Source organism: Amblyomma mixtum, chromosome 7 (genome assembly GCF_055824585.1).
Source record: "Amblyomma mixtum isolate Tamu chromosome 7, ASM5582458v1, whole genome shotgun sequence".
Classification (NCBI taxonomy): Eukaryota; Metazoa; Arthropoda; class Arachnida; order Ixodida; family Ixodidae; genus Amblyomma; species Amblyomma mixtum.
The window spans coordinates 41844592-41916680 of NC_143018.1; the positions used below are offsets into that span (position 1 = coordinate 41844592).

Genomic DNA, 72089 nt, shown 5'->3' on the forward strand with positions numbered 1-72089 from the left:
CTAGACCGTGGAAATTGCTCGAAGGTTAGCGATTGAAATCCACATTCCATCAAAGATTCAAGCAAGTTGCTAACATGTTCCTGAGATTGGAATGGAATAGGCAAAATGTTTAACTGTAGCTGAGAAGCCCTGTTGTAAATCCATGTAGCGCAGGTCGAGAATGTTGTGGCAATTTTAACGCGGCAAGAATAAGTATGGCAACGAATTTGTCATTTAAATAAGACTAAAAGGCCGTCTCCAAACAAATGGTTCGGCGTGTCACCGAGGGTGTTTATTAGCTGTGGTCAACTTTCATGTTTTTTTCGACAAGCGCCACTTTGAAGCAAGAAAGAGGTTACGCTGCATGACCGTGGTATCCGCAGTCTCTTCTTTATTGGTATCAACTTCACCAACAAGGCACACCACCTGACTGTCCACGTAAAAACCGAAGCACCTGATGCGCTGTGTCTGCTACTGAACTAATGCGAATTAATAAGAACATGCAACAGTAAGCGGCGAATGTTAACGACTCCAAGCTGCCAATGTATGTATAAAATCCTGTACAAAAATTCTGTACAAAAATTCTGTACAAAAATACCGGATGTCCGCCACACTTTAGACATAATAGCTCGCACTTGTCCTCAAAAAGTGGATAATTATTTCTGTGTAGAAACATGTGAAAATATTAAGCATAGTTGTCACATGCGCGTATTTATTAACAACTCATTCCCCATGTCCGGACATGTGCTGTTTGAGGCTGTCAGTGCTTGAACCCACGAATGTACGTAGGGTGCAGTTAAAGACCCCTGCACTGATATGCGTACGAATGTGACGGTCTAAGTGCCCTTTCTGATTCGCCGAATATGGGCACACTTCACATTTGTAGGGTTTTTCGCCTGTGTGCATACGCTTGTTCCGAATCAAGTTGTCATTTGTAGTCGCTGCATTAGGGCACCCGTCGCACTCGTAGGGTTTTTCACCTGTGTGCGTACGCTTGTTCCGAATCAAGTTGTCATTTGTAGTCGCTGCATTAGGGCACCCGTCGCATTCGTAGGGTTTTTCACCTGTGTGCGTACGCTTGTTGCGAATCAAGTTGTCATTTGTAATCGCTGCATAAGGGCACCCGTCGCACTCGTAGGGTTTTTCACCTGTGTGCGTACGCTTGTTCCAAACCAAAGGTTCATTTGTAGTCGCTGCATAAGGGCACCTGTCGCCCTCCTAGGGTCTTTCGCCTGTGTGCGTACGCTTGTTCCGAACCAAGTTGTCATTTGTACTCGCTGCATAAGGGCACCCGTCGCACTAGTTGGGGTTTTCACCTGTGTGCGTACGCTTGTTCCGAACCAAGTTGTCATTTGTAGTCGCTGCATAAGGGCACCTGTCGCCCTCGTAGGGTTTTTCACCTCTGTGCGTACGCTTGTTCCGAACCAAGTTGTCATTTGTAGTCGCTGCAAAAGGGCACCAGTCGCACTCGTAGGGTTTTTCGCCTGTGTGCGTACGCTTGTTCCGAACCAAGTTGTCATTTGTAGTCGGTGCATAAGGGCACCTGTCGCACTCGTAGGGTTTTTCACCTGTGTGTGTACGCTTGTTCCGAACCAAGATGTAATTTGTAGTCGCTGCATAAGGGCACTTGTCGCACTTGTAGGGTTTTTCAGCTGTCTGCGTACGCTTGTACCGAACCAAGTTGTCATTTGTAGTCACTGCATAAGGGCACCTGTCGCACTCGTAGGGTTTTTCACCTGTGTGCGTACGCTTGTTCCGAACCAAGTTGTCATTTGCAGTCGCAGCATAAGGGCACCTGCCGCGCCCGTAGGGCTTTTCGTCTGTGTGCGTACGCTTGTTCCGAACCAAGTTGTCATTTGTAGTCGCGCCATAAGGGCACCTGTCACACTCGTAGGGTTTTTCACCTGTGTGCGTACGCTTGTGTCGAAGCAGCTGGCTAGGTGAGGCAGCTGAATAACAGCGCTGGTCGCACTTGTGTGGTTTTCCGCAGGGTGGGAGGAGGTCATATGCCTTTTAAGTTTGTTGGACGCCTCGAACACCGCTGGGCACGGGGAGGATTTAAATTTTTTCTCAGTCGTTTGCAATTCGATGTGTCTCATAACGCCGAGAAAATTTATAGAAGTGTACGGGCAGATGATGCACCTGAACGGCTGTCCTTTTCCTTTAGGGTGCAGATACCGAACAGAATTTTTTTCACTCGTACCGAGCGAAGGGCCCAAGTCCTGCCAATTTGTATGGGCCACCTTTCCGAGCTCAGAGGTCGACGGCGATGGTAGAACAGAATTCATGGGAGGGTGCTCGGGACTGGATACTGCCTCTGAAATTAAAGTGGTTAACCAGTGTATGTTAGGGAAAATCGGATATTTTCGTACCTACTCGTGCAGTGGTTTAAGAACGCCAGAACCTATGGCTCATTGCACTAAAACAAACTTATGCCGACTAACATAAGGTACAGGTATATGCTGAGAATATACACCTAATGGACGAATAATCAAACGAGCAGAAGAATTTTCAAGCGAGGACTTTGACTCTTAAGCCACAGTGTGTGAATAGTCGTTGATTCAATTTGTGTTGCCTGGCTTGAAAGTGTACCTCGATAGCTGTCGAAAGTGGCCAGCCTTTTTATTTATTTACTCATTTATTGAAAATACCTTGAAAAGCCCTCTTTCGAGCATACTACATAAAGGGGGGTAGGCAATAGAAAGGAAATTTGCAATGTGACATGAAAAAAGCCCAGAATAAAAAAAAATATTATACGCAGTCTAGCAAATAAATATCATATACGAACAAGAAATACACCGGGTGCTAAGAGAAAGGTACAAAAATTCAGAACGAACTATGGCAAACAGGCTATGGATTATCAAATAGTTAGACTACTTAACATACATGAATCTTATGTTGACTTCAGCTAACCATTCAGAGCCTTCAAACGATATTATTGAGCATTCCTATTCTCCTCGAATATATTTCTAGAATCATAAACGCATTACAATTATAGTAAACCTCTTCTACATGGTTATCATGCATTTGTAACTATTATCCTAATTTTGTTCTTTTGTTTCTGTAATATAATATATTACGCTAATACTCAATTCACTAATACTCAATTACTGAATTGTAATATACGCTAATACTCAATTCTGCTCAACTGTGTTATTAGAAACTTGCAGTTTGTACGCAACGCCAGTTTGTACGGAACGTACGAAAGTTATGGCTTAGTTTCTTTTCATGTGTACATGGATGCATATGTACCGTCATTCCTGCTCAAAAGTTTCCAACTGCACTTTAGTTATATTGCTGCATTGTACTGTGTAGTTCTCGTATTCATTGTGTTGTAATTGAAAAGCGTGAACATGTTATGCTATTCCAACCGCGTACATGCTCAAATTCAGAAAATGTGTGTCTGCTGCTGCAGGCTGTAACTGATGTGATGGGGCTAAGGCCTCGTCAGGCTTCCAAGCTTTTAGCCGTACGCCACCCGCAGGGATTCATCTGTATTTTAGTGCAAAAAAAGCTATTTCAATTCAAATCAATTCTGTAACAACATCAGGTGAATTGCTATATCTAAATACATTGAGTAACATGCGCTTCATAACATATAGGATGGCGAAGGTTGGCACTACTAGAACTCTCGATGTCGTGAGATGGTATTCAACGTGGAGATCAGTTCTTGAAATTTAAGTGTTTTAAATTCGGTAACGATATTTAATGGCAAGCGGTTCCACTCGATGATCGTGCGTGGTATGAATGATTTTGCAAGAAGGGATGTGCGGCATGGCATGCGCTTCACTTTAAAAGGATGATGGCGGGCTGGAAAATAGGCGGCAGATTCCTGAAAGAAATCAGCAAAGCAGCGATGGGTGATGATAAAGTTTATGAAAAAGTGAAAGACGGGCAAGTTTCCGGCGGAGAGCCTTAAATACCTGTACCCAATCCCCTTAAGAATTGTATTTCTGACAGAGATACAAGATAAACAACCAAAATTGATTACTAATGCAGATACTCACACTGTATCATGGATTCTTTAATGCATTATTGAAGTCATGAATATTAATATTACTGGTGGTATCATTAGCTGAGTGCGAAACCTTCTCTGTGAGAAGCTGACTACATAATATTAAACTCAAAGTTGTGATTTATTCATTTCGTTTGTTAGTACAGAATTTAGTCGAAGAAGGATGGACAGTTGGACAAGTTGGTAACGGTTCATATTGAAAGTTACAGGGCAGTGTTGGTTGATAGAACAAAGTTTTTATTTAAGCAAAAAAATAAAACAACAAGAGAACTGATGGAGGATTACTTCTTCTGAAAAACCAGTCGCAGTGTGCAAGCCAGCCTGATAGTTAGTTGATAAAGAGGTCTCACTCCTTGATAGTTCCTTATCTTGTCTTTAAGTTTAAGGAAGGGGGCGGGACCTGTTCGATCAGGTTTAGTGTGGTGATATTGGTTTTCCCCTTGCAATGTACCTGCGCGAGTGCTCTTGAATGCCGTATCACATGACAGAGTTGTATAACGAGAGTAATTTTTCGTAATAAAAAATTAATTGCGAATCATCGCTTGTCTGCGTCCTCATTCTGTATGTCTTGCGTTTCTTTTGCGCTATACATACCAATATGAAGGATTTAGACGGTTGCCTCTGAGTCTGCCCATGCGCTTTGGAAAGTCAGTTATTTGCCAAGCAGAGTGTTTTGCAGATGTTCGACGCTTAACTTCCTGCTTTCAAACCAAGAAAAAAAATCAACAAGAACAAAAAGGATGAAATTTTTTATTGCAGTGAAGAAACCTTGATAATCTGTTATTTTAATCTATCTTTTACTGAAATGCGTTACGGAACAGCACGTATTGAAACAGCCTGTCTGGATGAGCTCCACGTTGTGGCCGTGTTATAAGCGAAGCAGATAAACTGAGCCTCCCTACAGGAGCAGTCGAGCAGACTGATGTGTTGGATTTTATGAGGGTGCTTTTTCTTAATATTTAAAGGATTGCCTCATCGGATCGATGATCCTGGTGATATAGTAAGCAAATTGAAGCTGCACTTGTACCTCTTTAGACCGGCTTCTTAGAATGCTTGCTTCTCCAAACGTTAGCTAGGGCATTTGACGATGCCGGCTCTGATGACACCGCTTACCCGCGCGCCTCAAAGTTTAATGATGACAAGGTCCTTATATTAATAATGACAAGCTTTAATGATAAGATCCTTAAAGTGTTTCGCTACATGGACGACTTGTTAATTGTTTTAAACAAGGAACGGACTCTGTCCACTGAGACAACCGTAAACAGTGTTTTAGATGATTTTAGGTAACTTAGAAAAGGGCTAACTTTTACTTCTGAACTACCGGATAGTCGCATGCTTCAGTTTTTAGATTTATATTTTAAGTTTTGACATGGGCACCTTTGCTGGGCTTATTCATCTCGTGAGCAGTAGGCTCTCCTGCCGCATAATTGTCCCCACTCGAAGGTTGTAAAACGGGGCATCGCAACCGTCTGCTTGCAGTGCTCGCTCCGGAAGTCGTGCGTACATGAGATGCAAGCTAGCTTTAATAATTAATTGGACAGGCTTGTTGAAGCCCGGCTTCTATGAGTCGGTCATGATAGCTGTGGCACAAGGGCCTCTGAAGAAGGTGAAGGCTAGAGAAAGCAGGAATGAAATGGCGGGAAATGAGAGGCCTGGGGTGGTACCTTACGCTCGAAAAGTTACTCGCGGCCTGAAGAAATTGGCAAACCGAGTTAATGTACCGTTGGCTTCCTCAGCCCGCCGCAAGCTTGGTAAACTAAGCCGTCGCATAAGTTGCGATAGCAAAAAGGTCGGCTGTCAAAAGAGTTATGGGCAGCGTTTAGTAAAGTGCGCCACTAACATGGTCGATGCAATTAAGTTGTCCTGCGGAAAAGCCTGTATTGGACAGAGGGGACGTTGCGTGAATGACCGACTTAGGGAACGTGCAAAAGATTTTGAAAATAATGAGGGTGAGAGACTTGAACACTGAAGGGCTTGTTCCAATTGTAGACCATGATTCCGCGATGTGAGGATTCTCGGTAGAGGCAGAAAGCAGACGGCTCGTGAAACTCCGAAAGCCTTCTACGTCAAAAAAGCGGGTTCGAGCTGAGGCACTGACATTTCAGTTATTCTTTATGAGGCTGAGGGGCAATTTCTTTGACGCCTACTCTGATAAAACTGGATTGGTTTTCTTGGCGTCCTGTACATGTGCACTGCGACAGGAAAGGCTATATATGTCGACTGCTTTCACCTGATTAAACAGTTGCAATAAGCGCCCGTGTCGTCCTTTTTCTTATATATGTCCTCTTTGCGGTGGAAATCACGATAATAAAGCTGAAAACCAACTAGCTCAGTAGTTAACTTTCTCCGTAGAGAGCCAGGTTTTTATATAAATTAAAGAAAATCGGTGTTCAGTCCAATTAATTTTTTTATAATTCAAGCTTACGTTATGAAACCAATCCTGATCCTTCCTCCGACGCTATAACAGCAGACAGCAGGATAAACAGATTCAAATAGTTGAAGAAAACACCAAGGCTCGAGAACAAGGCGGATGGGAGCTTAAGTGGGGAAAGGTCGGATGAGGAGGTAGGGCTACAGGAATAACAGCGGACGCTGGAGAGTTTTCGATGAGGTTCACCCACTCCTCCCTCCTCCATTTGGATGAAGGGGATGGGGGGGGGGAAGGAGGAAAAGATTTTACTGCCTGGTCGCCTATCTGCTGTCATCCATATTCGTTTCAAGAACCTGCTTCTTTCTTCTAGTTTACATTTCTTCGCCTTTTTTGCTTCGATACTTCAAGCTTGTCTTACAAGCCGGAACTACTTCGGTTGTGAAGCGATCAGTGTACTCGCAATTTATGTCAGTCAGAATTTTCCCTTTAGTGATGCCGTAAAAGAAATCAGCCGGGCTGAATTATGCAGTGCAGCCCTTCATCTGTACTTCGCATTGATGATTTGTTGGTCTGAGCAGACCACGATTCTTTGTTTCGATTGTCCAGGTAGCCAGGTGAGATTTCTTATGAGCAGAAGTCAGATTCTAAACATAGGCATTGGCTGCGAAACCGCAGATTATACGTACCATAATCGTGAATGCGCACTTTGCGATATCTATAATTGCGGAAGTCCTTGATTAGAACAAAACGGACATCATTTGAGAATTTTCGGGCATTGGTGTTCATTCCCCGCGTACTTGAGCATTTTTTCTCTGCCTTCCTTCCCTTGATTAGAGTTGCCTCAGCACGCAGTACACCCGATGGACTCGTGAATGATATGCATGCACGTATACAACGGTACGGAAAAAGATGGCGACGCTCAATGACTTTCAAGTTTTAAGTGTTCGAACAAAAGTTTTCACATGTATTATCAAGTTGGGGAAGGTCAGGGGACCCCGCACAACCAACTCATGCGATAAGCGAGGCTGCGCCGGCAATAACAATATTTCCCGCAGCTATAGAGTTAGCAGATATTCATCTAACGAAGTAGCTGCCAATTATTCTTCGTATTTGATCTAAAAATCTAACCAGGCTAGGCGACGGCAGACAGATGCATTTCTGCTGCGTAGCGGCTTGACAAACATTTTATTTGGGGAAACATGAAGTGCACGAAAAGTTTGATGATTTGTTCAAAAATTTCGTTAGCTAACCGCATGCTCTAAGCGATGATATAATGGATAGACAGTTAAGCTAAGATAGCCGCTAGTCCTTAAGGGCAACGGAGTGGATTCCAAGAGAAGGCAAGCGCAGCAGGGGGTGGCAGGAAGTTAGCTGGGCGGATGAGATTTAGAAATTTGCGGGAATACAGTGGCCGCAACTGGCGAAGGACAGGGTTAATTGGAGAGACATAGAAGAGGCCTTTGTCCTGCAGTGGGCTTAGTCAGGCTGATGATGATGACTGACATCCGCATTCCATCAAAGATTCATGGAAGTTGCTAAGACGTTCCTGAGATCGGAAGAAAAGAGAAAAAATGTTTCATTCTAAATGAACAAAACTGTTGTAAATCCATAGAGCGCGGCCTGAAAATGCTGCCGGAATTTTAAGGGGAAAAGTTGAGAGGAAGCGACGGATTTACCATTTAACTTCGATGTATAAAACGTGGTTTAAAAAGACGTTTTTTTTTTTGTACCTGTGATCAACGTTCATGTTTTTTCGACAAGGTGCACTTTGAAGCAAGAAAGAGCTTACGCTGAACGACATTGCATTCGCAGTCTCCACTTTATTGGTTTCGACGTTACACAGAAGGCGGAGCATCTGGCTGACCATGTAAGAACCGAAGCACCTAATGCGGTGTGTCTACTGCTAAAATAATGCGAATTAATAAGAACATGCAGCTGCAGCTGCAAATGTCTGCGCAAAATTATGCACAAAAATAACGTATGTCCACCGTACATTAAACAGTTACCTCACGCTTGTCCGCAAAAAGTGGATAGTTATTTCTGCGGTGAGGCATGTGCCACTGTTGAGCATGGTCATCACCTGCGCATATTAATGAAGAACTCACTCCCCGTGTCCGGACATGTGCTCTTTGAGGCTTTCAATGCTTGAACCCACGAATGAACACAGAGTACAGTTAAAGACCCCTGCTCTCATATGCGTAAGCAAGTGAATGTTTAAATTCCCTTTCTGATTCGCCGAATATGGGCACACTTCACATCTGTAGGGTTTTTCGCCTGTGTGCGTACGCTTGTGCTGAGCCAGCGTTTCCTTTAAAGCCGCTGCATAAGGGCACCTGTCGCACTTGTAGGGTTTTTCACCTGTGTGCGTACGCTTGTGCCGAGCCAGCGTTTCCTTTAAAGCCGCTGCATAAGGGCACCTGTCGCACTTGTAGGGTTTTTCGCCTGTGTGCGTACGCTTGTGTCGAAGTAGCTTGCTAGGTGAGGCAGATGAAAAACGGCACTGGTCGCACTTGTGTGGTTTTTCACCTGTGTGCGTACGCTTGTGTCGAAGTAGCTTGCTAGGTGTGGCAGCTGAAAAACCGCACTGGTCGCACTTGTGTGGTTTTTGACCTGTGTGCGTACGCTTGTGTCGAAGAAGCTGGCTAGGTGAGGCAGCTGAAAAACGGCACTGGTCGCACTCGTGTGGTTTTTCCTCAGTGTGAGAGGAGGCCATATGCACTCCAGGTTTGCAGGGCGGCTCAAACACCGCTGGGCACAGGGGATATTTAATTTTTTTCTCAGCCGTGTCCAATTCGATGTGTCTCACAGTGTCGGGAAAATTCGTAGAAGTGTACGGGAAGAAGATGTACCTCAACTCCTCTTCTGTTATCTCGAGGTTCTGATACCGAACACAATTTTCTTCTCTCGTAGCCCGCGATGGCCCCAAGCCCTCCCAATTTGTATTGGCTACATTTCCGAGCTCAGAGGTCGACGTCGATGGTAGAACAGAATTCATAGGAAGTTGCTCGGGACTGGATACTGCCTCTGAAATTAAAGTGTTTAACCAGCGTATGTTAGGGAAAATCGGATATTTTCGTACCTACTCGTGCAGTGGTTCATGAACGCCCTAACCTATGGCTCATTGCACTAAACCAAACTTATGCCGACTAACATACGGTACACGTACATACTGAGAAATACACCCAGTTGACGATTAATCAAACTATCAGAAGAATTTTCAAGCGAGGACTTTGACTCTTAAGCCACAGTGTGCGATTAGTCGTTGATTCAATTTGTGGTCCTGGCTTGAAAATGTACCTGGATAGCACACGGAAGTGGACTGCCTTTTTATTTATTTATTCATTTATTGAAACTACCCTTAAAGGCCATATTTCGAGTGTACTACGTAAGGGGGAGAGGTAATAGAAAGGACACTTACAATGTGACATGAAAAAAAAAACCCAGAACAAAACAAATTATTATACGCAGTCATGCAACTAAATATCATATACCAACAAGAAATATACCGGGTGGAATAACAACAACAGGTGAATTACTAAATCTAAATACATAGAGTAACGTGCGCATCGTAGCATATGGGATGGTAAAGGTTGGCACTACTAGAACTGTCGATGTCTTTAGATGGTATTCAAAGTAGAGATCAGTTCTTGAAAATTAAATAATTTAAATTCGGTATCGATATTAGATGGTAAGCGGTTCCACTCGATGATCGTGCGTGGTATGAATGATTTTGCAAAAAGGGATGTGCGGCATGGCATGCGCCTAGCTTTAAAAGGTTGATGGCGGCGTGGAATATAGGCGGCAGGTTCCTGAAAGAAATCTTGACACAGCAATGGGTGATGATAAAGTTTATGAAAAAGTGAAAGACGGGCAACTTTACGGCGGAAAGCAAGTTCTTTTAATTGCGTGCGCACTTTTAAAGCTTTTAAAACCCGTTTCTGCGTAAAGCAACCACCATATCGCAGTGGCGTCTGATGTTTGCGCACTCGGTGTAGCTTTAGGCTTTATATATGCCCATAACTGTGTTATCCAGTGATGAGCATATATGCAGCTAGCTATGGAAAGAAAAATGATAGGTGTAACGTTAAGAGATTGGTAACGGCAGGATTGGGTGAGGGAATAAACGTGGGCTAATGTCATCCTAGTCGAAATCAAGAGGGAGAAATTGGCTTTGGCTGGGCATGTAAAGCGGCGGCTGGACCACTTCCTTAAGTGGTCCTTAAGAGAAGGCAAGTGTGGCAGGGGGCGGCAGAAAGTTAGGTGGGCGGATGAGATCAAGACATTTGCGGGGATACGGTGGGTGCAGTTGGTGAAGGACAGGGTTAATGTGGAGACATGGGTGAGGCCTTTGCACTGTAGTGGGCGTGGTCGTGCTGATGATTATTATTACAACGCCCTAACCTTATTTTATGGCCACTCTTTGAATTTAGATCATACCCTGCTTGCAATTTTTCGAAGCACATAAAATTCGTTCTGTTTGATGAGGTTTATGTCCCAGTGCGACTCAAGTTATCTGGAACCCCGTAGTGAAGGGCTATGGACAAGTTCGATCACGTGGGGCTTATTAACGCGCACTGACATCACGCAGCCCTAAGGTCTGTAGTATTCCTCGTCCATCGAAATGCGACAAACACCGCCGTGATCGATGCCGCTGCCTAGCACCGTAACTACCGTGCAACCGCGGTGGCGCAATTATAAGGAAGGCACATGCACTTAATTCTAATTAAACACTCCATAATTCAGATTGCCACTTTCCAAATTAGTACTGTACCTGACCAGATCAACATGTCTAAGTACTTCCCACAAAACTAAGTGACGTCTGAAATTGGTATGAAATGGGACGAATATACCAGCACAGAAAAAAAAAAATTTAGAGTCCAGGTACCCTCCTGCATGAAAGGAAATGTGCGCACTCACGATATGAGTAAGAGCCAGAAAATACAGTGTACGACTGGTCATAAAAACCATGCAAATTATCACCAATAATGTGTTGTGTTGTTGTGTTGTGTTGGGTTTTATGGGACATAGGCAACTGAGGCCATCATGCGCCAAACACAAGGTATTGTAAAAGTTTATTTTTGAATATTAGAGACATGTAAAAAGTCATCCTTGGTGTAAAGGCCTTAAGACATTAATATTACCTTTTGAACATGTACACAAATTTTAAAAATGGCTACTAGTAAAAGCTTTAAACGGGGCTGGGAAACCTCAGTAGCTATCCTTGGCTGGACAAGGACACTGAGACTCCCAACCAACGAAAATTAAAAACCTCAGCCTTCTTCTCAGGCGTGAGAAAGTGGCTGAGGTGTATTAGAATTAAAACAGACCTGTGGGTAAAAATTTAGAGACACTTAAAAAATCCAGTTTTTTTAAGAAAGCTGAAAACACATGATATATCAACAATTGCATCATCTCCTAAAAGCAGTGCGGGATGAAAAGGGATGTATTCGTTATAAAATTGAGCAAAGTACTTTTTTCTTAGTTTTTCCAATTTCATACAAGTGAATAAAATATGGTTAATTGTAACTTCAACTCCGCATTCTTCGCAAAAAGGTTGTTCTTTTTTTGACAGTAGGAAATTGTGTGTCTGATGCGTGTGTCCTATACGAAGACGACAAATAATGACTTCTTTGAAGCGTTCTTGGTGGGTGCAAGATTTCCATTCGCCTAAAACTGGTTTTACAAAGTGTAGTTTGTTGTTTGATTCATTGTCCCAAGCGGACTGCCATTTTTTCCTTATTTCACAATGTACCGAGTTCATGCAATCTTTAAAGGGAATGTCTACTTTCTTTATTTGTTTGCTACGAGCCTGCGCAGCGCAGAGGTCTGCTCTCTCGTTGCCTTTAATTCCGACGTGACTCGGCACCCAGCAAAGTTTTATGTTTTTTCCTTGAGCTATGGCTTTTGTTATGTTGTGTATTATGTCACCGAGCATCGGAGTAATTGCATTTCTAGAGTGGAGAGCTGTAAGTAAACTAAGGGAGTCCGTGTAAATAATACTGTTTCTGAAGTTTTCATTTACTATATTTTTTTACGGCCAAGCATACAGCGTAACATTCGGCTGTGAAAATTGATGCACACTGTGGAAGTCTGATTATTTCATTCTCATGCCCTCGTACTACCGCACTTCCTACGTAGGTGGCTGTTTTTGAACCGTCCGTATAAAAATCCGCAAAACCATTGTATTTTTCCTCCAGTGCAAGAAATTCTTGTACTATATGTTGTTGCGGGGTTTGCTTTTTGCGAAACTGTGTGAGAGTGAAATCGCATATTGCAGGGAAGTTGTACCATGGAGGTAGTGGCTCTCGTCTGAGCGCAATGTTGGGTAATGTGTTCAGGACACCGAGACTCTCGCACATCTCTTCAAAACGCAAGAGGAGTGGTCTGGTAGTTTGTGGTTTATTATTAAAAAGTGTTCTGGATGGACACTTTGTAACTATTTCATAACAGATATGTTTTGGTAGGGAACGGATTTTTAGGACGTATGAGCATGTAAGTATGCTTCTTCTATCTGCAAGAGATGGTTCATTTGTTTCAATGTAGAGGCTATTAATGGGTGACGTCCTGTAAGCGCCAGTTGCAAGACGTAAACCTAAATTTGCACTGGGTCCAGTCGTTTCAAGTACGATGGCCTTGCTGAACCATATACCATAGTCTAATGAGGATCGTACCACAGAGCGATAAATTTTTAGAAGCCCTGCCCTGTCAGAACCCCAGTGTTTATGTGAAAGGACTTTGAGTATGTTCAGTGATCGGGAAGTTTTCTTTTTTAACGTGTTAATATGAGGCAGGAAAGGGAGTTTTCTCTCAAATGTTATGCCTAGAAATTTATGTTTATTTTCTACTGGTAAATCTATTTCGTTAAGGTGTAGGGTGGGGTCTGCCTGTAAGCCTCGTTAGAGTGAAAACAGAATGGCCACTGTTTTCTGTGGGGAAAATCTGAAACCATTTCTGTCTGCCCATGTTGTCAGTTTATTTATTGTTAGCTGTATTTGTCTTTCAAATGTTGGTATGTTGGAGGATGTGTAAGCTATCTGGAGGTCGTCTACATAAAGTGAATACATAACAGACCTTGGTATTATTTTGTTAAGAGAATTCATTTTTACAATAAAAAGAGTTGTGCTTAAAATACACCCTTGAGGCACTCCATTTTCCTGAATAAAATCCCTCGAAAGGGTCGAGCCTAGACGGACATTAAATGAGCGGTTAGATAAAAAGTCTTTAATGAAGTTCAGCATTATGCCATGGATGCCAAGTTCAGCTAAGTCCTGAAGAATTCCGAACCTCCAGGTAGTATCATTTGCTTTTTCTAAATCAAAAAAGACTGCAAGACAGTGTTGTTTGTGTATAAAAGCTTGTCTGACTGTATTTTCGAGACGGACTAGGTGATCTGTAGTGGAGCATCCCTTTTTAAAACCACACTGGTGGATATCAAGAAGTTCACAGGATTGAAGTACAAAGGTTAGTCTTATATTTAGGACACTTTCGAAGGTTTTGGCGAGGCAACTGGTCAGGGCTATGGGTCTATAACTGCTAGGAGAGGTTGGGGGTTTACTAGGTTTAAGAAACGGTACAATAATAGCTTTTTTCCAGGCCTCAGGTATTTTTCCTGATATCCAAACTATGTTGAAGAACCTTAAAAGTGCCTCTACGGCAGGTTGAGATAGATGTGCCAGCATTTCGTAGTGGATTTGGTCGGGTCCTGGAGCAGTTTTTTTACCAGCAGACAGTACTGTATTTATTTCTTGGAGGGTAATCACACTGTTATATTTTTTGTTTGCACCTCCACTAGTTGGAAGTCTTTGTCTTTCGGCTGTGTTTTTGTGTTTTAAAAAAGACTGTGTATAGTGTGATGAACTTGAAACTTCAGCGAAATGTTCTCCCAGTATGTCTGCCTGTTCCCCTATGCTTGTTTGTGTGCCAGGTGTTGTTAAAAAAGGAATTGTGAAGGGTGAAAAGTTTCCATTTAATTTGCGAACCTGCTCCCACATTTTTTTAGATGTCATCTGACTGTTAATGGATGAAACATAACTCTGCCATGATGCTTTCTCGGCACCCCGACGGACGTACCGAGCTTTGGCTCTTGCCTTCTTAAAATTCACGAGATTTTCATGTGTCGGATACCGGCGAAATTTACCCCAAGCTCTATTTTGTTGTTTTTTTGCTTCCTTGCAGTCCTTTGTCCACCATACTTTATGGTTTTGTCGCGCCACTCCTGACGACTGAGGAATAGCTGTGAGTGCGGCAGTTATGATACAATTAGTGAACTCTTCGTTTATCTGGTCGCTGGTAAGATTTTCTAAAACTATATCGTCTAAAGTTGCTTTTGCTTTAAAGATTGACCAGTCGGCGAGGTGAAGTTTCCAGCGCCGCGGTTTTGTTGGGTTTATTTCTGGTGAGGAAGTTAAAGTGATTAGTATAGGAAGGTGGTCACTGCCATATGGGTTGTCAATGACATCCCATTTAAAATCATTAAAAACAGAAGGTGAGCTAAATGACAAATCTGGTTTGGTTTAGTTTATGGGGTTTAACGTCCCAAAGCGACTAAGGCTATGAGAGACGCCGTAGTGAAGGGCTCCGGAAATTTCGACCACCTGGGGTTCTTTAACGTGCACTGACATCGCACAGTACACGGGCCTCTAGAATTTCTCCTCCAAAGAAATTCCAGCCGCCGCGGCCGGGATCGAACCCGCGTCTTTCGGGCCAGCAGCCGAGCACCATAGCCACTGAGCCACCGCGGCGGCTAAATGACAAATCTAAAAAGATCATTTTCCCCGAGGCAGGGGAGCAGTAGGTGGCTTTTCCTGTATTTAAAAGACATACATTGTTTGTGAGGATAAAATCTTCGATTATTTGACCCCTAGAGTCACAGTGCTCGCTTCCCCAAAAAGGGGAGTGAGCGCTAAAGTCCCCAACTAGTAGATACGGTTCTGGAAGTTCATTGACAAGTTCTTGTAAATCATGGACTGTTAACGTAAAGTGTGGAGGAATATATACAGAACAGATAGAAATTGTTTTATGGCTGACGACACTGACCGCAACAGCTTCAAGTTTTGTTTTGAGTGTGATTTCTTGAGCTGGGACGCCGTTGTTCACTATGATGGCTACGCCTCCCGATAGTCGGCTCGCCTGTTCCCGATCGCGGCGGAAAACAGTGTAATTCTTTAGAAAGTTATTTTTTTGGGGACCTAGATTTGTTTCTTGTAGACATAAGGCGACAGGAGCGTGTGCTCCTAGTATGTCTTTTATGTCACTGTAATTGTTGAAAAGTCCTCTACAGTTCCATTGTATTATGAAAGCCATCTTAATTTTGTGTTTCTATAGGGTGGAAAGGTAGATCAAGTTGTTGTTGGCCCCGTGACTAGGGGCCTGTCTTTTTTTAATCGATCCAGAGAGCTCCGCCGACCGTCCGACGTGGACGGCGCGGGGCTGCCCGGGGCCGTGTCCATCGCCTCTGCGGAGGCGCTGGACGACCGTGCAAGAGGCACGTTCGCGTTCGAGTTTGACCTCGACCTGAGGGAAGAGGTCTTGAGGCCCGCCGACCCGGGGGTCTGCGCAGCCTGACTTGCAGTTGGCGAAGCAGCGTTAGCTGCTCTGCCTTGGGGCGCGGATGGCACCGCCACAGGCTCACTGCGTGTGACCTGGACGGGTGCCGAAGCCTGGTGTGGTGCGCCGCGCCCACGCACCACATCGGCGAAGTTTTGTTTTGTTGTGAAGGAGAACGAGTTTGTGAGTGCAAAACGCCTTCTCGCTTCTTTAAATGAAATGTTTTCCCTTGTCTTTATGGTGATTATTTCCTTTTCTTTTTTCCAGGACGGACACGCCCTGGAGTATGCTGCATGGTCTCCATCACAGTTTGCGCAGTGCGGGGCTGTGTCACATTGATCAGAATGATCCTTCGAGGCGCATTTCGCGCACGTTTTCCGGCCGCGGCAACTTTGTGAGCCGTGACCGAACCTTTGGCAGTTGAAACATCGGCGAGGGTTGGGAATGTATGGTCTTACGTTAACTTTCAGATATCCTACTTCGTTTAATAAACAGATTCACAACAGCGCTACGGCACAAGGACAGAAGAAACACGAAAAACACAGGACGGGCGCTGACTACCAACTCTTTCATGAACCAAGCATGAACCAACTAGCCCACACCAGAATCCTCTTAGATCCTACTTCGACTGCTTCGGGCAGTATACTGGTGTTGAACGTAAGGATAATGTGTTTTGTGTCTATTTCCTTATTATCCTTCCGGATTTTGATTCTGTGAACATCTATCACGTCTTGCTCACTCAGACCTTCGAGCATCTCTTTTTCAGTGATGTGGACAAAGTCATTTTCGGATATAACGCCTCGGACGGTGTTCAGAGTTCGGTGTGACGTCACGGAGACAGGAATATCCCCAACAGATACAATGTTTACGAGTTTTGAGTGTTGGACGTTGTCACGCAGTTCGAGCAGTAAGTCACCGCTGGCCATTTTAGATACCTTGTAGCCAATGCCCAAGGCTTCTGTCAAACACTTTGACACTAGGAAGGGGGACAGGATTCTAGCTTGCTTATCTTGTACTTCACAATGGATGACATGGTATTTAGGAAAACTGACTTTTCTTTTTTGGAAAAAAACATCTGCTTCATTCCGCCCTCTCTTGAGAGAGCGATCTGGTTTGGATAAAGGGGGAGCCATAAAAATTCTAGTTTTTCGGTCATGGTGCCAGCCACCCACCATGGAGCCCAACAAGGGGACGGGACAGGAACTTGCGAGCAAGTCGTGCCCACGCCAGCTGTACAACTTAACTATAACCTAATATGACTCAACTCAGGGTAGTTGGTCACACACAGTTAACCCTCACCGCCGGGAAAAAGAGGAAAAACGAAGAAGAGAGGAGGAGACAGGAGAGTTGTAAGAAAGAAGTAGGAAAGTGAAAGATAGAGGGGAGGATAGGAAAAGGCGACTGCCGATTTCCCCCGGTCGGGTCAGGCCGGAGGTGCCGTCTAAAGGAAGCTGGGGCCAAAGTGGTGTGTTGCCTCCGCCGAGGGGCCTTAAGGGTCCAAACGCTCGGCATCGGCTCAACCACCAGGATCCCCTTTTCCCCGGACACGGAGATGCCACGCACGGCTAAGCGCGGATGCTCGGGTCCGTGGTGACGCATTGTTCACCATCATCCCCCTGCGGGGATGTCCCTGCGGATGCTCGGGTTAACCCCGTGGTGTCGCCACTCACCAACGTCTGCATGCTGCAGACGCCTCCCTGCGGGGATCACCAATAATGGCAGGTGAAGCAAACAAGGAAGTGTGCACAAAGAACACGCGTGATTTGTATGAGTTTTAAAATATATGTGAAGTTATTTTGGTGTTCACCAGTGAATGGCATACAAGCTTAAGGACAAGCGTATGTTTTCTCCATAAACAGGTCAGTTGCAGTTAAAGTATTTGCACAACATCATCCTAAGAAAAAAGGGCTCTCAAGTTTGCGTTTTGTCCACAATTGCAGGCCTCACCTTCTTGAACATGTGTCCCAATGAATGACGGAAGTGCGAGTGGTGGGGTTGGTTGAACTTAACTGTTTAGACGTACATGCCTGATCTCTAATTAGTTTTCGGTAAACTACGATATGCCCAGAGAAGATATAATATCCATGACCGCAATTTCCCGTGAGGTTATAAATATTCTTGAAACTTTTATATAAAATATTGAAGGCGCCGCACAAAAGCACATCCAGCAGTGCGGAATGCACAGCTAATATTTTGTGCAATATCAGAGATCAGTATCCAGAGCTGAAAATGTTGAGCGTGGCAAGGAACCCACTATAGACCCCTGAGAAACGAAAAGAAAGACGGTGCAACATTAGGAAATGTGAATAGAAAAAAGTTTTCAAGCTCGATGTTTCTGTAAATGTGCTACTAAACTCTGCTAAAAATTAAGCTACTCAAAAAACTCCGCATTCACGTATGAACTCCGTATACACGTAGTTTCGGTTGCTTACAAGGAAGTGCTACCGCGTGGCTTCTGCGGCCACAGCTCTGTCCGCCAGCCACGAACAAGCGAGAGAAAATGCGCTAGTCTTCCGCCACCCTTCGGTCGTCAGAATTTCGCAGAGCACGGTTACTAATGTTTGTTTTTCTTTCTTCGCCTTACTGATTTACTAGTGTACTGTTGCAATATCTCTTTGTGCTCTAGGCTTTCTCGAGTACTGCACTGTGTGTATCGCCGGTTTTGCAGAATTGTGAATGATTTTTAATATCTTCAAATCTTGTCTCTACTGTAAAAAGTGATGTCCAGTGAACCTTTCTCTGAGTGTGAGCATTCTCCAGGCTGCAAACGGTGAACGCGACCTCCCCTCGCCACTCCTCCTCACCATTTGTCACTTCGTCGAGGTCGTAGTCCGACTGAAAGTCCATGACACTTCCGGTTAGGGCCTATGTGAGTAGCTGCTCCGGTCTAATGGCAGCTGGTTAATTACACCGCCCGTGCGTAGGGCGAAAATCCGCGATGACCTCTTGTCTTCAGCTTACGCCCCGTGAACACCTGCAGAGAACGAAAATAGAATATTTCGAAAGAGAGAATTTTTGCGAAGTACACTTGGCGCAAAATGATTACTCGGCACACGAGTGGCCGAAAAACGTTTCTCGCGTTGCGTGCGAGACAGTGTGCACACCGCATGGTCTAGCTCCCGTGTTTGTCTCAGCTTACGGCTTATACGGGATAGTTGAAATAAATCTCACATTTCGGGCCAGGAGTTTTGTTATCCCGGTAGTACTTAGTCACAAAAAGAGAAACCAAGCCGATTTCATGAAAACAACCTTCTCTTCTCTTAAAGGACAGTCATGGGACAACCGCAACCGTAGCAGAGAAGCTGTCGTCGTACTTTTGATCGCGTGCGGATAGGCTGCAAAGGAGAGCTTCCTTGTTTAAAGAGAAAGCCCTCGTCTTTGTAGGGAAAATAGAAGCATGCATTTAGAAACACCGAGATAGTGACGTCTCTTTGAAAGCAGCTACGCGGGCCTCGAGTACGCTAGCCGGGAACGCACCCAGCCGATGCAAACGCAATCAGTCTCACGTGTAGCCTGCACATTATCCAATCTCCCAAGGTTGTGCTGGTGGTGAATCGCAGCATAGAACTATTTTCAGAGAACGAAAACGAGGCTTAGGATAGATATAGCAACAGAGATAAGAGAGAAAAAGTTAAGTACTCCCATGGAGGATTCCCACCCGCTACACTGGAGCTTATCGAGACTCTGGCTACCATTACTGTTCTCTTTGAAAGAGCTGATAAGCTTCAGCATTTGCTTAGAGCCAGATTTTTCCTTGCGGATTTGTTACAGTGGTTGTTTTCACACAGAGATCAACTTTGGGCCGGTCGTACACTGCCCACTCCGAGGCACCCCCGCAAAGAACTCCAGTTCGGGCGTCTTAATGCATAAACATTAATAAAATTCATGTCTCGTTGTATATACTTCCTTGTGACCTTGTCTCGGAAAAGCAGTACTTTCATAAAGGGATCAAGGGTTCGACAACGGGAGATAAAAATAACTAGCAGGACCTTATAACAGCTCCTCTCGAGTACATTTCATAAGATTGCCGGCGACGTTTCGGACCATGCCCCAACTAAGTCTTTCACTTCGTCTTGATCTGAAATCAGATGTAATAACTCGATTCTATTCCGAACACTGATATGATGCATTTTTGTTCAACGGTGCCCAAAACTTTCAATCTAATTTCAGAATTGGAAATTAAAATGAAATGCTATTTTCTTTGTTGCAGATATTAATGCTGGTAGGATGTATTGTTAATAAGCTCAGAGGGAAGAAATTAATTCTCTTCGGAGTGCTTCGCCACATTATGTGCCCTACGACGCGCTCAGCCACATTATTGGCTTGGAAAGACTTTACCTTGTCTCCGGTTATTTTTGGAACTAACAATAGGGTTGGAAATATAGTGCCTCCAAGGATCAACCATCATTCCTTCAGGTACCAATGGCAAAGAAACGATAACCTGCACTAATGTCTCGCAGAAATATGGTCACCGGTGGAGAGGCGAAGTGTTGCCGTTATATCCTTTGTAGTCACAGAGTTCGCACTCTCAGATTTACGATGGCACCCCTGGAAGAATGAAATGTCATCATACACTGAAAACTCCCGCCATACTGAGACATACCTGCTCAAAAATACGAGCAGGTGATTCGATAGACTCGAGCTCGCCCCGCCTGATCCGCTGCAAGGCACTGAATGGAACTGTACTGGAACAGTGTGCGCACCACTCCGTGGATCTTCCGCTGGGGATTACCTGAACGCATAAAAAAAATTTCAGAAAACAATCAGACAGAAAAAATGGTATCAAAAAATCTGGATAGCAACATACTGTGAAGTGATATATTTCATCGTCGTGCGCACATTGACAGGCGTAGAGGCGAAAGATGTAGGGGACTTAAAGCATGAGCGAGGATTTCAGCTTGCAGGAAGATTCATCCTGGTCGTATAAACGATAAGCTTGCGCAGAATCAAAGGTAGCCTATTTTTTATGTTACAGTGCGACGATACACGCTGACCGACTGAAGAACCTATCCTGAGGGGCATAATTTTGACGCATGATAGGAGGCTTGAAATACAGATGAGGTGAAGAAACTTTCACACTCGCAGAAATGATCCCTGCACGACGCCATAACGTGTGCGCGTGGGCGACTCTGCGAAGCTTGTTTCAGGCAGAAGGGTCATCTGCGTGGAGGTGAATTTTGTTTGTGTCGCCGAGGTGCTGATCAACAAATACTTTTATAGCTGTTGTTCATCGCCAGCGCTGATTATGTGCTTCGGTCATCCCAGGGGTTTACGTTCTTGTATTAATTCTTGTCTTACATTGTTTTAAATTTTTATCTTGGTTTAGTCAGTTTGTCTATCGTACAGCAACGTCACATTTTTGTTTGGGTTTTATATTGTTGGCACGTGCTGAATTTCCTGGCGCATGCTTACCGAGTGAGAAGTGTTTTTCGACCAAGCTTCAGTTGCTAGTGCGCTCTTGACCTTTCCGTTCTCCCTTTGTTTTGCGTGTTTTCTGTGCGCCGTCTTTAGATGCATCGCCAGTTACAATCTCTGGTTCGCAGAAAACACAGTAAAGGAGTTTAAGGCTGAGATGAATCTGGGTCTCTTGAAGCGTCTGGGAACAGTCGTGGCCCAGCGTTCTATCAGCGAGCCAGCTTCAGACCTCAGGGTAGTCGTCGTCTTTCACCATCGAAACGGAGCGTGGCTGCCACGCTACGCTACAGATAAGTTGATATCGGTCACTGCCCGTATTCCTGATATTCGAGGCCAATCGTCTGGGTAGCCTGATAATTCGAAGGGTAGTTAGAAGCACTTCAAGTCTTGCATTTGTCTTAAAAACTTTTGCCCATACAGCAACCCAAGGCGGCAACGATTGCGTGAACGGGCGGAGATCGCCAGGACAATTGCGACAAGTGTGAAACTACGCATTTCATTTCCCAAATATCGATTTCATTTCAGACCGTGCAAAAGTCGACTGATGTGTGCGCTAACATTACAGTGGCGTACAGAGCCTAAGCGATTTTTCTCACCGCCATAAAGTCAGCTCGTTTTAGACATCATGCACGCGCGGCCGCGATGTTTCTGCAGTCCCTCAGCCCCTCATCAAACATCCCCACCGCATCTCGCCATTCCCCTGAAAATGACGCGTCCATTGGCAGCACAAGAATCTCGTCTACGGCTGTCCTGCAAATATAACCGTAGCACATGCCACACGCGTAGTAGCAGAAAGATTCGGTTGCCGATAACGTCTTACAGCACGCATCCCGTACCTGTGGCTGCTCCGATCACGGCGGCATAGTCGATAGTGGCATGCTTCACCACTGTGTGCGTGTTGGGGTAGATAATCACACAGAAAAATCGAAACCGATTCTCTAGCTTAAGGGTTGCGTGGTAATTACCAAATGCGCATTTTCTGACGAAACAATGTCTTCAATAACTATTCAAACCGTGCATAAAGTGCTAAGAAAAAATGATCAAATTCCCACCACTGCTACCGTGATATCACAGCAACTCCAGTACGGCGGCAGAATGAAAACCACGTGAAAAAAAGAAAATCTCCGAAAACGGTGGTGCAGAGATGGCAACAACAACAAAAAAAAGCACGAGAGGGATATTTTAAACATCGCATAACAATGACTTCAAAGGAGTACTTTGAGAGGCCTGTCATAATGACATGCTCTCGAACCAGACAACTCTTCAGACGCATGAGCTATCATCTTCTGCAATGGGGAGTCAAGAGGCATAAATTTAAAAGAAGCGGAGGTGGTTTCGACCGCTTTATGCAGCCTTTCGCAGTAGGGGATATTGAAAGGAAATCGTAACTGCGGATGCAATTTCACCGCAGAGCAGTACGAAACAACTTCAATGTATTCGGATGCAAGTGTAACGCAAACAGGCCGAAGCAAGCGAGCTGTGATGAGCTGAGGTACTCACACTCGGTCTCCTTGAGCTTTGGTCCTTGTTGTTTGATTGCACCTGGTCGTTCAACGTTAAACGGAGGCTTGACGACGTGTCAAAACTGCGCGAGTGCGTAATGGCTATAGTCCGGCTAGCACGGCTGCAAAAGCGAATCTGTTCGAATGTGCCACTCTCCCGGCACTGCAAATGACCACGCCCACACTGCTTTGCATTTCATGTGACGCCACCAAGTGGAATCCACGTGAACCCATAATCAAGGAAGCGTGTAGGCCAACCTTGATAGCAGTTTTTCCGGAGCTCACTAAAAAGGCCCACCTCTAAAAATGCAGCAGACCGATTGGTTCACAACTCTCAGATTAGTTGCATGTCATGTGGTTAGCAAAGTTAGCTTCCATGCTGATACTTCGATTCCGTTCAAAAAGCAGCGGCGAGCAGCACTAGCTTTGGAATTGATCACGAAGTGCAACTTGAAATTGGGTGGCCAAAGGGCCACGCTGTAACTTCGCTGAACGAAAAAGCCTGATGCCTTGGACTTTTTACAAAAAAAAAAATCATTTAAGATTAAATGCTTTTGTTTGGATAAATCAAGTGTTTGATGAAATTGATATTTTTATGTCTGGAATATTATAAGAAACTGATTGCCGGGCCCCTGTTAAACAACGGGCTGTATACTGATAGCCTGAATGTGCCGGTCTTCTTTTCATAGCTGTGGTATTTTACCGCTATATCATGTATAGGGGTCGGCACAAGTGCAGATTAGTTCCTTTCGTTGATGAAATGCGCTGCTTGCTATTCGTTCGTCCAACACGAATATTCTTTCAGTGCAGTGCTAGGGACAATACTTAAAAAAAAGCTGCGTTCAATACCGACACTCGACGCGCTGAGGAATAGAATTGTGACGTAGATATTATATTTAAAACCGCAATCGATTTCTGATGGAGCTACAAGAAAGCGTACCATGGATTCTTCTAAACATTATTGAAGTCACCAATATTAACGTTTCTTCGAATACTATTAGCTAATTTTGGACCCTTCGCTGTAAGAACCTGAATACGTAGTAATAAACTTGAAGCTGTTTCTAATGCTTTTTGTTTGTTACTACATAATTTAGTCTTTTGCCTTTTCCTTTGCCCGGCGCTACCTGGTACAAACTCCATACACTTTGGAAAGCCAGTTATTTCCCAAGCACTCTGAGAGGCGTTCGAAGCTGAACATTCTGCACTAGAAGCTAGAAGCAAAGCAGGAAAAATATAAGGGATGCTAGTTTTTATTGCAGTGAAGGAATCTTGATAATCTGTTATTTTTATGCTACGTTTTCTTAACGGTACTAGAATGCGCTCAAACAGCTCTTCCGGAAGAGCCCCGCGATGCGGCCGGGCTATAAGCGAAGCAGATAAACAGAGCGTCTGTACAGGAGCAGCCGAGCAGGTTGATGTGTTTAATTTTAGGACGGTGCATTTTCTTAATATTTAGACTAAACTATTGCCTCGTCGGATCGATGATGCTGGCGATACAGTAAGCAAGCGGAATTTTCATTAGCGCTTCTTGAGAACGGCTTGTTGAAACCGCTTGCTTCTCTAAACGGCAGGTATGCGTCAGCCATGGCCTTTGACGATACCGCCGATGATGACTCCATTGACCTTTGCGCAGAAGAGTGCATGACCTTTATCGTGGTCACAAGGTAAACAACACATGTTCTGCATGCTCCTGAGCATTACGGTGGAAGTCTCATTTCTATTGGCAACGACCACATCTCGAAATAGGGGTGAAAAGGTATTGTTTCTACCACAATGCTGGGCCTGTCTCCTCGTTCCTTCTGTCACAGAGTGCGCAGAAGGGAAATGTATCCTTCGTCAATCTACCAAACAACGAACGCAGGGAGACAGCCTTCGCATCGTCTCTTCATACTTGTACTCCATAGCTTTCTTTTAGTGTGCTACCTCTTTTACGAGCGATGCCGGCCGGAAGTCTGGCTTACAGCCACCTCGAAATGTGCGACACAGTGTGCTTTGAGGATCGAGCATTATTAAAATATAGGATACAATAAAAATGTATTTTGTAAACCAATACACCAATGCTTCCATTGTTGGCAAGCGATAGGTAATACAGATGAACAATATTAGTAAAACGATAGTATCGGAGCTACATGTGGCTTGGATACTGCCTATGACTGCTTGTGAGTCATTCCCCTGGGTATATACTAGCGCCGTTTGTTATGCGCGGCGTTCTCTCGCCGCTGTCTGCTTCCCGCAGCAACTTGGCCATGTTGCTGTCCTGTGTAAAAATGTTCCCAGTTATCGCCCGATGCGTTTAACTTTTACGAATGGTGTCAGATAGGTCATGTCAACAGGCTTTTTCGGGAAAGGGTGGTTCGACATTGTAAGGAGATAGCGCCACCCAGCGGCGTTCGTGAGGAGAAGACAAAGCACGAGGAGCGCGTGCTGAGGGGTACGCCGGGACAGGTCGAACAGGATTACGTGGCAGAGAAGAGAAGAGCGCGGTGGGCGACGGACGTGGACGAGTTCTGCTGGCTCCCCGAGTTCCGGGCTTGGGCCTTAGCCGCAGACGTCCGGGCCACCAGACCTGGACTTCCATCGTCGAGAGCCTCAACCACCAGGCCCAGGCGCCACTCTTCTCCGTCCATCCGTCAGCTGCTCCACACAGGCCGCCTCTGGCGCCTACGTGACCTTTTTCCGGGATACCAGACCTGGGAACCGTGCCGGGAGCCCACGAACGCTGACGCTGCGGTAGCGTTTCATCGACGTTGGAACGCCAAGAGACTCCTTGACTGCCCGACACCCAGCCAGTCCTCCCCGCTCGTTGCTCGAATAAGACAAGTAGTGTGAACTTTCCTCTTTGACTCTTTTTCCTGCATTTATCATAAGCACTTTGTTCTGTTCCCCCGTGTGTTTTTCCCGTGTTGTTGCGTTGTTCTCTTGTTCCTTTCCTTTTTTTTCTCGCTCATATTGAAATTGGTTTCCTTTTTGATAAAATCCGCCTCGTTTATTGTTTGTACTTTTGTGTTTATTTAAAATAAGACCTGCAATCTCACAGAGTCCTCACAAATTTGGCGTCCACTACGACAGGACAAGGTCGGTTTTTATTTATTTGCCTGTTGTGTTAATTTAGGAACAATATGAGCGCTTCAGATTTGGTTACTTTAGGCGAGCGCATGGGCTTGTGCGGCGCGGAGTTACGAGCGTGGGTGGAGGACGAGCTTCGTAAGGCACGGGAAGAGAGAGCCGCTGAGCGTGAAGCTGCGAAGCAGAAATTGGAATTAGAGGCACGGAATTTAGAGGCTGAGCGTGAAGCTGCGAAGCAGAAATTGGAGTTAGAGGCACGGAATTTAGAGGCGGAGCGAGAGGCTGCGAAGGAACGCTTGGAGTTAGAGGCGCGGAACTTGCAGCTACAAATAAGGCTCATGGAGGGTGGCGCAAATCCTCCGAGTGACCGTGGAGAGCGTAGCGTCTCATCGACCAGCTCCATTAACCCGCACAGCCTCATACCACAGTTCAATGAAGCGCGGGATGACCTCGATGCCTACTTAAAGAGATTTGAGCATGTGGCCACGGGGCAGGGTTGGCCAAAAGAAAAGTGGGCAACGGCGTTGAGCTTGTGCCTTGACGGCGAGGCACTTAGGGTCTTCGGTCGGCTCTCGCCTGAGGATTCCGTGGATTATGACAAAGCGAAGCTTGCCTTGCTTCAGAGGTTTAGGTTCACTGCGGAAGGGTACCGAGAGAAGTTTCGCCAGAGCAAGCCCCAGGATGGAGAAACGGCCTCGCAATATGCTGCCAGGTTGTTTAGCTTCTTTGACCGTTGGGTCGAGATGCGGGGTGAAGGCCGCACTTTTGAGGTGGTTCGCGAGATGGTCGTGAGCGAACAATTTCTGAACAACTGTCATTCTCGTTTAGCCCTTTTCTTACGTGAGCGGGAGGGCAAGACAGTTTCCAAGCTGGCGGAGGCTGCCGATCATTTTCTCGAAGCACAGCGGCAAAAGAACTTGTTGTTCTTCAAAGAACAGGGGGAGCATACGATGAATAAAGCCAAGGACGAGGTTTCAGGTTCACAATCTCGCCTGCGGTGTTTTCTTTGCGAGAAGACTGGGCACAAGGCGGCGGATTGTCGGACGAAGCCAAAGCAATCGTATTGCACCTGGTGCCGCGAGGTAGGACATGATGCCCAGTCATGCAAAGCTAAGAGGCCAGGAGACCGTGAGGAGTCCGCCTGTTGCATGACATCTCGATATTCACATCCCGATAGCACTGCAGTGGTAACGCGCGTAGAGGGCCAGTTGGGGGAGATGGTCTGTCCTTCCAACCCGGTGGAAATTGCTATGCCCGTGGCGCACGGTGAGGTGTTCGGCCAGTCTAGTTCGGTATTACGGGATACGGGCAGCACCGGCATTGTTGTGCGTGAGTCCCTTGTACCGGCAGCGGCGCTTACAGGGAAACAGGCTACATTATTCTTGGCCAATGGGACCCGTGTAGAAGTTCCGGAAGCGGAGGTGGTGATTTCCTCACCATACTTTTCGGGTAAGGCCATCGCGCGGTGTTTATCTACACCCTTGTACGACATCATAATAGGCAATGTCCCTGGCGCTAAACCTCCATTCTCGGTTGACCCGCCAGTTCTCACTGATCAGGCAGTTTCCCTTGCCATGACGGGTGTGGTCGATGTTCCTTCCCTTATGGTGACAGCAAAGGTTTCAGAGAGTAGTAAAAGCCCCACTCTGAACACACTCCACTTGTCACGGCCGGAGTTTCGCCTCAAACAGGAAGAAGACCCGACCTTAGAGGTGTGTCGCAGGAAGTTGGGGCAAATATTTCATGGCAAGGGACAGACCGCCCACTCCTTTGATACAGATGACGGTGTTCTTTTCCGGTCGTACCAAGTGTGTCCCGGCCAAGTCGTTGAGCAAGCGGTGGTACCGAAGGGCTTACGCACGCAAGTTATTAAGTTGGCACATAAGAGTGCATTATCCGGCCATCATGGAATACGGCAAACAATAGCTAGGGTGCTCAGTGAGTTTTACTGGCCCGGTGTACAGGCTGACATTAAGAGTTATGTCAGATCGTGTGACATGTGTCAGCAGACTGGGTCGAAGGCAAGGGAGAACAGAGTGAATAACATCATAGGACGGGAACATGTAAAATCATGGTGGAAACTGAGGTCGGTGTGGAGAAAACGGTTTCACAAAGGAAAACGGAAGTATTAGCCGGAAAAGTTCTCGCGACGGTGATGTGGTTTGATGGGAACAATGGAATACGGAAGAATGTAGCCCACACCTATTGTTGGAATTGTTTTTGTTTGTTCATGTTTGTTTTTGAGTGTCGGCTATCTACTTTTTATGTTTTCCGTGTTTCTTCGCCCTCTATGGACGCTTTACGTTGACTTTCCATGTGCTCTCTGTGCTGTGTGTGCGAAGGTCTGTGAACGCTTCGAACATTGACGACCGTCGTATTGTGTGTGGTGTGTAGTGTGCGCGCTGTGGTGCGGTGTTCTGTGTTGCGATCGTCGAACGCGTCTGGTGTCGCTCTCCTGAAGTCGAGTTCTTTCCCTTGGAAAAAACTTCCGAAGAGGGGGCCTTCTGTAAGGAGATAGCGCCACCCAGCGGCGTTCGTGAGGAGAAGACAAAGCACGAGGAGCGCGTGCTGAGGGGTACGCCGGGACAGGTCGAACAGGATTACGTGGCAGAGAAGAGAAGAGCGCGGTGGGCGACGGACGTGGACGAGTTCTGCTGGCTCCCCGAGTTCCGGGCTTGGGCCTTAGCCGCAGACGTCCGGGCCACCAGACCTGGACTTCCATCGTCGAGAGCCTCAACCACCAGGCCCAGGCGCCACTCTTCTCCGTCCATCCGTCAGCTGCTCCACACAGGCCGCCTCTGGCGCCTACGTGACCTTTTTCCGGGATACCAGACCTGGGAACCGTGCCGGGAGCCCACGAACGCTGACGCTGCGGTAGCGTTTCATCGACGTTGGAACGCCAAGAGACTCCTTGACTGCCCGACACCCAGCCAGTCCTCCCCGCTCGTTGCTCGAATAAGACAAGTAGTGTGAACTTTCCTCTTTGACTGTTTTTCCTGCATTTATCATAAGCACTTTGTTCTGTTCCCCCGTGTGTTTTTCCCGTGTTGTTGCGTTGTTCTCTTGTTCCTTTCCTTTTTTTTCTCGCTCATATTGAAATTGGTTTCCTTTTTGATAAAATCCGCCTCGTTTATTGTTTGTACTTTAGTGTTTATTTAAAATAAGACCTGCAATCTCACAGAGTCCTCACAGACATGCACTCTGAATTTCTTGTTGGTGTACCTTTAGTTGCTGTCATTTCAGAATTCCTGTACCTCTTAGTAAAGATAGGCCACGTGTGTGAACATTAGCCCCTCTATTGCCGCCCACTCTATGCGTACCTTGAAGATAACGAAAAGGTTCAAATCTAAATGGAAATGCATTGAAAATCCTTGTGTTCCGATAGCCCATGCGTCACAGATAAGGTATGACACATAAAGACTCCTTCCTTGCCCTGTAATCAGTCTGGCTTTAAAGCGTTTTGCTATACTGCGCTAGAACTAGCAAAGTGCTTGGGTTAATTTCTCGCAATGAATATAGCGGCGAAACTGCAATATCTCCTTACCCTAAACTTACCAACGAGTGCCTAAGCATGAATGTTTCGTCGCATTGCCGACCGTCCTCTCTCAGCTGGAGTGGTGTCGACTCCTTTGCGGAAAGCTATTATCTCATTTTCAGGAAGTAAGGAACATGCAGTGATGGGTGAAGGAACCCGTAGTATTCCCTTTTTTCCTCCGAACGCCATGTAGAACTCCCACACCCCGGGTTTTCAGTAACAGTGGGGCTGAGATACTCAGCAAAACCTGAAAATACCACGGCTCTAGTGGAAGATGTTAAAATACCCGAAAGCTTTGAATGACCGGAAAGTCCAGGGTTTGATTGATTTATTTTCATTTCAAACAATAGTTAGAGGAATGACTGCAGTAATATCTTAATCCCGAGCTAAAAGGTAGTTGAGATCCATGCAATTATGTTCTTGTAATAGTGAATCGCAGCTATAAAAAAATCATTTATAAACATACCGATGAATAAGCCTTACGCATAACAGTAGTAGTAGCTTAAGTGGTTTTGTTAAATATTGGTAAATGGCAGGTAAAAGATTGTTGCTATCCCCGGCGTCTGTTATCGCTGCTGGAAGCACCTGAGCTGGGGCAGCGGAAATAAAGGATAGCAGGCAGTGTGTAGAAGTGAAATGAAAGAGTTGAGGGGATAGTAGAGAGGACAGGGGGGGGGGGGAGGTACGCTGGCAATAAATATATTTACATATTATAATATAACAACATATGTACAGGTCGCACGCGCTCAGGTCTTGCAGAGCATAGCACAAACACACGCGCACGATACAAAGCACATAACAGCTGGAGTAGGGGCGTCCAGCTTTTCACTTCCAAGGTAGCACAGCGGAGCGTTCGGTCACTGCACGTAGCTACCTGGCCAATAGACAATTGAAATATTGTTTTGCAAGTAGACACCTATGTAGACGGTAAAGGTATACACTTAAAAACAACAAACAAAAACAAAATGACATTCACCACACAAAAGTGTGAACTTAGAGAAAAAAACACATCTTTCTGGTTGATAATGAGCTTGCATTGGTCTCTGAGTAGGAATATGTGGAAAAATACTGGCAGTCCGCGAAATTAGATTCCTAATACTCCTTTCCATTCAGTTAATTTAGTACGCTCAATTAAATGATGAGGCACGTGACACCCGTCAGTAGCTGCACAGTCAATGCGCGTTTCACGCACCCCTGTTGCAACATGGGCTAGTTAAGGCTGCCACTGTTTAAACCACAGAAATAAGCATATACTGTCTTTGTCGAAAAATATACAGCGCAAACGGTTTGATTCCAAGCCGTGTAGCGAGACTCTTTGGCACATTAGACAGTCCTAAGCTTTATATGGTTGAGGACTTAAATTCCTCCTGCCTTCATGAGATTTGGTTCCCTGAGTATGAAAGAGGAGCCGCGCTGAAGAGCTGAGAAGCAGACCCCTTGGACTATATACCTTTTACACAGACTGTACATGCTTATGCATGTGCTCCGCAGTCTGTGCTCTGCACAGCAGCGTTTCATTTGTTGCTCTGACCAGACCACAATTCTTTCTTTTGTTTGTCCAGGTAGCCAGGTGCAAAGTGTGTGCAGAAGTTAGGTTCCAAACAAAGGCATTGGCTGCGAGCCCGCGGAATAGGCGTGCCATGATTTTGAATGCACAATTTGCGATACCTATATATATCTGCGATATCTCATTACAAAAAATAGGACATCGGTTGACAATTTTCAGGAGTCCGTGTTTGCTTCCCGCGTACTTGTCCAGTATTTTTTTCTCTCCCTTCCTTTTCTTGATTAGAGTCGCCTCAGCACGCAGTGCACCTGAGGCAATCGTGAATGATACGCTTTAATGCACGCAGCAGTATAGAAAAATGTGGCAATACTCAACGATCTTCAAGTTTTCAGCATTGTAAAAAGAGTTTTCCATAAATTACGCCGGTCTGGCAAGAAATACATTTAGCGCTGCGATATAGTTAGCATTTCTTGTTCGTATTTAAGAGCTGTCATTTATTCGTCTTATTTGATCGAAAAATCATACCAGGTTCGGCGGCGGCTGAAAGATGCATGTCGATTGCGTAGCGGCTTGCCAAACGTTTTATTCGGTTCACCATGAGGTGTCTGAAATGTTTGTTGATTTGACCTCAAACCTCGTTGGCTTACCGCATGCGCTACCCGATGATATACTGGCTAGACCGCGGAAATTGCTCGAAGGTTAGCGATTGAAATCCACATTCTATCAAGGATTCAAGGAAGTTGCTAACACGTTCCTGAGATTGGAATGGAATAGGCAAAATGTTGAACTGTAGCTGAGAAGCCCCGTTGTAAATCCATGTAGCGCTGGTCGAGAATGTCGTTTCAATTTAACGCGGCAAGTAAAAGTATGGCAACGAATTTGCCATTAATTAAGACTAAAAGGCCGTCTCCAAACAAATGGTTCGGCGTATCACCGAGGGTGTTTATTAGCTTTAGTCAATTTTCGTGTTTTTTCGACAAGTTGCACTTTGAAGCAAGATAGAGCTTACGCTGAATGACCGTGGTATCCGCAGTCTCTACTTTGCTGGTACCAACGTCATCAACAAGGCACACCACATGACTGTTCACGTAAAAAGTGAAGCAACTGATGCGTTGTGTCTACTGCTAAAATAACGCTAATTAATAAGAACATGCAACAGTAAGCGGTGAATGTTAATGAGTCCACACTGCATACGTCTATACAAAAATTCAGTACAAAATACCTATTGTCCGCCATACATTAAACATAATAGCTCGCACTTGTCCTCAAAAAGTGGATAATTATTTCTGTGGAGAAACATCGGCCACTATTAGGCATCGTCATCACCTGCGCACGTTTGTGAAGAATTCACTCCCCGTGTCCGGACATGTACTCTTTGAGGCTTTCAGTGCGTGAACCCACGAATGAACATAGAGTACAGTTGAAGACCCTTGCACTGATATGCGTACGAATTTGGCCGTCCAAGTGCCCTTTCTGATTCGCTGAATATGGGCACACTTCACATTTGTAGTCTTTTTCGCCTGTGTGCGTACGCCAGTGCCGAACGAGCGAGCTATTTGTAGCCGCTGTATAAAAGGCAATTTTCGCCCTTGTAGAGGTTTTCACCCGTGTGTGTACGCTTGTGCCGAGCCAGCGTTTCATTTAAAGCCGCTGCATGAGGACACTTATCTCACTTGTAGGGTTTTTCCCCAGTGTGTGTACGCTTGTGTGGAAGAAGCCTGCTACGTGAGGCAGCTGAATAACGGCACCGGTCGCACTTGTGTGGTTTTTCCTGAGTGTGGGAGGAGGTCACATGCATTTTAAGTTTGTAGGACGCCTCCGACACCGCTGGGCACGAAGAGCATTTAAATTTTTTCTCAGTCGCGTTCAATTCGATGTGTCTCACAACGTCAGGAAAATTCGTAGAAGTGTACGGGCAGAAGATGCACCTGAACGGCTCTCCTTTTCCTTCAGGGTCCAGATACCGAAGATAATTTTCTTCTCTTGCAGCCAGCGAAGGCCCCAAGTCCTTCCAATTTGTATGGGCCACATTTCGGAGCTCAGAGGTCGACGTCGATGGTAGAACAGAATTCATGGGAAGGTGCTCGGGACTGGATACTGCCTCTGAAAATAAAGTTGTTAACCTGTGTATGTTAGGGAAAATTGGATATTTTCGTACCTACTCGTGCAGTGGTTCAATAACGCCAGAACCTGTGGCTCATTGCACTAAAACAAACTGATGCCAACTAACATACGGTACACGTACATACTGAGACAATACACCAAATTGACGATTAATCAAACCATCAGAAGGATTTTCAAGCGAGGACTTCGACTTTTAAGCCACAGTGTGTGAATAGTCGTTGATTCAATTTGTGTTGCCTTTCTTGAAAATGTACCTGGATAGCACTCGGAAGTGGAGAGCTTATTTATTTATTTATTAATTTCTTGAAAATACCATTAAAGGCCATCTTCCGAGTGTACTACGTAAAGGGGGGGGGGGGTACGCAATAGAAAGGAAATTTACAATGTGACATGAAAAAAGCCCACAATAAAAAAATAGTATGCACAGTCATGCAAATAAATATCATATACGAACAAGAAATATACAGGGTGCAATAACAATCACAAGCGAATTGCTAAATCTAAATACCTAGAGTAACATGCGCATCATAACATATGAGATGGCAAAGGTTGGCACTACTAGAACTGTCGATGTCGTTAGATGGTATTCAAAGTGGAGATCAGTTCTCGAAACTTAAATGTTTGAAATTCGGTAACGATATTGGTTGGTAAGCGGTTCCACTCGATGATCGCGCGTGGTATGAATGATTTTGCAAAAAGGGATGTGCGGCATTGCTTACAGCGGTGAGCAGCCTTGTCTAGAGCGCTTGAGAAGTGCGCACTTGGTAACAAAAACCGAAATTAGAGAGCAGCCCCTCATTACAGGGCAATGTTTTCGTGCCTGCTTTGTTTACGAGGCTATCTGGCGCTACTTCCGTGCAAGTGTTGCAGCTGGACCCAAGAGGCTGCCACAAAATCTGGATTTGTTTGCAAGGAAGTGCACCGCCCGAGCGCTGTGCGCTTCATTGTGGGCTTCACTTTAAAAGGATGATGGCGGCGTGGAAAAATATGCGGCAGGTTCCTGAAAGAAATCTTCAAGCAGCGATGGGTGATGATAAAGTTTATGAAAAAGTGAAAGACGGGCAAGTTTACGGCGGAAAGCCTTCAATACTTATACCCAATCCCCTTAAGAAGTGTATTTCTGACAGAGATATAAGATATAGAACCGAAATTGATTTCGAATGCAGATAATCATACTGTATCATGTTTTCTTTAATACATTATTGAAATCATGAATATTAATATTACTGGTAGTATCATTAGCTCAGTGAGAAACCATCTCTGTGGCAAGTTGACAAACATAGTATTAAACTCAAAGTTGTGATTTAATAATTTCGTTTGTTAGTGCAGAATTTAGTAGAAGAAGGATGGTTGGTTAGACAGGTTGGCAACTGTTCATATTGAAAGGTACAGGGCAGTGTTGATTGCTAAAACGAAGACTTTATTTAGGCAGAAAAATAAAACAACAAGAGAACTGATTGAGAATTACTTCTGAAAAATCAATTACAGTGTGTAAGCCAGCCATCTGTTACGTTAGCTGGTAAACGGGTCTCATTGCTTGATAATTCCTAATCTCGTCTTTAAGTTTAAGGGAGGGGGCGGGATCCTTTTCAATCAGGTGTAGTGTGGTGATATTCGTTTTCCCCTTGTAATTTACCTTCGCAAGTGCTCTTGAATGTTGTAGCACATGACAGAGTTGTATGAAGAGAGTAATTTTTCGTATGAAAAAAATATTTGCGAATCATCGCTTGTCTGTGTCCTAATTCTGTACGTCTTGCGTTTCTTTTGCGCTATACATACCAATATGAAGGATTTAGACGGTTGCCTCTGAGTCTGCCCATGCGCTTTGGAAAATCAGTTATTTGCCAAGCAGAGTGTTTTGCAGATGTTCGAAGCTTAACTTCCTGCTTTCGAACCAAGAAAAAAATCAACATGAACAAAAAGGACGAAAGGTTTTATTGCAGTGAAGAATCCTTGATTATGTCTGTTATTTTAATTTTGCTTTTTCTTAAGTGTATTACGGAACAGCACGTATTGAAACAGCCTGTCTAGAAGAGACCCGTGTTGCGGCCGTGTTATAAGCGAAGCAGCTAAACAGAGCCTCTCTACAGGAGCAGTCTAGCACACTGATGTGTTGGATTTTAAGAGGGTGCCTTTTCTTAAAATTGAAAGGATTGCCTCATGGGATCGATGATCCTGGTGATATAGTAAGCAAATTGAAGTTGCACTTGTACCTCTTTAGACCGGCTTCTTGGAATGCTTGCTTCTCCAAACGTCAGCTAGGGCATTTGACGATGCCGGCTCTGATGACACCGTTTACTCGCGAGCGTAAAAATTTAATAATGACTAGGTCCTTATATTAATAATGACAAGCTTTAATGACAAGATCCTTAAAGTGTTCCGCGACATAGACTTGTTAATTGTTTTAAACAAGCAACGGACTCTGTCCACTCAGACAACCGTAAATAGTGTTTTAGATGATTTTAGGTAACTTAGAAAAGGGCTAACTTTTACTTTTGAACTTCTGGATAATCGCGCGCGTCAGTTTTTAGATTTATATTTAAAGTTTTGACATGGGCATATTTGCTGGGCTTATTCATCTCGTGCGCAGCAGGCTCTCATGCCGTATAATTCTGCGCACTCGAAGGTTGTAAAACGGGGCATCGCAACCTTCCGCACGGAGTCGTCGCTCCGCAAGTCGTGCGTATATGAGATGCAAGCTAGCTGTAATAAATAATTGAACAAGCTTGTTGAAGTCCGGCTTCTCTGAGTCGGTCTTGATACCTGTGGCACATGAGCCTCTGAAGAAGGTGAAGGCTAGAGCATGCAGGAATGAAATGGCGGGAAATGAGAGGCCTGTGGTGGTACCTTACGCTCACAACTCGCGGCCTGAAGAAATTGGCAAACCGATTAATTGTACCGTTGGCTTCCTCAGCCCGCCGCAAGCTTGGTCAGCTAAGCCCTCGCATAAGTTACGAAAGCAAAAAGGTCGGCTGTTAAAAGACACATGGGCAGCGTTTATTAAAGTGCGCTACTAACATCGTCTATGAAATTGAGTTGTCCTGCGGAAAATCCTGTATTGGACAGACGAGACGTTGCGTGAATGACCGACATAGGGAACATGCAAAGGATATTGAAAATATTGAGGGTGTGAAACTTGTCGAACACTGTAGGGCTTGCACCAATTGTACACTACGGTTCTGCGATGTGAGGATTCTCGGTAGAGGCAGACAGCAGACGGCTCGGGAAACGCCGAAAGCCTTTTAGGTCAAAAAAGAGGGTTCGAGCTGTGTCACTGACACTTCACTTCTTCTTTATGAGGCTGAGGGGGCATTTCTTTCACGCCTAGTCTGATAAAACTAGTGTGGTTTTCTTGGCGCCTTGTACACGTGCACTGCGACAGGAAAGGCTATATATGTCGACTGCTTTCACCTGATTAAACAGTTGCAATAAGCGCCCGTGTCGTCCTCTTGTACGTTATAAAACCAACTAGCTCAGCAGTTAACTTTTTCAGTGGAGAGTTAGGTTTTTAAATAAATTAAAGGAAATCGGTGTTCAGTCCAATTATTTTTTTATAATTCAAGCTTACGTTATGAGGCCAATCCTGATCCTTCCTCCGACGCTATAAAAGCAGACAGCAGGATGAACAGATTCAAATAGTTGGAGAAGACCAAGGCTCGAGAACAGAGCGGATGGGAGCTTAAGTCGAGAAAGATCGGATGAGGAGGTTGGGGTGCGGGAATAACAGCGGACGCTGGAGCGTTTTCGATGAGGTTCACCTACTCCTCCCTCTTACATTTGGATGAAGGAAATGGGGGGCGGGGGGGGGGGGGAGAGGAGAAAAAAAAGGTTACTGTCTGGTCCCCTATCTGCTGTCATTCATATTCTTTGAAAAGGCCTGCTTCTTTTTTCTTCTAGTTTACATTTCTTCCCCTCTTTTGCTTCGATACTTCAAGCTTGTCTTACAAGCCGGAACTACTGCGCTATTGAAGCGATCAGCGTACTCGCGATTTTCGTCAGTCAGAAATTTCCTTTTAGTCAGGTTGTAAAAGAAATCAGCGGGGCTGAATTATGCAATGCAGCCCTTCATTTGTCCCCGCATCGTTGATTTGTCGGTCTGAGAAGACCACGATTCTTTGTTTCGTTTGTCTAGGTAGCCAAGTGCGAAGTCTTATGAGCAGAGGTCCGATTCCAAACGTAGGCTTTGGCTGCGATCCCGCGGATTATAAGCAACACGATCGTGAATGCCCACTATCCGATATCAATAAATGCGGAAGTCCTTGATTAGAACAAAACAGACATCATTTGACAATTTTCGGGCATCCGTGTTCATTCCCCGCGTACTTGAGCATTTTTCCGCTGCCTTCCTTCCCTTGAATAAAGCTGCCTCAGCACGCAGTACACCTGATACACTCGTGAATGATATGCGTGCACGTATACAACGGTACAGAAAAAGATGGCGACGTTCAATGACTTTCAAGTGTTAAGTATTCGAACAAAATTTTTCATACGTATTATCCAGTTGGGGAAGGTGAGGGGACCCCGCACAACCAACTCATGCGATAAGCGAGGCTGCCCCTTCAACAAAAATATTTCCCGCAGCTATAGAGTTAGCAGATATTCATCTAATTAAGTAGCTGCCAATTATTCGTCTTATTTGATCTAAAAATCTAACCAGGCTAGGCGACGGCAGACAGATGCATGTCTACTGCGTAGCGGCTTGACAAACAATTTATTTGGGGAAACATCAAGTACACGAAATGTTGCATGATTTGTTCTTAAACTTCGTTAGCTAACCGCATGCTCTAAGCGATGATATTGTAGCGCCCGGCGACGCTATAAAGCGCAGGCGCTGAGATCGGCGTTCCCGCGACAAAAGAAAATAAAGAACGACAGCGCGTGCTCGGAGCGCACGCCCGGCACGCGCAGTCCGGAACTAGAAGCCTGCCCCGCTGGTCGTCTCTCTGGTGCTCCGCTGCGACCCTGCAAATCTTCAACAATATAATGGAGAGACAGCTAAGCTAAGATAACCGCTAGTCCTTAAGGGCAACGGATTAAATTCCAAGAGAAGGCAAGCGTAGCAGGGGGTAGCAGAAAGTTAGCTGGGCGGGTGAGATTTAGAAATTAGCGGTAATGCGGTGGCCGCAACTGGCGAAGGACAGGGTTAATTGGAGAGACATGGGAGAGGCCTTTGCCCTGCAGTGGGCTTAGTCAGGCTGATGATGATGACGACTGACATCCGCATTCCATCAAAGATTCATGGAAGTTGCTGAGACGTTCCTGAGATCGGCATAAAAGAGACAAAATGGTTAATTCTAAATGAACAAAACTGTTGTAAACCCATAAAGCGCAGCCTGAAAATGCTGTGGTAATTTTAACGCGAAATGTTCAGAGGAAGCGACGGATCTACCAGTTAACTTCGATTTATAAAAGGTGGTCTATAATAGAAGTTTTTTTTTTTGTACCTATGATCAACTTCCATGTTTTCTCGACAAGTTGCACTTTGAAGCAAGGAAGAGCTTACGGTGAACGTCATTAAATTCGCAGTCTCCACTTTATTGGTATTGACATTACACAGAAGGCGCACAATCTGGCTGTCCACGTAAGAACCGAAGCACCTGATGCGCTGTGTCTACTGCTAAAATAATGAGAATTAATAAGAACATGCAGCCGCAGCTGCAAACGTCTGCACAAAATTATGCACAAAAATACCGTATATCCGCCATACATTAAACAGTTACCTCACGCTTGTCCGCAAAAAGTGGATAGTTATTTCTGCGGTGAGGCATGTGCCACTATTAAGCATCGTCATCAGCTGCGCATATTAATGAAGAATTCAATCCCCGTGTCCGGACATGTGCTCCTTGAGGCTCTCAGTGCTTAAACTCACGAATGAACATAGAGTACAGTTAAAGACCCCTGCACTGATATGTGTACGAATGTGACGGTCTAAGTGCCATTTCTGATTCGCCCTATAAGGGCACACTTCACATTTGTAGGGTTTTTCTCCTGTGTGCATACGCTTGTGCCGAGCCAGCGTGTCATTTCTACCTGTTGCATAAAGGCACTGGTCGCACTTGTAGCGTTTTTCCCCAGTGTGCGTACGCTTGTGGCGAGCCAGCGTTTCCTTTAAAGCCGCTGCATAAGGGCACCTGTCGCACTTGTACGATTTTTCACCTGTGTGCGTGCACTTGTGTCGAAGCAGCTGGCTAGGTGAGAGAGCTGTAAAACGGCACTGATCGCACTTGTGTGGTTTTTCCTCATTGTGAGAGGAGGCCATATGCATTTCAGGTTCGCAGGGCGCCTCAAACACCGCTGGGCACAAGGGATCTTTAAATTTTTTCTCAGTCGTGTGCAATTCGATGTGTCTCACAACGTCGGGAGAAATCGTCGAAGTGTACGGGCAGAAGATGCACCTGAACGTCTCTCCATTTCCTTCAGGGTCCAGATACCGAACAAAATTTTTTTCATTCGTAGCCAGCGAAGGCCCCAAGTCCTCCCAATTTGTATTGGCCACATTTCCGAGCTCAGAGGTCGACGTCGATGGTAGAACAGAATTCATGGGAAGGTGCTCGGGACTGGATACTGCCTCTGAAATTAAAAATGTTAACCACTGTATGTTAGGGAAAATCGGATATTTTCGTGCCTTCTCGTGCAGTGCTAAGAACGCCATAACATTTGGCTCATAGCACTAAAACAAACTGATGCGAACTAACATACGATACACGTACATAATGAGAAAATACACCCAGTTGACGATTAATCAAACTGTCAGAAGAATTTTCAAGCGAGGACTCTGACTCTTAAGCCACAGTGTGCGAATAGTTGTTGATTCAGTTTGTGTTACCTGGCTTGAAATTGTAACGCGATAGTACTCGGAAGTGGCCAGCTTTTGTATTTATTTATTCATTTATTTAAAATACCCTTAAAGGCACTCTTTCGAGGGTACTACATACGGAGGGTAGGCAATAGAAAGGATACTTACAGTGTGACATGAAAAAAGCCCACAATAAAACAAATTATTACACGCAGTCATGCAAATAAATATCATATACGATCAAGAAATATACCGGCTGATATAACAACTGGTGAATTGCTAAATCTAAATACATATAGTAACATGCGCATCATAATATATGGGATGGCAAAGGTTGGCACTACTAGAACTTTCGATGGCGCTAGATGGTACCCAAAGCGGAGATCTATTCTTGAAATTTAAATGTGTTAAATTCCGTAGTGATATTCGATGGTAAGCGGTTGCATTCGATGATCGTGCGTGGTATGAATGATTTTTTAAATGGGAATGTGCGGTATGGCTTGCGCTTTAATTTAATAGAATCATCGCGGCGTGGAAAATTGGCGGCAGGTTCCGGAAATAAATCTTGACATAGCAGTGGGTGATGATAAATTTTATGAAAAAGTGAAAGACGGCGGAAAGCAAGTTTTTAATTGCGCGCGCGCTTTTAAAGCTTTTAAAACCCGGTTGTGCGTAAAGCAACTACCATATCGCGGTGGCGTCTGATGTTTGCGCACTCAGTGTACCTTTAGGCTTTATATATACCCATCACTGCGTTATCCAGTGATGAGCATATATGCAGCTAGCTATGGACAGAAGAATGATAGATGTACCTTAAGAGATCAGAAATGGCAGGACTGGGTGAGGAAATAAACGTGGGTTAACGACATCCTAGTCGAAATCAAGAGGAAGAAATAGTCTTTGGCTGGGCATGTAATGCGGAGGCAAGATAACCGTTGGTCCTTAAGTGTAACGAAGTGGATTCCAAGAGAAGGCAAGCGTGGCAAGGGACGGCAGAAAGTTAGGTGGGCGGAAGAGATAAAGAAATTTGCGGGGATACGGTGTGTGCCGTTGGCGAAGGACAGGGTTAATGGGGAGACATGGGAGCGGCCTTTGCCCTGTAGTGGGCGTGGTCGTGCTGATGATTAGTATTACAACTTCCTAACCTTATTTTCTGGCCACTATTTCAAATTAGGCCATACACTGGTTGTAATGTTTCGAAGCACATAAGTTTCGTTTTGTTTGATGAGGTTTATGTCCCAGTGCGAGTCAAGTTATGGGGAACCCCGTAGTGAAGGGCTATGGATTAATTCGATCACGTGGGGCTTATTAACGTGCACTGACATCGCGCAGCCCTACAGTCTGTTGAATTCCTCGTTCATCGAAATGCGACCAACACCGCCGTGATCGAAGCCGCTGCCGATCACGGCCTCACTTTCTTCAACACGTGTCCCAATGAATGACGGAAGTGCGAGTGGTGGGGTTGGTTGAACTCAACTGTTTAGACGTACATGCCCGATCTCTAATTAGTTTTCGCTAAACTAAGATATGCCCAGAGAACATATAATATCCATGACCGCAATTTCCCGTGAGGTTATAAATATTCTTGAAACTTTTATATAAAATATTGAAGGCGCCGCACAAAAGCACATCCAGCAGTTAGTTATATTGATTTTTATGGCGCAAAAGCAACTGAGGCTATGCTGCGCCAAACACAAGGTTAGAGTTTTTGTTAATGGTGAAGCGTTCTAAAAATACTTAGAGTTTGTTTAAAACGTTGGCTTCCTTGAGAAACCTAAAAATACATGAAATGTCAACCAGTGCTCGATCACCTAAGAGTAGCATAGGGTGTAATGGGATGCTTTCCCTGTAAAATGTTGTGAAATATTTCTTGCTTAGTTCTTCTAGTTTTATGCATGAAATTAAAATGTGGTTCACTGTGAGTTCAGCACCACACATTTCACAGAGAGGTTTGTTTTGTTTGGCTAGCAGAAAGTTGTGCGTGAGGTGGGTGTGTCCAATGCGGAGCCGACATAAAATAACTTCGGTAAAACGTTCTTGATGCCTACATGATTGCCATTCCCCTAAAATTGGTTTCACAGAATTTAATTTGTTGTTTACGTGATCTTGCCATGCGGCCTGCCACTTATTTCTGAGTTTACTGTTGATAAACTTTAAGCAATCCCTGTGCGGTATGCTCACTTGTTTTATTTGGCCATTCCGGGCTTGTGCAGCGCATACATCTGCTTTTTCATTACCTACGATTCCAACATGGCTAGGAACCCAGCAGAATTTAATGTTAGGTTTTTGTTTTGTGATTTTAACAATGTTATGTATGATGTTACCTATTATGGGTTCAGCAGCATTTCTGGAGTGCAGTGCTTTGAGCATACTCAGGGAATCGGTGTAAATAATGCTATTTTTGATATTCTCTCTTACTATTTTTTCCACAGCTACAAAGATGGCATAACACCCAGCAGTATAAACCGATGCGAATTCTGGTAGTCGCATTATCTGTTTGTTTTTTCCTTGGATTACTGCACATCCAACGTGACTTTCTGTTTTTGAGCCATCGGTATAAAATTCAATGTAAGTGTCATATTTTTCTTGTAGTGCAAAGAATTCCTGTAATATGTACTCATTTGGCGTTTGCTTTTTATCTAAATGTGTCATTGTGAGGTCACATACTGAAGGCAGGCTGTACCATGGTGGTAAATATTCATTCCTTTGTGCAATATTCGGTAGGGCATCTAGTACTGTTAGCTCTTCACATTTATCTTCAAAGCGCAGCAGTAATGGTCTGATAGAATGTGGTTTGTTGATGAATAATCTTTTAGATGGGCACTTGGTGACAACTAGATGGCAGAGATGTTTCGGAAGAGAACGGATTTTTAAGACATATGAGCATGTAAGGGCGATTCTTCGATCTTCAAGAGCGGCTTCATTAGTTTCAACGTAAAGGCTAACTACTGGTGATGTTCTGTATGCTCCAGATGATAGGAGCAGACCAAGATTATGAATGGGGTCTAATCTTTTTAAGTAGGATGCTCTTGCCGAACCATATACTATGCACCCGTAGTCCAGCTTGGAGCGCACCAGAGAGCGATATATTTGTAAAAGGCTTGCTCTATCGGACCCCCACTGCTTCCGTGAGAGAACTTTTAAGATATTGAGGGCTTGAGAAGCTTTCTTTTTAAGGTTGTTAATATGTGGTAGAAATGTGAGTTTCTTGTCGAAAGTTACGCCTAAAAATTTGTGTTCTAGTTTAATTGGTAGCGCAGTGTGATTCAAGTATAGATTGGGATCGACCTGTAGGCCTCGTCGCAATGAAAAAAGAACAGCTACTGTTTTTTGAGGAGAAAATTTAAACCCATTTATGTCTGCCCAAGCACCTAGTTTATTTAGTGTGATTTGTATTTGTCTCTCACAGGTTGATATGCTGGATGACGTGCATGCTATTTGTAGGTCATCTACATAGACTGAATACATTATGGACTTGGGTATTACTTTAGCTAAGGAATTCATTTTTACTATGAAGAGTGTCGTGCTTAGAATGCACCCCTGGGGTACGCCGTTCTCTTGGGTGAAAGTCATGGAGAGACTTGCTCCTAGGCGGACTCGGAATGTGCGGTTAGCCAGGAAGTCGTTCAAGCAGTTCAACATCCTGCCGCGGATACCTAGCTCTGCTAGGTCACGGAGGATGCCGAACTTCCACGTAGTATCGTAGGCCTTCTCCAAGTAGAAGAAGACCCCAATACAGTGCTGCTTGTGGATGAACGCCTCCCGGATGGTGTTTTCTAGACGGACAAGGTGATCTGTGGTCGAGCATGCTTTTTTGAACCCACATTGGTGTGTATCTAATAGTTGCCGAGATTCAAGTATGAAGGTTAATCTAATGTTTATTACACTTTCGAAAGATTTAGCAATGCAGCTGGTGAGGGCTATTGGTCTGTAACTGCTAGGACTTGTTGGTGGTTTTCCGGGTTTGAGAAAAGGTATTATGACTGCTTTTTTCCACTCGTCAGGTATATTGCCAGTTATCCAGATTTTATTAAAAAATTTTAACAGTGCCTCTACAGCAGCCTCGGAGAGATGTGCAAGCATAGCGTAATGCACGTTGTCTGGTCCCGGTGCTGTCTTTTTGCCAGAAGATAGTACCTTATTTAATTCTTCTAGTGTGAGAGGCTGGTTATAATCCTCATGAATACCTGCTCCAGATGGAAATTTTTGTTTTTCAGCTATTGCTTTGTGTTTTTGAAATGTGTTTGTGTAGTTGGATGAGCTTGAGATCTCAGCAAAATGCTCGCCTAATATGTTGGCCTGTTCTTCTAAAGATGTTTGTGTCCCGGGTGCTGTCAAGAGAGGAAGTGTGAAAGGGGTATGGTCACCAGTAAATTTACGCACTTTTTCCCACATTTTCTTTGATGTTATTGAACTATTTATTGAGGAGACATATTTCTGCCAAGAGGTTTTCTCGGCATTTCTTCGCACATACCGCGCTCTGGCTTTTGCCTTCTTATAGGTGAGTAGGTTCTCTGCAGTGGGATATCGACGCAGCGCACTCCATGCTTTCTTTTGTTGTTTTTTTGCTAATGTGCATTCTTTTGTCCACCACACTGTGTTTCTTTTGTGAAAGTCCTGTTGTTTGTGGTATAGCGAGTGTTGCGGCCGATATTATGCATTCAGTAAACTTCTCATTAATTTCATCTGTGCTAAGGTCGTCACAAAATTCCTTTTCCAGAGTGGCATTTTTTGTAAAAAGTGACCAGTCGGCGAGCTGAATTTTCCAGCGCCGTGGCCTTGTGGGGATGACTGGAGTGGACGATGAGAGCCTGATGACGGTAGGTAAGTGATCGCTGCCCATGGGGTCATTTAAAACATCCCATTTAAAATCGTTAAAAAGTAATGGTGATGCGAAAGCTAAATCGAGAGAGCTCATTTTTGCTGTGCTTGGACAGCAATATGTGGCTTTTCCCGTATTTAAAAGACAGACATTATTCGAAAGTATAAAATCTTCGATTGTTTGGCCTCTAGAGTCACAGCGTTCGCTTCCCCAAAACGGAGAGTGAGCGTTAAAATCGCCAACTACCAGAAATGGCTCCGGCAGTTCATCGATCAGGCTTTCTAGATCTTGGCATGTTAATGTGATGTGTGGGGGAAGATATACAGAACATATTGTAATGGTTTTGTAGCTGATGACGCTAACCGCAACCGCCTCAAGTTTTGTTTTCAGTTTGATTTCTTGAGCCGGGACGCCGCTTTGGATGATGATTGCGACGCCTCCCGAGAGTCTATTTGCATGTTCGCGATCACGCCTAAAAGTTGTATAATGTTTTAAGATATTTGAATGTTGTGGACCAAGATTGGTCTCCTGGAGACATAGGGCTAGAGGCATCACTGACCCTAGAATATGAGTTATATCATTGTAGTTCCTCAACATTCCTCTACAGTTCCATTGTATTATGAAAGCCATCTTAGTTTTGTGTTTGTACTGATTGAAAAAACTAGATCAAGTTGTTTATGGCCCCGTGACTCGGGGCCTGTCTCTTTTTGACCGATCCAGGGAGCTCCGCCGAACATCCGACGTGGACGGCGAGGGGCTGCCCGGGGTCGTGTCCATCGCCTCTGCGGAGGCACTGGACGACCGTGCAGGAGGCACATTGATTTTCGAATTTACCTCGACCTGTGGGAAGAGGTCTTTGGGCCCGCCGACCCGGGGGTCTGCGTCCCCTCCTTTGGGGTAGGCGGAGTAGCGTGAGCTACTCCACCAGACGGCGCGGATGGCCCCGCCACAGGCTCACTACGTGTGGCCTGGACAGGTGCCGAAGCCTGGTGTGGTGCGCCGCGCCCACGCACCACATCGGCGAAGTTTGTTTTTGCAGTGAAGGTGAATTTGTTTGTTTGAGAGTATTGCCTTCTTGCTTCTTTGAAAGAAATGTTTTGCGTAGTCTTGAGAGTAATGATTTCTTTCTCTTTTAGAGCGCAGCTCTTTGGCGTCCGTTCCTGGGTTTCGCGTCGGCGTCGGCCTCGTAACCAGCTCCGCCCCAAATGTCACGCTTTTCAATTGGTCGAAATGCTCGTGACGTCACAGTGCGCGAATTTCCAATGGGGCCAATTGTACTTTGGCTAGTAACCATGCAACCAATCAAAGGGATCGTATAGTGATGCTGCAACTAAGTTGGACTCAGTTTAGTTAATTGCTTAATTAATCAATTAGCCTAATTAATATAGAGGAGAATGAAGAGGTCAGAAGAAAAGAAAAGAAAGACGCGCGCCGCAGCGACAACAGCGTCCGCGGAAGGAGACGCTGAAAACAGATAAGTACGAAGCCGCGTTCCCTCCACCACCACGCACTTCCCCACTCAGTAAGACGTTGCTCGTTTCATATACGTTGTGCCGAACATCCTAGACAGTTCCAACAATTGACAGGTTAATGACAGAGCACGATGTATAGAAATACAATAATATAAATATGAAATGGCCTAATTAACCTTTCTAGTTAGACCGCATAAATCAATAAAACCGAGAACGAAATTGGTCGAGTTGGGGAATCGAACCAGGGTCTCCGGAGTGCGATACGAGCACGCTAGCCACTCCGTAATGCCAGCTGAATGGTTTGGAATGAACAAAGGCGCGTCTAGCTAATACGGCGTCTTCGTTCACTCCCATCTTCCCCCTTTCCCTTACGCCGACGTGCAGGTGTCCACCCAGATATGCGAGAGAGATACATTTCCTTTCCTCAAAAAATAAATTTACCGTCCAGCAAGGCGTACAGCCGAATTGGCGATGGCGTTCTGTGGATTCCCTGGCAGCGTTGCAAGACGCTGTCGCGTTCCACTCTTACAGGCGAAGCTTAACATGTTAACCACACATCAGTACCACACGCAGACAGCCAATGGACGCGTCATTCGCTGGCAGCACTTGATTCATCATTCACAACCACATTCTTAACGTACGCTCCCTTGCCGCACATGCCGTACACCACGATCACATTCTGCGCCATTCCTCTGTACTTTGCTTTGCTGAAACCTGGATGGATCCCGAAGAGCCTCTCGAAATCATAGATTTCCTATACTGCTGTGGTGCTCGCAGAGACCACAACAGAGCGGCGGGAGTCGCTATCTACTTGCGCACAGGTCTCTCTGCAATACCAGTCGAAATGTTTGGCATGTCACATGAAGTTGGCGAACTGTGCGCCGCAAAGTTGCCCAACGGCTTGCTGGTAGTAGCTGCCTACTTCGCCCCTACCGCACTCACGAAAGACGTCGTGCACTTCCTGCAACTCGCATTAACCGTCCATCGATCCACACCGATGTTAGTAGTGGGGGACTTTAATGTTGACATAAAGACAAACAGCAATTTCCTAACACTTATGCGGGAGAACATCCCGTTCCTCTCGCTCGTAACGCGTCCCACGGCTGTGACAACCTCGCGAGGCACTTGTATAGATCTCGTCTTTGAGAATCAAGCATTGCTGTACCAAGTCGAACATATATCAGTCTATTTCTCCGACCACAAAGCTTCCTTCATGACTGTCAAGAACTGTTAGTGGAGTCTCTGTTAAAGGAATACGTGTGAAAAATGAAAAAAAAATTCTGTGATAGCGCACACATGTGTTGCTCGATTTCTTTGCCTCAATCTATCGAAAAGGTGAAAAAGCTTATTTGCTGCGCTCAAATTTCGCATTAGGAAGTAACGTAATCGTCGGTAAATTTTTTTTCCAGGACGGACAAGCCCTGGAGTAGGCAGCATGGTCGCCATCACAGTTTGCACACCGTAGGTTAGCAACACATTCTTCGGATTGGTGGTCCTTCGAAGAGCATTTTGCGCAAGTTTTGCGGCCGCGACAACTCTGGGAGCCGTGGCCAAATCTCTGGCAGTTGAAACATCTGCGTGGGTTGGGAATATACGGTCTTACATTTATTTTCAGGTAGCCTACTTCAATGGATTCGGGTAATGTGCTCATGTTGAATGTCAAGATCAGGTGTTTGGTGTCCACTTCTTTGCCATCCTTCCGGATCTTGATCCGGTGGACATCTATAACTTCTTGGTCAGTAAGTCCTTCGAGCATTTCCTTTTCAGAAAGGTGGACAAAATCTATTTCAGAAATGACGCCTCGTACAGTATTTAGAGACCGATGTGGGGTCACAGAGACAGGGATGTCCCCAATGGATACAATTGTTGCAACTTTTGAGTGTTGTATGCTGTCGCGCAGTTCAAGAAGTAAGTCGCCACTGGCCATTTTTGACACCTTGTAGCCAAGGCCTAAGGCATCCGTCAAGTGTTTTGAGACTTGGAATGGGGATATTATCCTTGCTTGTGTTTCTTCTGCTTTACTGTGAATGACATGAAATTTTGGAAAGGATACTTTTCTTTTCTGGAAAAAGTCATCTGCTTCGGTCCGCCCTCTCTTGAGAGAGCGATCAAGTTTTGAAAGGGGGGGAGCCATAAAAAAATGTAGTTTTTCGGTCATGGTGCCAGCCACCCACCATGGAGTCCAACAAGGGGACGCGACAGGTAAAGAAAGTCCTGCCCACGCCAGCTGTACACCTTAACTATAACCTAATATGACTCAACTCAGGGTAGTTGGTCACACACGGTTAATCCTCGCCGCCAGGAAAAAGGAAAAAACAAAGAAGAGAGGAGGATACAGGAAAGTTGTAAGAAAGGAAATAGGAAAGTGAAAGGTAGAGGGGAGGACAGGAAAAGGCGACTGCCGATTTCCCCCGGTCGGGTCAGGCCGGAGGTGCCGTCTACAGGAAGCTGGGGCCAAAGTGGTGTGTTGCCTCCGCCGAGGGGCCTTAAGGGTCCAAACGCTCGGCATCGGCTCAACCACCAGGATCCCCTTTTCCCCGGACACGGCGATGCCACGCACGGCTAAGCGCGGATGCTCGGGTCCGTGGTGACGCATTGTTCACCATCATCCCCCTGAGGGGATGTCCCTGCGGATGCTCGGGTTAACCCCGTGGTGTCGCCACTCACCAACGTCTGCATGCTGCAGACGCCTCCCTGCGGGGAGCACATCCAGCAGTGCGGAATTCACAGCTAATATTTTGTGGAATATCAGAGATCAGTATCCACGGCTGAGAATGTTGAGTGTGGCAAGGAATCCACTAAAGACCCCTGAAAAACGAAAAAAGAACGGTGCAACTTTCGGAAATGTGATCAGAAAAAAAGATTCTAAGCTCGATGTCTCTGTAAATATGCTACTAAACACTGCTAAAAATTAAGCTACTAAAAAAACTCCGCATTCCCGTATGAACTCCGTATACACGTAGTTCGATTGCTTACAAAAAAGCGCTACCGCACGACTTCTGCGACCACACCTCTGTCCGCCAGCCAGGAACGAGCGAGAGTAAATGCGCTAGTCTTGCGCCATCCTTTGGTCGTCAGAATTTCGCAGAACACGGTTACTAATGTTTGTTTTTGTTTCTTCGACTCACTGCTTTACTGGTGTACTGTTGCAATATCTCTTTGCGCTCTAGGTTTTCTCGAGTACCGCACTGTGTGTGTCGCTTTGTTTCACACAATTGTGAATGATTTGTAAATAATTTGAATCTTGTCTCTCCTGTAAAAAGTGATGTCCAGTGAACCTTACTCTGAGTGTGACCATTCTCCAGGCTGCAAACGGTGAACGTAACCTCCCCTCGCCACTCCTCCTCACCATTTGTCACTTCGTCGAGGTCAGATTCCGACTGAAAGTCCATGACACTTCCTGTTAGGACCTATGTGGGTAGCTGTTCCGGTCGGATGGTAGCTGGTTAAGTACACCACCAGGGCGTATGGTGAAAATCCGCGATGACCTTCTGCCTTCAGCTTACGTCCTGTGAACACCTGCAGAGAATGAAAATAGAATATTTTGAAAACAGAATTTTTTGAAGTACACTTCGCGCGAAATGTTTACGCGTCACACGAGGGGCCGAAAAATATTTTCTCGCGTTGCGTGCGAGACACCGTCCTTATGCGGGATTTTTGAGATGAAATAACGTATTTCGGGCCTGGCGTTTTGTTACCCCGGTAGTGTTTAGTCACAAAAAGACAAACCAAGCCAATTTCATGAAAATAACCTTCTCTTCTCTTAAAGGACAACCATGGGACAACCACAACCATAGCAGAGAAGCTGTCGTACTTTTGATCGCGTGTGGATAGGCTGCAAAGGAAGAGCGTCCTTGTTTAAAGGGAAAGCCCTCCTCTTTGTAGGCAAAATAGAAGCGTGCGTTTAGAAACTCCGAGATAGTGACGTCTCTTTGAAAGCAGTACGCGGGCCCCGAGTACGCTAGCCGGGAACGCACCCAACCGATGCAAACGCCATCAGTCTCACATGTAGCCTGCACATTATCCAATCTCCCAAGGTTGTCCTGGTGGTGCATCGCAGCATAGAACTATTTTCAGAGAATGAATTCGAGGCTTATGATTGATATAGCAACAGAAATAAGCAAGAAATAGTTAAGCACTCACATCGAGGATTCTCACTCGCTACACTGGAACTGATCGAGCCTCTGGCCGCCCCTTCTGTTTTCTTTGAAAGAGCTGATAAGCTTCAGCATTTGTTTAAGAGCCAGAGTTTTCCTTGCGGATTCATTTCTGTGGGCTTTTCACACCGAGGACTATTTTGGGCAGGTAAGACACTGCCCACTCTGAGGCACCCCCGCTAAGAACTCCTGTTCGGGTGTCTCAATCCGTAAACATCTAATAAAATTCATGGCTTGTTGTATTTACTTCCCAGTGAGCTTATCTTGAAAAAGCAGTACTAAAAATAACTAGCAGGAGCTTATAACAGCTGGCTCTTGTCAAGAGTAGGCTTCATAAGATTGCCGGCGACGTTTCGGACCATGTCCTAACCGAGTCAGTTACTTCCTCTTGATCTGAAATCAGATGTAATAACTCGTTTCCATTCCGCCGACTGCCACTGTTTTTTTTTCTGCATTTTAATACATACGATGCATTTTTGTTATGCGGTGCCCGAAACCTTCAATCTAATTTCAGACTTTGAAATTAAAAGGAAGTGGATTTTCATTCGCCCCAAGTTTAAGTTGCAGACATTAATGCCGGCAAGATGCATATTTAATAAGTTAAGGGGAAAAAAGTTAATATTCTTCGGAGTGCTTCGCCACATTAAGCTCCATACGATGCGCTCAGGCCCATTATTGGCTAGCAAGGACTATACCTTGTGTAAGGATATTTTTGGAGATAACAGTAGGGTTGGAAATATACTGCCTCCAAGGATCAACCATCATTCCTTCAGGTACCAATGGCAAAGAAACGATAACCTGCACTAATGTCTCGCATATATACGGTAAGCGGTGGAGAGGCGAAGTGCTGCCGTTACTTCCTTTGTATTCACAGTGTCCGCATTCTCAGATTCACAATGGCACCCCTAGACGAATAACTTAAATGTCATCATACACTGAAAATTCCCGTCATACTGAGACATACCTACTCAAAAATATGAGCAGGTGATTCGATATAAACTTTCACGGAGACGAGCTCGCCCCACCCTATCCGCTGCAGGGCACGGAATAGAAGTTCACTGGAACAGCACGCGTACAACCACGTGAATTATCTCGCGCAAAGGATTGCCTGGAAGGATAAAAAAATTAGTGAAACCAATGCGACAGAAAAAGTAGCATCAAAAAAAGCTGGATAGCAACATACTATGAAATGTTATATTTCATCGTCACCCGCACATTGAAAGGCGTAGAGGCGAAAGATGTAGGGGACTTAAAGCATGAGTAAGGATTTAAACATGCAGGAACATTCATCCTGGTCGTATGAAAGATAAGCTTGCGCAGAATCACAGGTAGCTTATTTTTTATGTTACAGTGCGACGATACACGTTGACCGACTGGAGAACCTACCCGGAGGGGCATAATTTTGACGCATGATAGGAGGCTTGAAATATAGATCAGATGGAGAAACTTAAACTTTCACACTCGCAGAAATGATCCCTGCACGACGCCATAACGTGTGCACGTGGGCGACTCTGCGAAGATTGTTTCAGGAAGAAGGGGCATCTGTGTGGATGTGAATTTTGTTTGTGTCGCCGAGGTGCTGATCAACAAATACTTTTATAGCTCTAGCTCATCGCCGGTCCTGATTATGTGGTTCGGTCATCCCAGGGGTTGAGATTCTTGTATTAATTCTGTCTTACACATTTTTAAAATTTTTGATCTTGGTTTAGTCAGTTTGTCTATCGTATAGCAACGTAACGTTCTTGTTTGGTTTTTTATCTTGTTGACACGTGCTGAATTTCCTGGCGCATGCTTACCGAGTGAGAAGTGTTTTTAGACCAAGCTTCAGTTGCTAGTGCGTTCTCGTCCTGTCCGTTCTCCCTGTGTTTTGCGTGTTTTCTGTGCGCCGTTTTTAGATTCATCGCGAGTTACAATCTCTGGTTCGCAGAAACCACAGTAAAGGAATTTAGGGCTGAGGTGAATCCGGGTCTCTTGAGACGTGTGGGAACAGTCGTGTCCCAGCGTTTTATCAGCAAGTGAGCTTCAGACCTCAGGGTAGTCGTCGTCTTCATTCACCACCGAAACAGAGCGTGGCTGCCGCGCTACGCTACAGATAATTTGATATCTGTCACTGCCCATATGCCTGATATTCGATTCCAATCGGCTGGGAAGCCTGATAATCAGTAGAGTAGTTCGAAACACTTGAAATCTTGCAGTTGCCTTAAAAACTTTTGCCCATAAGCAACCTCAGGCGGCAACGATTGCATGAACGAGAGGAGATCGTCGGGACAATTGCGCCAAGTGTGAAACAATGAATTTCATTGTAACGAATTGATTCCACATCAGCTCGTCTAAAAGTCGTTTTCTATATGCTCCAACATTACAGTGATCGCCCTGAAGCTCAGCGGTCGCCCTGAATACAGCATGTTGCAGACGTCATGCAAGTGCGGCCGCGATGTTTCTGGAGTCCGTCAACCAACATCCGCATCGTATCTCGCCATTGCACTGAAAATGACGGCGCGCATTGACAGCGCAATATTCTCCTCAATGGCTGTCCTGCCAATATAACCGCACGTGCCAGACGACTACTAGCAAAAGGATTCGGTTGCTGATAACGTCTTATAGCACGCATCCCGTACCTGTGCCTGCTCCGATCACGTCGGCGTAGTCGATATTGGCATGCTTCACCACTGTGGGCGTGACAGGGTAGATAGTCGCCCAGAAAAATCGAAACAGATTCTCTAGCTTAACGGTTGAGTGGTAATTACCAAATGCGCATTTTCTGACGAAAAAACGTCTTCCATAACTATTGAAGAAGTGCATAGAGTACTAAGAAAAAATAATTTCATTCACACTTCTGCTACTGTGATACCACAGCAACACCAGTACGGAGGCAGAATGAAAACCGCGTCAAAAAAAAAAATCTCCGAAAACGGTGGTGCAAAGCTGGCAACGGCAAAAAAAAGGCACGAGAGGGATTTTTTACACATAGCATAACAAGGACTCCAAAGGAGTATCACGAGAGGCCTGTCATTATGACATGCTCTCTAGACACTCAACTTTTCAGACGCATGATCTTCTGTAATGGCGGATCAAGAGGCATAAACGTACAAGAAGCGGAGGAGGCTTCCACCGCTTCATGCAGCCTGTCGCAGCAGGGGATATTGAAAGGAAATCGTAACTGCGGATGCAATTTCACCGCACAGCAGTACAAAACAACTTCAATGTATTCGGATGCAACTGTAACGCAAAAAAGGCGAGGCAAGCGAGCTGTGATGAGCTGAGGTACTCACACACGGTCTCCTTGAGCTTTGGTCCTTGGCGTTGACTTAGCCCGGCAGTTCAACGTGAAACGGAGGCTTGACGTCGTGTCAGAACTGTGCGAGTGCGTAATGGCTATAGTCCGGCTAGAACGGCTGCAAAATCGAACCGTTGAAATGCGCCACCCTCCTGGCACTGCAAATGATCACGCCCACGCTGTTTTGCATTTCATGTGACGCCACCAAGTGGAATCCACATGAACGAAAAGGCGGAAAAGCGTTATGCCAAGCTTAATCGCAATTTTTGCGAAGCTCACTATAAGGCCCATCTCTAAAAATGCAGCAGACCGATTGGCTCAGAACTCTCAGATTAGTTGCATGTCTTGTGGTTATCAAAGTTTGCTTCCATGCTGATACCCCAATTCCGTTCAGAAAGCAGCTGGCGGCAGCACTGTAACTTTTGAACTAATGATGAAGTGCAACTTGAAGTTGGGTGACCAAAGGGCCACGCTGTAACTTCGCTGAACGAAAAAGCCTCATGCTTTGGACCTTTTACAAAAAAAAAAAACATTTAAGATGAAATGCTTTTATGAGCATAAGTAAAGTATTTTACAAAATCAATATTTTTATTCCGGGCTCCTGTTAAACAACGGGCTTTAGCCTGAATGCGCAGGTCTTCTTTTCATAGCTACAGGATTCCATCGCTATATCATCTCTAGGGTCGGCATAAGTCCAGATTAATTCCTTTCGTTGATAAAATGCGCTGCTTGCCATTCTTTCGTCAAGCACGGATATTCTTTGAGTGCAGTGCTAGGCACGATACTTAAAAAAAAAACTGCCTTCAATAAGGAATTGTATTGTGACATAGATATTATATTTAGAACCGCAATCGATTTCTAATGGAGCTACAAGAAAGCGTATCGTGGATTCTTCTAAACACTATTGAAGTTGCCATTATTAATATTACTTCTAATACCATTGGCTAAGTTAGCACCATTATGTGTAAGAACCTGAATACGTAGTAATGAACTTGAAGCTGTTTGTAATGCTTTTTGCTTGTTACTACATGATTTAGTAAGGCGAAAAACCCTACACACAGGCGAAAAACCCTAGAGATGTGAAGTGTGCTCATATTCGGCGAATCAGAAAGGGCACTTAGACCGCCCCATTCGTACGCATATCAGTGCAGGGGTCTTTAACTGTACTCTATGTACATTCGTGGGTTCAAGCACTGAGAGCCTCAAAGAGCACATGTCCGGACACGGGGAGTGAATTCTTCAGAAACGTGCGCATGTGATGACGATGCCTAATAGTGGCCCATGTTTCTCCACAGAAATAATTATCCACTTTTTGCGGACAAGTGCGAGCTATTATGTCTAATGTATGGCGGACAATAGGTATTTTTGTACTGAATTTTTGTATAGACGTATGCAGTGTGGACTCATTAACATTCACCGCTTACTGTTGCATGTTATTATTAATTAGCGTTATTTGAGGAGTAGACACAACGCATCAGGTGCTTCGCTTTTTACGTGGACAGTCAGGTGGTGTGCCTTGTTGGTGAAGTTGACACCAGAAAAGTAGAGACTGCGGATACCACGGTCATTCAGCGTAAGCTCTATCTTGCTTCAAAGTGCAACTTGTCGAAAAAACACGAAAGTTGACTAAAGCTAATAAACACCCTCGGTGATACGCCGAACCATTTGTTTGGAGACGGCCTTTTAGTCTTATTTAAATGGCAAATTCGTTGCCATACTTTTAGTGGCCGCGTTAAAATTGCCGCGACATTCTCGACCTGCGCTAAATGGATTTACAACGGGGCTTCTCAGTTACAGTTTAACATTTTGCCTATTCCATTCCAATCTCAGGAACATGTTAGCAACTTGCTTGAAACTTTGATAGAATGTGGATTTCAATCGCTAACTTTCGAGCAATTTCCGCGGTCTAGCCAGTATATCAGCGGGTAGCGCATGCGGTAAGGACACGAAGTTTGCGGTCAAATCAACCAACATTTCGGACACCTCATGTTGAAGCGAATAAAAGGTTTGGCAAGCCGCTACGTAGTAGACATGCATCTTTCAGCCGCCGCCGAACCTGGTATGATTTTTCGATCAAATAAGACGAATAAATGGCACATCCTTAATTCTACCAAGAAATGCCAACTATATTGCAGCGTTAAATATCTTTCTTGCCAGACCAGCGTTATCTATCGAAAACTTTTCCTAGAGTGCTGAAAATTTGAAGATCGTTGAGTATTGCCACCTTTTTCTATACTGCTGCATGCATTAAAGCGTATCATTCACGATTGCGTCAGGTGCACTACGTGCTGAGGCGACTCTAATCAAGAAAAGGAAGGGAGAGAAAAAAATACTCGACAAGTACGCGGGAAGCAAACACGGACTCCTGAAAATTGTCAACCGATGTCCTATTTTTTGTAATCGGATATCGCAGATATATATAGGTATCGCAAATTGTGCATTCAAAATCATGGCACGCCTATTCCGCGGCCTCGCAGCCAATGCCTTTGTTTGGAACCTAACTTCTGCACACACTTTGCACCTGGCTACCTGGACAAACAAAAGAAAGAATTGTGGTCTGGTCAGAGCAACAAATGAAACGCTGCTGTGCAGAGCACAGACTGCGGAGCACATGCATAAGCATGTACAGTCTGTGTAAAAGGTATATAGTCCGAGGGGTCTGCTTCTCAGCTCTTCAGCGCGGCTCCTCTTTCATACTCAGGGAACCAAATCTGATGAAGGCAGGATTAATTTAAGTCCTCAACCATATAAAGCTTAGGACTGTCAAATGTCCGAAAGAGCTCCGCTACACAGCTTGGAATCAAACCGTTTGCGCTGTATACTTTTGACAAAGACTGTACATGCTTATTTCTGGGGTTTAAACAGTGGCAGCCTTAACTAGCCCATGTTGCAACCGAGGTGCATGAAACGCCCATTGACTATGCAGCTATTGACAAGTGTCACGTGCCTCATCATTTAAATCAGCATGCTAAATTAGCTGAACGGTAAGGAGTATTAGGAATCCACTTTCGCGGACTCTCAGCATTTTCCCACATATTCCTACTCAGAGACCTATGCAAGATCATAATAAACCAGTGTGTTTTTTCATCTCTTGGTTCGCTCTGGTGTGTTCTGAATCTCTTCTTGTTTTTGTTTTTTGTTTTCAAACGTACACCTTTACTGTCTATATAGGAGTGTCATTGAAAAGCAATATTTCAGTTGTCTATTGTAATGCGTAAGCCTTATTCATCGGTATGTTTATAAATGATATTTGTTATAGCTGCGATTCACTATTACAGGAACTTAATTGCATGGATCTCAACTACCTTTTAGCTGGGGATTCAGATATTAGTGCAGTCATTCCTCTGTAACTATTGTTTGAAATGAAAATAAATCAATCAAACCCTGGACTTTCCGGTCATTCAAAGCTTTCCGGGTATTTTTACAACTTCCACTTGAGCCGTGCTATTTTCAAGTTTTGCTGAGTATCTCAGCCCCACCTTTACAGAAAAGCCCGGGTGTTGGAGTTCTACATGGCGTTCGGAGGAAAAAAGGGAATACTACGGGTTCCTTCACCCATCACTGCATGTTCCTTACTTCCTGATAATGAGATAATAGCTTTCCGAAAAAGGATTCAGCACCACTCCCGCTGAGAGAAGACGGTCGGCGATGCGACGAAACATTCATGCTTAGGCACTCGTTGGTAAGTTTAGGGTAAGGAGATATTGCAGTTTCGCCGCTATAGGCATTGCGAGGAATTAAGCACAGCACTTTTCTGGTTCTATCTGAGTATAGCAAACCGCTTTCAAGCCAGACTGATTACATGGCAAGGAAGGTGTCGTTATGCGTCATACCTTATCTGTGACGCATGCGCTATCGGAACACAAGGATTTTCAATGCATTTCCATTTAGATCGGAACCTTTTCGTTATCTCCACGATACGCAAAGACTGGGGGGAAATACAGGGGCTAATGTTCACACACGTGGCCTATCTTTACTAAGATGTACACGAATTCTGAAATGACATCAACGAAAGCTACACCAACAAGCAATTCAGAGTGCATGTCGAACCACCCTTTCCCGAAAAAGCCTCTTGACAGGGCCTATCTGACACCATTCGTAAAAGTTAAACGCGTCGGGCGGTAACTGGGACAATTTTTACACAGGACAGCAACACGGCCAAGTTGCTGCGGGAAACAGACAGCGGCGAGAGAACGCCGCGCTTAACAGACAGCGCTAGTATATTGTGCCCCCAGAGGAAATGACTCGCAAGCAGTCATAGGCAGTATCCAAGCCACATGTAGCTTCGATACTATCGTTTTGCTAATTTTGTTCATCTGTATTACCTATCCCTTGCTAAAAATGGAACCATTGGAGTATTGGTTTACAAAATACATTTTCAGTGTATCCTGTATATTAATGATGCTGGATCCTCAAAGCAAACTGTGTCGCATATCTTGAGGTGGCTGTAAGCCAGACTTCCGGCCCGCATCGCTCGCTCAAGAGGTAGCACACTGAAAAAAAGCTATAGAGTACAACTATGAAGAGACGATGCGAAGGCCGTCTTCCTGCGTTCGTTGTTTGGTAGATAGACGACGCATACATTTTACTTCTGCGCACTCTGTGAGAGAAGGAACGAGGAGACAGGCCCAGCATTGTGGTAGAAACAATACCTCTGCACCCCTATTTCGAGAAGCGTTCGCTGCCAATAGAAATGAGACTTCCAACGTAATGCTCAGGAGCATACAGAACATGTGTTGTTTCACTTATGAGCACGATAAAGTACACGCACTCTTCTACACATGGTTCAAAGGGGACATCATCGGCGGTATCGTCAAATGCTATAGCTGACGCATACCTGCCGTTTGGAGAAGCAAGCTGTTCCAACAAGCCGTTCTCAAGAGGCGCTAGTGAAACTTCCACTTGCTTACTATATCGGCATGTATTCGATCCGACGAGGCAATAGTTAAGTATAAATACTGAGAAAACCCACCTCCATACAATTCAACACATCAACTTGCTCGACTGCTCCTGTACAGACGCTCTATTTATCTGCTTCGCTTATAGCCTGGCCGCATCGCAGGGCTCTTCCGGAACTGCGGTTCGAGCGCATTCTAGTACCGTTAAAAAAGGTAACATAAAAATAATAGATTATCAAGGTTCCTTCACTGCAATAAACACTAGCATCCCTTATATTTTTCCTGCTTTGCTTCTAGCTTCCAATGCAGAATGTTCAGCTTCGAACGTCTCTCAGAGTGCTTGGTAAATAACAGGCTTTCCAACGTGCATGGAGTTTGTACCAGGTAGCACCGGGCAAAGGGAGAGGCAACAGACTAAATTATGTAGTAACAAACAAAAAGCATTATAAACACCTTCAAGTTCATTACTACGTATTCAGATTCTTACAGAGAATGGTGCCAACTTAGCCAATGGTATTAGAAGTAATATTAATATTGGCAACTTCAATCATTTTTAGAAGAATCCACGATACGCTTACTTGTAGCTCCATCAGAAATCGATTGCGGTTATAAATATAATATCTATGTCACAATACAATTCCTGAACTCGTCGAGTGTCGGTATTGAAGGCATTTTTTTTAAGCATCGTGCCTAGCACTGCACTCAAAGAACATCCGTGCTGGACGAAAGAATGGCAAGCAGCGCATTTTATCAACGAAAGGAATTAATCTGCTCTTGTGCCGACCCTAGAGATGATATAGCGATGGAGTCCCGTAGCTATGAAAAGAAGACCTGCGCATTCAGGCTAAAGCCCGTTGTCTAACAGGAGCCCGGAAATCTGTTTTCTATAATATTCCAGACATAAAAATATCGATTTTGTAAAATATTTTACTTATGCTCATAAAAGCATTTCATCTTAAATGTTTTTTTTTTTGTAAAAGGTCCAAAGCATGAGGCTTTTTCGTTCAGCGAAGTTACAGCGTGGCCCTTTGGTCACCCAACTTCAAGTTGCGCTTCATCGTTAGTTCCAAAGTTATAGCTGCTGCCAGCTGCTTTTTGAACGGAACTGGGGTATCAGCGTGCAAGCAAACTTTGATAACCACAAGACATGCAACTAATCTGAGAGTTCTGAGCCAATCGGGCTGCTGCAATTTTAGAGATCGCCCTTATATTGAGCTTCGCAAAAATTGCGATTAAAGTTGGCGTACACGCTTCCCCGCCTTTCGTTTATGTGGATTCCACTTGGTGGCGTCACATGAAATGAAAAACAGCGTGGGCGTGATCATTTGCAGTGCCAGGAGGGTGGCGCATTTCAACAGTTCGCTTTTGCAGCATTGCTAGCCGGACTATAGCCATTACGCACTCGCGCAATTCTGACAAGTCGTCAAGCCTCGGTTTCACGTTGAACTGCCGGGCTAAGTCAACGCCAAGGACCAAAGCTCAAGGAGACCGTGTGTGAGTACCTCAGCTCATCACAGCTCGCTTGCCTCGCCTTTTTTGCGTTACAGTTGCATCCGAATACATTGAAGTTGTTTTGTACTGCTGTGCGGTGAAATTGCATCCGCAGTTACAATTTCCTTTCCATATCCCCTGCTGCGACAGGCTGCATGAAGCGGTGGAAGCCACCTCCGCTTCTTGTACCTTTATGCCTCTTAATTCGCCATTACAGAAGATAATACCTCATCCTTCGGAAGAGTTGAGTGGCTGGAGAGCATGTCATTATGACAGGCCTCTCGTGATACTCCTTTGGAGTCCTTGTTATGCTATGTTTAAAAAATTCCTCTCGTGCCTTTTTTTTTGCCGTTGCCATCTTTGCACCACCGTTTTCGGAGATTTTTTTGACGACTTTTCATTCTGCCTCCGTACTGGTGTTGCTGCGATATCACAGTAGCAGAAGTGTGAATTTAGTTATTTTTTCTTAGCACTTGATACACGGCTTCAATAGTTATGGAAGACGTTTTTTCGTCAGAAAATGCGCACTTGGTAATTACCACTCAACCGTTAAGCTAGAGATTCTCTTTCGATTTTTCTGGGCGAATATCTACCCTGTCACGCCCACAGTGGTGAAGCATGCCAATATCGACTACGCCGCCGTGATCGAAGCAGGCACAGGTACGGGATGCGTGCTGTAAGACGTTATCAGCAACTGAATCCATTGGCTACTAGCACGTCTGGCACGTGCTGGTATATTGGCAGGACAGCCATCGAGGAGAATATTGCGCTGTCAATGGGCGCCGTCATTTTCAGTGCAATGGCGAGATGCGATGCGGATGTTGGTTGAGGGACTCCAGAAACATCGCGGCCGCACTCGCATGACGTGTGCAACATACTGCATTGAGGGCGACCGCTGAGCTTCAGGGCGATCACTGTAATGTTGGAGCATACAGAAAACGACTTATAGACGAGCTGATGTGAAATCGATACGTGGAAATGAAATTCATAGTTTCACACTTGGCGCAATTGTCCCGACGATCTCATCTCGTTCATGCAATCGTTGCCGCCTGAGGTTGCTTATGGGCAAAAGTTTTTAAGACAATTGCAAGATTTCAAGTGCTTCGAACTACTCTACTGATTATCAGGCTTCCCAGGCGATTGGCCTCGAATGTCAGGTACACGGGCAGTGACAGATATCAAATTATCTGTAGCGTAGCGTGGCAGCCACGGTCCGTTTCGGTGGTGAATGAAGACGACGACTACCTTGAGGTCTCAGCTCGCTTGCTGATAGAACGCTGGGCCACGACTGTTCCCACACGCCTCAAGACACCCGGATTCAACTCAGCCCTAAATTCCTTTACTGTGGTTTCTGCGAACCAGAGATTGTAACTCGCGATGCATCTAAAAACGGCGCACAGAAAACACGCAAAAGACAGGGAGAACGGGCAGGACAAGAACGCACTAGCAACTGAAGCTTGGTCGAAAAACACTTCTCACTCGGTAAGCATGCGCCACTAAATTCAGCACGTGTCAACAAGATAAAAACCCAAACAAAAACGTGACGTTGCTATACGATAGACAAACTGACTAAACCAAGATCAAAAATTTTAAAAATGTGTAAGACAGAATTAATAAAAGAATCTCAACCCCTGGGATGACCGAAGCACATAATCAGGACTGGCGATAAGCTACAGCTATAAAAGTATTTGTTGATCAGCACCTCGGCGACACAAACAAAATTCACATCCACACAGATGCCCCTTCTCCCTGAAACAATCTTCGCAGAGTCGCCCACGCGCACAGGTTACGGCGTCGTGCCGGGATCATTTCTGCGAGTGTGAAAGTTTAAGTTTCTTCATCTGATCTGCATTTCAAGCCTCCTATCATGTGTCAAAATTATGCCCCTCACAATAGGTTCTTCAGTCGGTCAACGTGTATCGTCGCACTGTAACATAAAAAATAAGCTACCTGTGATTCTGCGCAAGCTTATTTTTCATACGACGAGGATGAATGTTCCTGCAAGCTTAAATCCTTCCTCATGCTTTAAGTCCCCTACATCTTTCGCCTCTACGCTTTTCAATGTGCGGGTGACGATGAAATATATCATTTCATAGTATGTTGCTATCAAGCTTTTTTCGATGCTACTTTTTGTGTCGCATTGGTTTCACTATTTTTTTTTATCCTTCCAGGCAATCCCCTGCGCGAGATAATTCACGTGGTGGTACGCGTGCTGTTCCAGTGAACTTCTATTCCGTGCCCTGCAGCGGATCAGGTGGGGCGAGCTCGTCTCCGTGAAAGTTTATATCGAATCACCTGCTCGTATTTTTGAGTAGGTATGTCTCAGTATGACGGGTCATTTCAGTGTATGATGACATTTAAGTTATTCTTCCAGGGGTGCCATTGTAAATCTGAGAATGCGGACACTGTGAATACAAAGGAAATAACGGCAGCACTTCGCCTCTCCACCGCTTACCGTATATATGCGAGACATTAGTGCAGGTTATCGTTTCTTTGCCATTGGTACCTGAAGGAATGATGGTTGATCCTTGGAGGCACTATATTTCCAACCCTAGTGTTATCTCCAAAAATATCCTTAGACTAGGTATAGTCCTTGCAAGCCAATAATGTGCCTGAGCGCATCGTAGGGAGCTTAATGTGGCGAAGCACTCCGAAGAATATTAACTTTTTTCCCCTTAACTTATTAAATATACATCTTGCCGGTATTAATGTCTGCAACTTAGACTTGGGGCGAAAGAAAATCCACTTCCTTTTAATTTCAAAGTCTGAAATTAGATTGAAGGTTTCGGGCACCGCATAACAAAAATGCATCGTATGTATTAAAATGCAGAAAAAAAACAGCGGCAGTCGGCGGAATGGAATCGAGTTATTACATCTGATTTCAGATCAAGAGGAAGTAACTGACTCGGTTAGGACATGGTCCGAAACGTCGCCGGCAATCTTATGAAGCCTACTCTTGACAAGAGCCAGCTGTTATAAGCTCCTGCTAGTTATTTTTATTACTGCTTTTCCAAGATAAGCTCACTGGGAAGTACATACAACTAGCCATGAATTTTATCAGATGTTTATGAATTAAGACACCCGAACAGGAGTTCTTAGCGGGGGTGCCTCAGAGTGGGCAGTGTCTTACCTGCCCAAAATAGTCCTCGGTGTGAAAAGCCCACAGAAACGAATCCGCAAGGAAAACTCTGGCTCTTAAACAAATGCTGAAGCTTATCAGCTCTTTCAAAGAGAACAGAAATGGCGGCCAGAGACTCGATCAGTTCCAGTGTAGCGAGTGAGAATCCTCGATGTGAGTGCTTAACTATTTCTTGTTTATTTCTGTTGCTATATTAATCATAAGCCTCGTTTTCATTCTCTGTAAATAGTTTTATGCTGCGATGCACCACCGGCGCAACCTTGGGAGATTGGATAACGTGCAGGCTACATGTGAGACTGATGGCGTTTTCATCGGTTGGGTGCGTTCCCGGCTAGCGTACTCGAGGCCCGCGTAGCTGCTTTCAAAGAGACGTCACTATCTCGGAGTTTCTAAACGCACGCTTCTATTTTCCCTACAAAGAGGAGGGCTTTCCCTTCAAACAAGGACGCTCTTCCTTTGCAGCCTATCCACACGCGATCAAAAGTACGACAGCTTCTCTGCTACGGTTGTGGTTGTCCCATGGTTGTCCTTTAAGAGAAGAGAAGGTTATTTTCATGAAATTCGCTTGGTTTGTCTTTTTGTGACTAAACACTACCGGGGTAACAAAATGCCAGGCCCGAAATACGTTATTTTATCTCAAAAATCCCGTATATGCACGGTGTCTCGCACGCAACGCGAGAAAATGTTCTTCGGCCACTCTTGTGACGTGTAAACATTTCGCGCGAAGTGTACTTCGCAAAAATTCTCTTTTTCAAAATATTCTATTTTCATTCTCTGCAGGTGTTCACAGGGCGTAAGCTGAAGACGAAAGGTCATCGCGGATTTTCATCATACGCACGGGTGGTGTACTTAACTGGCTGCCATCCTACCGGGACAGCTACCCACATAGGTCCTAACCGGAAGTGTCATGGACTTTCAGTTGGCATACGACCTCGACGAAGTGACAAATGGTAAGGAGGAGTGGCGAGGGGAGGTCACCGTCACCATTTGCAGCCTGGAGAATGGTCACACTCAGAGAAAGGTTCACTGGACATCACTTTTTACAGGAGAGACAAGATTCAAATTAATTACAAATCATTCACAATTGTGTGAAACAAAGCGACACACACAGTGCAGTACTCGAGAAAACCTAGAGCACGAAGAGATATTGCAACAGTACACCAGTAAATCAGTGAGGCGAAGAAACAAAAACAAACATTAGTAACCGTGTTCTGCGAAATTCTGACGACCGAAGGATCGCGGAAGACTAGAGCATTTACTCTCGCTCGTTCATGGCTGGCGGACAGAGCTGTGGTCGCAGAAGTCGTGCGGTAGCGCTTTTTTGTAAGCAATCGAACTACGTGTATACGGAGTTCATACTGGAATGCGGAGTTTTTTTAGTAGCTTAATTTTTAGCAGTGTTTAGTAGCATATTTACGGAGACATCGAGCTTAGAAACTCTTTTTCTGATCACATTTCCGAAAGTTGCACCGTTCTTTTTTCGTTTTTCAGGGGTCTGTAGTGGGTTGCTTGCCACACTCAACATTCTCAGCCGTGGATACTGATCTCTGATATTCCACAAAATATTAGCTGTGAATTCCGCACTGCTGGATGTGCTTTTGTGCGGCGCCTTCAATATTTTATATAAAGGTTTCAAGAATATTTATAACCTCACGGGAAATTGCGGTCATGGATATTATATCTTCTCTGGGCATATCGTAGTTTAGCGAAAACTAATTAGAGATCGGGCATGTACGTCTGAACAGTTAAGTTCAACCAACCGCACCACTCGCACTTCCGTCATTCATTGGGACACATGTCGAAGAAAGTGAGGCCGTGATCGGCAACGGCTTCGATCACGGCGGTGTAGGTCGCATTTCGATGAACGAGGAATGCTACAGACCGTGGGGCTGCGTGATGTCAGTGCACGTTAATAAGCCCCACGTGATTGAACTTATCCATAGCCCTTTACTACGGGGTTCCCCATAACTTGACTCGCACTGGGACATAAACCTCATCAAACAAAACGAAATTTATGTGCTTCGAAACATTTCAAGCAGTGTATGGTCTAAATTTAAATAGTGGCAAAAAAATAAGGTAAGGGAGTTGTAATAATAATCATCTGCACGACCACGCCCACTACAGGGCAAAGGCCTCTCCCATGTCTCCCTATTAACCTTGTCCTTCGCCAACTGCACCCACCGTATCCCCGCAAATATCTTGATCTCATCCGCCCACCTAACTTTCTGCCGCCCCCTGCCACGCTTGCCTTCTCTTGGAATCCACTTCGTTACACTTAAGGACCAACGGTTTTCTTGCCTCCACATTACATGCCCAGCCAAAGCCTATTTCTTCCTCTTGATTTCGACTAGGATGTCATTAACCCACGTTTATTTCTTCACCCAGTCCTGCCGTTTCTGATCTCTTAACGGACACCTATCATTTTTCTGTCCATAGCTAGCTGCATATATGCTCATCACTGGATAACGCAGTGATGGGTATATATAAAGCCTAAAGCTACACTGAGTGCGCAAACATGAGACGCCACCGCGATATGGTGGTTGCTCTACGCACAACCGGGTTTTAAAAGCTTTAAAAGCGCGCGCGCAATTAAAAGAACTTGCTTTCCGCCGTCATTCACTTTTTCATAAACTTTATCATCACCCACTGCTATGTCAAGATTTCTTTCTGGAACCTGCCGCCAATTTTCCACGCCGCGATGATTCTATTAAATTAAAGCGCAAGCCATACCGCACATTCCCATTTAAAAAATCATTCATACCACGCACGATCATCGAATGCAACCGCTTACCATCCAATATCACTACGGAATATAACAGATTTAAATTTCAAAAATTGATCTCCGCTTTGGGTACCATCTAGCGACATCGAAAGTTCTAGTAGTGCCAACCTTTGCCATCCCATATCTTATGATGCGCGTGTTACTCTATGTATTTATAGTTAGAAATTCACCAGTTGTTGTGATATCAGCCGGTATATTTCTTGTTCGTATATGATATTTATTTGCATGACTGCGTGTAATAATTTCTTTTATTTTGGGCTTTTTTCATGTCACGTTGTAAGTGTCCTTTCTATTGTCTACCCTCCGTATGTAGTACCCTCGAAAGAGTGCCTTTAAGGATGTTTTATATAAATAAATAAATAAATAAAAAGGCTGGCCACTTCCGAGTACTATCGAGGTACAATTGCAAGCCAGGTAACACAAATTGAATCAACGACTATTCGCACACTGCGGCTTAAGAGTCAGAGACCTCGCTTGAAAATTCCTCTGATAGTTTGATTAATCGTCAACTGGGTGTATTTTCTCAGTATGTACGTGTACCGTATGTTAGTTCGCATCAGTTTGTTTTAGTGCAATGAGCCAAATGTTATGGCGTTCTTGAAGCACTGCACGAGTAGGCACGAAAATATCCGATTTTCCCTAACATACAGTGGTTAACATCTTTAATTTCAGAGGCAGTATCCAGTCCCGAGCACCTTCCCCTGAATTCTGTTCTGCCATCGGCGTCGACCTCTGAGCTCGGAAATGTGGCCAATACAAATTGGGAGGACTTGGAGCCTTCGCTGGCTACGAATGAAAAAAGTTTTGTTCGGTATCTGGACCCTGAAGGAAAAGGAGAGACGTTCAGGTGCATCTTCTGCCCGTACACTTCGACGATTTTTCCCGACGTTGTGAGACACATCGAATTGCACACGACTGAGAAAAAATTTAAAGATTCCCTGTGCCCAGCGGTGTTTGAGGCGCCCTGCGAACCTGAAATGCATATGGCCTCCTCTCACAATCAGGAAAAACCACACAAGTGCGACCAGTGCCGTTTTTCAGCTCTTTCACATAGCCAGCTGCTTCGACACAAGCGTACGCACACAGGTGAAAAATCCTACAAGTGCGACAGGTGCCCTTATGCAGCGGCTTCAAAGGAAACGCTGGCTCAGCACAAGCGTACGCACACTGCGGAAAAACGCTACAAGTGCGACCAGTGCCTTTATGCAACAGATAGAAATGACAACTTGGTTCGGCACAAGCGTACACACACTGGGGAAAAACCCTACAAATGTGAAGTGTGCCCTTATTGGGCGAAGGCGAAATGGAACTTAGACCGTCACATTCGTACACATATCAGTGCAGGGGTCTTTAACTGTACTCTATGTTCATTCGTGGGTTCAAGCACTGAGAGCCTCAAAGAGCACATGTCCGGACACTGGGAGTGAATTCTTCATTAATATGGGCAGGTGATTATGATTCTTAATAGTGGCACATGCCTCACTGCAGAAATAACTATCCACATTTTGCGGACAAGCGTGAGGTAACTGTTTAATGTACGGCTGACATACACTATTTTTGTCCATAATTTTGAGCAGGCGTTTGCAGCTGCAGCTGCATGTTCTTATTAAGTCGCATTATTTTAGCAGTAGACACAGCGCATCTGGTGCTTCGGTTCTTACGTGGACAGCCAGTGGTGCACCTTCTGTGTAATGTCGATACCAATAAAGTGGAGACTGCGAATTTAATGACGTTCAGCGTAAGCTCTTCCTTGCTTCAAAGTGCAACTTGTCGAAAAAACTTGAAAGTTGATCATAGTTACAAAAAAAGTCTTTTATTGACCACCATTTATAAATCGAAGTTAACTAGTAAATCCGTCGCTTCCTCTGAACGTTTCGTGTTAAAATTGCCACAGCATTTTCAGGCTGCGCTCTATGGATTTACAACAGTTTTGCTCATTTAGGATTAACCATTTTGTCTTTTATTCCGATCTCAGGAACGTCTCAGCAACTTCCATGAATCTTTGTTGGAATGCGGATGTCAGTCGTCATCATCATCAGCCTGACTAAGCCCACTGTAGGTCAAAGGCCTCTCCCATGTCTCTCCAATTAACCGTGTCCTTTGCCAGTTGCGGCCACCGCATTTCCGCTAATTTCTAAATCTCATCCGCCCAGCTAACTTTCTGCCACCCCCTGCTACGCTTGCCTTCTCTTGGAATCCACTCCGTTGCCCTTAAGGACTAGCGGTTATCTTAGCTTAGCTGTATCTCCATTATATCATCGCTTAGAGCATGCGGTTAGCTAACGATGTTTAAGAACAAATCCTCAAACATTTCGTGTGCTTCATGTTTCCCCAAATAATATGTTTGTTAAGCCGCTACGCAGTAGACTTGCATCTGTCTGCCGTCGCCTAGCCTGGTTAGATTTTTAGATCAAACGAGACGAATAATTGGCAGCTACCTAATTAAATGAATATCTTCTAACTATATAGCTGCGGGAGATATTTTTCTTGCCGGGCCAGCCTCGCTTGTCGCATGAGTTTGTTGTGCGGGGTCCCCTGACCTTTCTCAGTTGGATAATACATGTGAAAACTTTTGTTCGAATACTTAAAACCTGAAAGTCATTGAACGTCGCCATCTTTTTCTGTACCGTTGTATACGTGCATGCATATCATTCACGAGTGCATCAGGTGTACTGCGCGCTGAGGCAGCTTTATTCAAGGGAAGGAAGGCAGCGGAAAAATGCTCAAGCACGCGGGGAATGAACATGGATCCATAAAAAAATTCTAATGATGTCCGTTTTCTTCTATTCAAGGACTTCAGCATTTATAGATATCGCAAAGTGCGCTTTCACGATCGTGTTACGTATAATCCGCGGGCTCGCAGCCAATGCCTACGTTTGGAATCAGACCTCTGCTCATAAGATTTCGCACTTGGCTACCTAGGCAAACGAAACAAAGAATCGTGGTCTGCTCAGACCAACAAATTAACGATGCGGAGACAAATGAAGGGCTGCACTGCATAATTCAGCCCCACTGATTTCATTTACAACCTGACTACAAGGAAATTTCTGACTGACGAAAATCTCGAGTACGCTCATCGCTTCACTAGCGCAGTAGTTCCGGCTTGTAAGACAAGCTTGAAGTATCGACGCAAAAGAGGGGAAGAAATGTAAACTAGAAGAAAAAAGAAGCAGGCCTTTTGCAACGAATATGAATGACAGCAGATAGGGGACCAGACAGTAACCTTTTTTTCTCCTCTCCCCCCCCCTTTCCTTCATCCAAATGTAAGAGGGAGGAGTGGGTGAACCTCATAGAAAACGCTCCAGCGTCCACTGGTATATCCGCACCCCACCCTGCTCACCCTCGCCCCTCCTCATCCGCTCTGTTCTCGAGCCTTGGTCTTCTCCAACTATTTGAATCTGTTAATCCTGCTGTCTGCTTTTATAGCGTCGGAGGAAGGATCAGCATTGGCTTCATAACGTAAGCTTGAATTATAAAAAAATAATTGGACTGAACACCGATTTCCTTTAATTTATTTAAAAACCTAACTCTCCACTGAAAAAGTTAACTGCTGAGCTAGTTGGTTTTAAAACATATTACCGGGATTTTCACCGCAATGACGACATATAAAAGAAAGAGGACAACACGGGCGCTTATTGCAACTGTTTAATCAGGTGAAAGCAGTCGACATATATAGCCTTTCCTGTCGCAGTGCACATGTACAAGGCACCAAGAAAACCACACCATTTTTATCAGACTAGGCGTGAAAGAAATTCCCCCTCAGACTCATAAAGTAGAAGGGAAGTGTCAGTGACTCAGCTCGAACCTGTTTTTGACGTAGAAGGCTTTCGGCGTTTCCCGAGCCGTCTGCTGTCTGGCTCTACCGAGAATCCTCACATCGAAGAACAGTGGTGTACAATTGGTGCAAGCCCTACAGTGTTCTACAAGTTTGTCACCCTCAATATTTTCAATATCCTTTGCATGTTCCCTATGTCCGTCATTCACGCAACGTCTCGTATGTCCAATACAGGATTTCCCGCAGGACAACTTAATTTCATAGACGATGTTAGTGGCGGACTTTAATACACGCTGACCATGTGTCTTCTGACAGCCGATATTTTTGCTTTCGCAACTTATGGGACGGCTTAGCTGACCAGCTTGCGGCGGGCTGAGGAAGCCAACGGTACATTAAATCGGTTTGCCAATTTCTTCAGGCCGCGAGTTGTGAGCGTAAGGTACCACCACAGGTGTCTCATTTCCCGCCATTTCATTCCTGCATGCTCTAGCCTTCACCTTCTTCAGAGGCTCATGTGCCACAGGTATCAAGACCGACTCAGAGAAGCCGGACTTCAACAAGCTTGTCCAATTAATTATTACAGCTAGCTTGCATCTCATATACGCACGACTTCTGGAGCGAGGACTCCAAGCAGAAGGTTGAGATGCCCCGTTTTACAACCTTCGAGTGGGCAGAATTATACGGCATGAGAGCCTCCTGCGCACGAGATGAACAAGCCCAGCAAATATGCCCATGTCAAAACTTTAAATATAAATCTAAAAACAGAAGCACGCGATTATCCGGTACTTGCAAAGTAAAATTAGCCCTTTTCTAGGTCGCCTAAAACCATCTAAAACACTGTTTACTGTTGTCTCAGTGGTCAGTGGACAGAGTCCGTTGCTTGTTTAAAACAATGAACAAGTCGTCTATGTAGCAAAACACTTTAAGGACCTTGTCATTAAAGCTTGTCATTATTAATATAAGGACCTTGTCATTATTAAACTTTGAGGCGCGCGGGTAAACGGTGTCATCAGAGCCGGCATCGTCAAACGCCCTAGCTGACGTTTGGAGAAGCAAGCGCTCGAAGAAGCCGTTCTAAAGAGGTACAAGTTCAGCTTCAGTTTATTACTATATCACCAGAATTATCGATCCGATGAGGCAATCCTTTCAATTTTAAGAAAAAGCACCCTCTTAAAATCCAACACATCAGTGTGCTCGACTGCTCCTGTACAGAGGCTCTGTTTATCTGCTTCGCTTACAATACGGCCGCAACGCGGGTCTCTTCTAGACAGGCGGTTTCAATACGTGCTGTTCCGCAATAAATTTAAGAAAAAGCAAAATTAAAATAACAGATTGTCAAGGATTCTTCACTGCAATAAAAACTTTCACTCTTTTTGTTCTTGTTGATTTTTTTCTTGGTTCTAAAGCAGGAAGTTCAGCTTCGAACATGAGCTAAACACTATGTTTGGCAAATTACTGACTTTCCAAAGCGCATGGGCAGACTCAGAGGCAACCGTCTAAATCCTTCATATTGGAATGTACAGCGCAAAAGAAACGCAGCACGTACAGAATGAGGACACAGACAAGCGATGATTCGCAATTAATTTTTTAATACGAAAAATTACTCTCTTTATACAACACTGTCATGTGATACGACATTCAAGTGCACTCCCGCTGGTACATTGCAAGGGGAAAACAAATATCCCCACACTACACCTGATCGAAAAGGATCCCACCCCCTCCCTTAAACTTAAAGACGAGATTAGGAATTATCAAGGAATGAGACCTGTTTATCAACTAACGTAACAGATGGATGGCTTACACACTGCAATTGATTTTTCAGAAGTAATTCTCAATCAGTTCTCTTGTTGTTTTATTTTTCTCCCTAAATAAAATCTTCGTTTTAGCAATCAACACTGCCCTGTATCTTTCAATATGAACAGTTACCAACCTGTCCAACTGTCCATCCTTCTTCGACTAAATTCTGTACTAACAAACAAAATGAATAAATCACAACTTTGAGTTTAATACTACGTTTGTCAACTTCTCACAGAGATGGTTTCTCACTGAGCTAATGATACCACTAGTAATATTAATAATCATGATTTCAATAATGTATTAAAGAAACCATGACACAGTATGAGTATCTGCATTAGAAATTAATTTCGATTCTATATCTTATATCTCTGTCAGAAATACAATTCTTAAGGGGATTGAGTATAAGTATTGAAAGCTTTCCGCCGTAAACTTGCCCGTCTTTCACTTTTCATAAACTTTATCATCACCCATCGCTGCTTGAAGATTTCTTTCAGGAACCTGCCGCATATTTTCCACGCCGCCATCATCCTTTTAAAGTGAAGCGTACAGTGGTGAGCAGCCTTGTCTAGAGCGCTTGGGCGGTGCACTTCCTTGCAAACAAATCCTGAATTTTTGGCAGCCTC

At 44.8% G+C, this 72089-nt stretch overlaps 1 protein-coding gene across 1 annotated transcript; it reads right to left on the bottom strand.

Moving 5' to 3' along the window:
• Nucleotides 1–702: 702 nt before the first annotated feature.
• LOC149335809 (uncharacterized) lies at nt 703–49542 on the bottom strand. The gene is made up of 3 exons (XM_089554018.1): nt 49434–49542; nt 1296–1883; nt 703–959 (listed from the first exon to the last, which is right to left on the bottom strand). Exons 1-3 carry the CDS (start codon nt 49540–49542, stop codon nt 703–705), a joined length of 954 nt encoding a protein of 317 aa, XP_089410144.1.
• Between the last annotated feature and the right edge of the window lie 22547 nt (nt 49543–72089).

What these genes read in the sequence shown, in the direction of transcription:
- LOC149335809 (XM_089554018.1), bottom strand. Translation starts at nt 49,542, where the DNA reads ATGGACTTTCAGTCGGAATCTGACCTCGACGAAGTGACAAATGGTGAG. An exon ending in GGAGAATGGTCACACTCAGA is followed by an intron (nt 1,884 to 49,433) that starts GTAAGGTTCACT and finishes GTACGCACACAG; the next exon opens with GTGAAAAACCCTACGAGTGT. An exon ending in GAACAAGCGTACGCACACAG is followed by an intron (nt 960 to 1,295) that starts GTGAAAACCCCA and finishes GTACGCACACAG; the next exon opens with GTGAAAAACCCTACGAGTGC.